The 60,948-nt window shown below is 47.1% G+C and overlaps 1 protein-coding gene across 1 annotated transcript; it reads left to right on the forward strand.

Moving 5' to 3' along the window:
- Positions 1-29,757: 29,757 nt before the first annotated feature.
- On the forward strand, positions 29,758-48,150 carry Dipk1c (divergent protein kinase domain 1C). The gene is made up of 4 exons (XM_038329373.1): positions 29,758-29,946; positions 39,288-39,947; positions 44,716-44,880; positions 47,932-48,150. The coding sequence occupies exons 1-4, from the start codon at positions 29,758-29,760 to the stop codon at positions 48,148-48,150; spliced, it is 1,233 nt and encodes a 410-aa protein (XP_038185301.1).
- Positions 48,151-60,948: the final 12,798 nt, after the last annotated feature.

Consider the following 60,948-nt stretch of genomic DNA (forward strand, 5'->3'; position numbering starts at 1 on the left):
CACACCCTCCGCTTCGATCCGTTTGGTTACAAAGCATAGACAAGTGGTGGAATAACCAGTTTGTGGCATCGTGCCAGCCCCTTCCACGTTTTTAAATAAATACTTAATTTTAATAATTAATTTCAATTAAGTATTTAATTGAAAAATTATGTATGCGTGTGTGTTGCCCGAATGTTGTGTGCCTGGTGCCCGAGGAGGCCAGAAGAGGGCATCAGGCTCCTCAGAACTGGAGTTAGGCTGTGAGTTGCCACGTGGGTCCTGGAAATCCAGGCTGGGTCTTCTATAAGAGCAACAAGTGCTCTCAGCCTCTGAGCCTTCCCTCCAGACCGTCCTCCATTCAGAGTTGCAAGGGACATAGTCTCACAAACTGCAAATATCTTGAAATAAAATGGCGTTTCCACCTTAAAATTTGCATGAATTTTCTTTTGAACATTCCTTCAGAATTTTGTCAAATGTAATGTTTTATACTGATAGTCTTTTAACTGATGGCTCTGTCATACTTTATGTGTGTGCGTGCTCTTACATTTTTTATTTGATTAAAATATAATTACATCTTTCTCCCCTTCATGTCTTCCCACTATCCCCTCCATGCTCACTGAACTCTCCAGTTCATGGCCATTTTTTCTTTAATTATTGTTGTATATATTAATAATAATTTTATTAAAGATTGAACTCAGTGCTTTAAGCACTCTACCAAACACAGTCCCACTGATATAATTTGCTGTTGGTGTGTGGGTTTTGTCTTTTTGTTTTTGTTTCTTTGAGATAAGTGTCCTGTAGCCCATGTTGACCTTAAAAGTGCTATGCAGGCGGATTTGTGCTTCTGATCCTCCTGCTTCAGTTTCCCTAAGTGCTGGGTTTATTGGTGTCTGCTACTGCACCTGACCTAAAATATAACTTTTTGAAATTTGTGTTTACAGTGTTTTTAATTATGTGTCTGGGTATGTGCAAACCCGAGGTGTTGGATACCCTGGAGTTTGGGTTACAAAAGATGTGAGTCACCTGATGTCGGTGCTGAGAACTTGGGTCCTCTGGAAGAGCAGCCATGGTTCTAACTGCTGAGCCATCTCTCCAGTCTGTATTTATAAACGTAAGTTAGTATTTATTTTAGCTGCTTACTTTTTTCCTTTTGAACTGGGCATGGTGCTCATGCCTGGAACACCAGGATTTGAGAAGCAGAGGCAGAAGAAACCGCTGCACACGGAGTTCGAAACCAGCCTGGGTTTCATGAGATCCTGTGTAAAAACAAAAACACAACTGTTCTGAGTTAAATTATGATCATGATTATTAGTACATGAATGACCTAAAAATCCCAAATTCTTTCACATTTTTGCAAAAAACCTTTTAGATATTAAAAGTAAAATCTTAGGCCAGACAGTGGTGGCCCAGCACTTGGGAAGCAGAGGCAGGTGGATCTCTGTGAGTTTGGGGTCAGCCTGGTCTACAGAATGAGTTCCAGGACAGCCGGGGCTACTCAGAAAAACCCTGTCTAAAAAACAAACAATAAAAAAAGGAAAATCTTGGAATGCTTTAATCGTATCTGCTAATCTATTGAGGTTTTAAGAACTTTTGTATTGCTTTCTGCAAATGTAATTATTGTTGATATGAGAAAGAATATGGTGAAGCGTGCAGCCAAAAACACGTGATCTAAGGGCGGGGATTGGGAACTACTTGTGGGCGACTAAGGAAAACACATAATCTGTGATCATCATGTGATTTCTTCTTGTGCAAAGATTTTAATTTGTTTTTGGAAATTATGTAGCTTGTGGTTTTGAGGTAATCTTTTCTTGCATAGAAAGTTTTGTATTAGGAGGCATAAAAGGAATAAGAGAAAAGTAAGAAATTGGGAAGAATAGATGTAGAAGGGAAAACATTGGAAAAGAAGTAAAGGGAAACAATGGGGAAGAGGAAGGGAGGAGGAGGAAGGGGAGGACGGAGAGAAGGAGGAGGGGGGGATGACGGGGAGGAGGAAGAGGAGGAGAAGAAAGAGGAGGAGGAAGAGGAGGAGGAGGAGAAAGGAGGAGAAAGAGGAGGGGGAGAAAGAGGAGGAGGAAGAGGAGGAGGAGGAGAAAGGAGGAGGAAGAGGAGGAAGAAGAGGAGGAGGAAGAGGAGGAAGAGGAAGAGGAGAGAAAGAGGAGGAGAAAGAGGAGGGGGAGAAGGAGGAGGTGGAAGAGAAGGAGGAGGAGGAAGAGGAGAGAAAGAGGAGAAAGAGGAGAAAGAGAAGGGGAGAAAGAGGAGAAAGGAGGGGAGAAAGAGGAGGAGGAAGAGGAAGAGGAGAAAGAGGAGGAGGAAGAGGAGGGGGAGAAAGAGGAGGAGGAGGAGGAGGAGGAGGAGGAGGAGGAGGAGGAGGAGGAGGAGGAGGAGGAGGAGGAGGAGGAGGAGGAGGAGAAAGAGGAAATTATACCAGGGTAGAATAGGAAGAACAAGCAGCAGAGAAAAAAATAAAATGAAGAATTAAGCTTTGGAGCCGGGCGTTGGTGGCGCACGCCTTTAATCCCAGCACTCGGGAGGCAGAGGCAGGAGGATCTCTGTGAGTTCGAGACCAGCCTGGTCTACAAGAGCTAGCTCCAGGACAGGCTCCAAAGCTACAGAGAAACCCTGTCTCGAAAAACAAAAAACAAAAACAAAAACAAAAAAAAAACAACAACAAAAAAAGAATTAAGCTTTGGCTCTCCGATAAAGTGCCCACGTGTGTCTGTGTGTTTGTCCAGTAGTTCGCCTACTCCACATCTCCTCCCCAGTTTCTCTGGTCTGCTGAGAGCTTGACCCCTGAGCAGCACCAACACGATCCTGCTTTTCAGCGCAGGTTACAGGCACCAACATGCCCAGCTGCGGCAAGGTGGACAGGGCTGAACCCACAGCTCATTCCTGTTAGGCACGTTGATGCACACGTGGTGGGGTTACAAAAGCAAGCACGGAAGCCGCTGTAAACTGACGCTAGCAGGAGGCTTGGGGCCGGGTTGAAAATGAATATGCATTTATGAGACTTTATCGTTGGTGAAAACATTTTTCCTATGAACCCAAATAAATGTTAAGAAAACCCAAAATTTATCCCTTAGCGTTGGGTATTTTATGCGGAAGGTAAACTTTCTAGATCCAATCCTTTGAAAGAAGTAAAACACGCTTTTGACCTTGGCTAAGGCACTAAGGCGTCGCCTTCCAAAAAGATAGTGCTGGATTTGCAATTCTGCCTTTGCAATGTGCGAAGATTTGGGTTGGTAAAAGCCCTATCCTAACAAGCACACCTAGCCTAGCCCTAAGGGCTTTATCTGGGTAACTCTTCATTCCGACATGGAGCGTGCGCCCTCTGCTGTCCGCATGTTCTCAGCACCACCACTCCCAGGGACCGTCCCCGCGGAAAGTGAGCAACTGGACATTGAAACCCTCAAACTCAAACCTGTTTGAGAGCCCTATACAGAAAGCTCAGAGTCCCTGACGTCCAAACAGAGCTCTGCCCCAAACAGCAAGGAGATGTCTTTGCGTATACAGCAGGGGGCGCTACAGGCCAGTTTCTTAAAGGGCGCACAGCAGGTTGAACAGCAACAGGAGTGTCAGGAGCTACAAGTGTTGTCTTTGCTGAACTTAGAGAGCAAAAGAGCAGTAAGAGAAAAAGCAAGGAGACGGGTGCATATACAGGAGACAAGAGACTGGGTGCTTCGGAAAGAGGAATCATGCGACCTCCTTCTAAGAACGCAGGGAATGCAAGCATCATAGAATTATTGATCCATTTGTGCAACATTAGTGCACACTTCCAATTGCTGCTATTTCAGTTCGCAGAACAATACCATGCCATCTCCAGATCCCCGCTGAATTCTGATAAAGCAGTATAACGGGACATGAAGACGATAAGGTCACCTGCCTCTCTGGCAAACAGTTTTCTGAGAACGGAAACCGATTTGGAGAGAGCACTCTTCAGAATCATGGACAGAGAACGCGCTGGTGACCAAGGAGAACTGCCAAGTAGGATGGCTTTCAAGAGAAATCAAAATGTAAGCAGATTAAGGGGATGGATGCCAATGAGCTCCGCCTCCTTACTCTTGGCCCCGGGGAAGCTCTATTTTACCCCAGAGCTGATCTTGCGGAGTCTTTTGGGCTCTCTGTTCGTTCTATGGTGTCAGCCCAAGTAATGCCCCAGCCGGAAACGTTCGTCATTTCCTGAGACCTGCAGAAAACCATTGAACCTCTTATAGTCTCATCGGAACCAGTCTGGGTACCTATGGGATACCACAGGTTCCCTAGGCACTCAGGGAGACTTGGTGTTTTGTGCCAGGTCACTGCAAAACGCAAAGGTCCCAAAGCGGATTGTCTTTTGGCTTCCTATCGCCTAAGAAAATACGCATTCGTTATTGCCATCTATTAATTGTGCAATAGTATCAAGATTTTTAAAAAGTATCTCTCTTAGTATGAAAAACATTGCATTGCTTATATTTTTATGATTTTAATATTGAGTTTGTTGAAATACATTAATAGTGTTTTTAAATGTTTAAAATGCTTGTGTATTTATTGAACATATCCTTATTTGCTTGTAGTCTTATGGTATTTTCTTTTGTTTCTTTTTTTGCTGTTGTTGCTTTTTAAAGCCAGGGTCTCACTTTGTAGTCTGTCTACCAAGTGCTGACTGGGGTTAAAGGCATGCACTACAGTGTCTGAATCAGAACAGTCATTTAAAAAAATGTAATGCCATGCTGGGTGGGATGGGGCATGCACTCTGGAGGTAGAGGCAGTAGGATCCAGGGCTCAAGGTCTTTCCTAGCTACACCGTGAGAGTTTAAGGCTGGGTGGTGAATGAATAAATGAAAGAAATAAAACAAAAAGACAAAATGTAAACAAATAAAGAAGCCCAGATCCCTGATGGTCCTGAAACCACTTATCAAATCCTGCATGGCTTACCCCTGAATTTCACCTAGATGGAAAGAATAAATCCTTATATATGTGAATTATTTTATTGCTCAAAAGTGCTAACAATCGTCCAAGTTACTTAAAAAAAATGACACAAGTAAATGTGTGTCATACAGGCCTGGAGCAAACTTTCAATTTGTTGAAAGAAACAATAAAAGAACAATGTTGCAAGATGGAGAACTGGCTCAGCGGTTAGGAGCATTTCCTGTTCTCGCAGAGGACCTGGGTGGGTGCAATCCCCGGCACCTACAGGGCATCACACCATTGCTTTTGACTCCAGTTCCAGGGGATCTATTGCCCTCTTCTGGCCTCGACGGGCACCAGGCATACCTGAGGTACGCACACATACAAGTGGGCACTGGCACATACATGTAAAAAATTTAAGAATAGTAATGCAGTATGTACAGGGGGCAATAAAGGAAGATCCATCTGCCTATCTAAAGCCTAGTACCACTTCCTCCCATGTTGTCTCCTTTGGCGTAGGTAGGACTCCGAGGCCCATCTTCCTGAGCAGGCAAGCCTGCCCTCAGTGAGTGAGCTCTTTGGAAGGACATCTAGATCAGAGACGAGAAAGGATCTAGAGGCCAGAGCTGCAGGAAACTGTCTCTTCTGACCTTGAGGAGGGAAGCTGTACTCCTTATAGACGTCCTCCCACGACCGAGGGCTTTAGTCATCAAGCGAATGAGCTGGGAAAGGATTCTTCCTCAGTAAGGACATAGACTGACCATAGTTTGTAGCCTGGGGAGGGATGGACCAGAGATGCTCAACCTATAGAAGCTAAGAGACAGGAAGTAGGTATTGAGCAGCTGTCTCAGCTAGGGTTATTCTTGCTGTGAGGAAACACCATGACCAAAGCAAGCTGGAGAGAAACGTTCTGTATAACAGTTCATCATCAAAAGCAGAGAGGGCAGGAACTCCAGCAGGGCAGGGACCTGGAGGCAGGAGCTGATGCAGAGGCCATGGAGGAGTGCTGCTTACTGGCTTGCTCCGAGTGGCCTGTTTTCTTATAGAAGCCATGACCCCCAGCCCAGGGATGGCACTGCCCACAATGGGCTGGGCCCTGCCCATCAATCACTAAGGAAATGCCCTACAGGCTTGCTTACTGCCTCATCTTAGGGAGGCATTTTTTAAACTGAGGTTCCCTCCTCTCTGAGGACTCTAGCTTGTGTCAAGTTGACATCAAACTAGCCCCAGAGCAGGAGAGGTGCTATCCACCTGTAATCTCAGGACTCAGGAAGCACAGGCAAGGAGATTGTAAGTTGGGGCCAACCTGAGATGTGAGATCTTCTCTCTAAATAAGGAAACAAGCAAAAGTGTTGTTTTAAATTGCCAGGTGTGATATTTACTCCTAGAGAAGGAATACCCCTATACTGGCTTTCTGCCTAAACAGCAACCTTCTGACAGGACCCCAGCGCTGCCTTCTGAGGTGCTTCCACCTGGTGCCTCCCTCTGTTCTCACAGCTGGCATGTGTGCTTGGCATCTAGCCATGTGTACGGGGACCATTGCTTCCCAAAGGCTGCGTGTGACCCACAGGATGAGATATGTTCTCCCTGTTTGTCCTCTCAGGCCTCTGATCAGCCCATCTCTCTTCCCTTCTCACTCTCTGAAAGCCAGTCCTCTCTCTGCTGGGGGGACCTGGGAACCCGTGAAGAAGATGGCAAGCAAGTGGATTTTTGTTTCAGTGGGTTTTGCTCAACTGACACCTTGAGAGGTGCTCATAGCATGTGGGGGTTTAAACTCAGCATCAGGGTTACTGAGCACCTAAGGGAATCACCAATTAGGTTAATGAACTTAATATATCAAATATCTTTTTTTTTTTGCTAAAATATCACCCAAGCGGCCAAACCTGCTAGAGTACCCATGATAAGAATGCCTCGCCTTAAATATATTGAATATGTCAGAATTTTTGAAATTTAACAACTCAGCTATTTGAAGTATCTACCCAATAACCTCTGTCCATGAAAACTTCAAATTTAAGGTGTCGAATTATTTTAACGGTAAGGGAAGTCCAGCGGCCCTGCTGGACATTGTCAAGTGCATACGTAGTTTCAGCCTCAGGTAGTTTTGTGTTTGTTGGTTTGCTGTCGCTTGTCGCGACTCGCCTGACATCTGAGCTGATCTGTGAGCTGACTGACCTAGCGCACAGGGCCTCCCATCCTGCATAACAATGCCCTGCGCAGACAGCCTAGACCGTAAAGGTAGAATTAACTGTCGAGGTTGCATAGCTTATACCATAAAGAAGTTATTCCCATAGCAACACCAGGGACAGAGTGAAGAGAGAAGCAGAGGGGGAAGAGGAAACTGACTCCCTTAATCACATGGGAGAACATTTCGTCTTACTGGATTTTTGTTAGGTTTTCAGAGGAAAATGTTGTATTATTTATTACTCTAAGGTCTCTTTTAATTTAAAAAAATCGAACTCAGACTCTGCTTCTTTTTGGCTATTTCTAAAATTCTTTTTTTGTGTTGAAGTCAGGAATCTTGATTTTGCTTAAATGGAAATCTTAATGGGAAAGGTAGTTCTTCAGGGCGTCTTGACAGAGTAGAGTTGACTGACCCTCCATCCCTACCACTTATAAGTACCTCAAGTGCCGGATGTATTGAGGATGATTTTATGCTTTCTTTATGTTAAAATATTTTGAACTTTTTTATTTACTATTTTTATATGTGTGTCTGTTGTCTGTGCACCGTGAGTATGCAGTGCCCACAGAGGCCAGAAGGGGGCATCAGATCCCCTGGGACTGTGTTGTGAGTACAGGTGCCTGGAGGCCAGGAGACAGTGTTGGATGCCCTGGAACTGGAGCTATGGGCATCTGTGAATGGCTCAGCATGAACCTGGGAACTCTGCGAGAGCAGGACGTGCTCTTAACTGTTGAGTAATTTCTCCAGGCTGACTTCGGCGTTTTAAACTTTTTTGTTTGTATGTTTCTTTTTTTCTTTTTTCTGTGGTGCTAAGGATAGAATCCAGGGCCTTTCACATGCTATGTATATGTATGCACGTGCACGCAGACGTGTGCCTGTGTATGTATTTATTCCCAAACCCCTTAACTCTCAGATCTTTATCAATACATTATGACACATGGATCTTTACAATATGACTTTTTGGGAAATACCATTCAGGAAATCAGGGGGTTGTCACACCAACACAGAATTCTAACAAGTGTGTCCAAACTTTTGACATTATGTAGTTATTTACAGTTAATGATCAAACACATTAGTTCAATCGAATTCCCTAAGAAAAAAAGTGCAAAAAATAAAACCCTTATGTTTTAAATAAGTGTACTATTTTGTGTTTGGTTTCACACCTATCTATCTGTTGTGGAATATTAACTTAAGATTCATTACATTCATTTATGCTGTGGAATATTTGTTCAATGATGGAAAGATGTGTTGTATTCTTCCATGTTGCATTTTGTTTAACTTCTGTGAAGCTGTGTTACATTGCCATCTAAAACACCCGATTGGTCTAATAAAGAACTGAACAGCCAATAGCTAGGTTTGGGATAGGGATAGGTGGGATTGGCAGGCTGAGAGAATAAGTAGTAACAGAAGAGAGAGGGATGAGCAAGAGAAAAGGAGGACAGGATGATGCCAGGGCCCAGTCGCTTAGCCAGCAACAGAGTATGAAGTAAAGAAAGGTATATAGAATAGAGAAGGGTAAAATTCCAGAGGCAAAAGGTAGACAGAGAATTTAAGAGAAGCTGAATAGAAATAAGCCAAGCTAAGGCCAGGCATTCATAAGTAAGAATAAGTCTCCATATTTACTTGGAACTGGGTTGCAGGACCCCAAGGAGGAGAGAGAGAGAGAGAGAGAGAGAGAGAGAGAGAGAGAGAGAGAGAGAGAGAGAGAGAGAGACCAACCACAGCTTTTCTTTAGCAACCCTTAAGCTGTGAGATGGCCTTTGGTCTCAAGTTCTAAAATGTTGTATTTGCCTAGGGCCATGCTCAGTGAAGCTTTTGAAGAATAAATGAACAAACGATTTGATCAAGCTATTCTTTCTTTGATCCTCTTTTTCTGTTAAAGATATCCCTCTCACCTCAAAGGGGATAAGAGAGTTTATTCTGGAGGTAGATAGGATTGACAATGGCTGAAAACAAAGACCCATGTTAAATCAGACTCTGTGTTCCAATGTGGTAACACTTCGCTTTTGATGGACTGCAACCCAACCGTAAGATGGAACACGCCCTGTCCTCCACAACTTGGTAAATACTGTCTTCCTCAGTGCTTTATGGCTGAAAAGAGACACCATGACCACGGAGACTCTTATAAAGGAAAACATTTAATTGGGGCTGAACTTACAGTTCAGAAGTTTAGATCTTCCCACCTCAAAGATCTGGATTACAGGTGGGTCTTCCCGCTTCCAGTGATTTAGTTAAGAAAAAAATCCCTCACAGGTGTGCCCAGCTACTTGGGTTTCAGTTAAATTAAGCTCTAGTCAAGTTGACAACCAAGGATACTCACCACACTGATCCTCCTCTTGTCTGAAGCAGGTCCTTCCTTCCGATAGCTCTTAATAACTAGATTCATCACGGACAGCCTCTTGCAACAGCGCTGGATTTGGAGTTCTGAGCCCGAGGACCTTTTCTCTACATCCTGCGAGTCTTTCCATTGACTTCATGGTGGGCCAAATTTGGGAAGTCGTGGGAGTGGCTGAGAAGAGGTACATGGGTCCATAGTTGTGCAAATGAAACCTCGAAGTTACATCAAGTCCCCGAAAGTCAAATGTACTCGTGAATTTTTGTCTCTTTTTGGAAGAAAAAAAAAAGCAAGGAGTGTTCAAAAATTTTTCACAGCCTTTCCAAAAAGCAGCTTTGTTCCCGTTTGGCGTTTTAAAGCAGAGCTTCATAGAGCTTTTCATCTTTTCTGTGATGCGAGTAAAAGAGAAAATGATAGCGTCGTTTGTAGCTATAGAAGTTTCTGGGTGTGGGCTAGTCAAGCTGTGACGGAGGACATAAAAGGACCCCTAGGAACACTAGGGCTGACAGAGGCACCTTAGCAGGGGCTGGCGGCCCTGGGGGGTGCAAGACAGCGGAGAAGCGCAGTGCTGTGTATTGGGCTCGCTCACTGGGTTCTGATTCCACGCATGCCTCACGTGGGAACTGGGTCCTGCTTCCACCCGCGTGGGAACGTCAGCTGGAGTCGCAGAGGCCCAGTACTCCTCTTGGTCGCTTACATCTGTCTATTCTGCTGTGCGCCTGAGTTTGGGTTTGGAACTGTAACAATTTCAGACTAATTTTGGAAGCTCACAAGGAACAATGCTAATTGGGATTTACCACCTGTTAGCGTTTGCATGCAGAACCATCCCTCAAGGCTCCTGTGTTGAAAGGCTGGTCTCCAGGTGGGGGGACTATTTCGGGAATTGTGGAAACTTTGGGAGGAGGAGCCTCCGAGGAGGAAGTTGGTCCCTGTGGAAATGTCCTTGGCTTACTACAGGCGCGCCTCTCCTCTCCCTCTCCCTCTCCCTCTCCCTCTCCCTCTCCCTCTCCCTCTCCCTCTCCCTCTCCCTCTCCCTCTCCCTCTCCCTCTCCCTCTCCCTCTCCCTCTCCCTCTCCCTCTCTCTCTCTCTCTCTCTCTCTCTCTCTCTCTCTCTCTCTCTCTCTCTCTCTTTCCCTCCCTCCCTCCCTCCCACCCTCCCTCCCTCCCTCTCTCTGGCTGATGCGGACCTTGAACTCTCTTTGTCGCCCAGTCTGAGCTTGACAGCCTAGTACCCAGACTCTTGAGTACTTAAATTACAGGCATGTGCCTCCAAGCCTGGTTTGTGTTAACTATTGATGTTGTGAAATGCTATTTTTCATTTCTCACTTACATTTTAGAGTCTGCAAATATTTGAACATTATGTTCCTAATTCATTCAGAACACACATATGTATATTATACAGATACACAAGCGTGCACACACACACACACACACACACACACACACACTTGCTTCTTTAAACTCATCTTGCATCAGCTATATTCAGATGAGCCAGATGCTGAGCTGAATTACTTTTGTTGCAGCCTAGTTCAAATCGAAAGACACAGGTGAATTAAACATGATAGAAATATGTGCTCTCACCAAAAGCTATACTCCTTAGCCAAAGTCTGGTGGATCTCCGCCAACACAGCCTTCAGAGACTGCATGTGGCCTTCTGTAGCTTTTTTTTTTTTTTTTTTTTTTTTTTTTTTTTTTTTTTTTTTTTTTGTGAAACATCTTTATTTAGTTCTAAGTTGGAGTGGTTTATTGTTAAGGACAGCTATGAGGTGAGAGTCTCTCTTTTCTTTTCTGCTGGGCTCTTTCCTTCCTTCTTCGAGACAGGGTCTCACAGTGTACCCCAGGCTGGTCTGGAACTCACTATACAGATCAGACTGGCCTCAACCTCAGTTTGAAGACTTTCTGTTTCTGGGAGCTGAGTGCTGGGAGGCACATGGTGACCTACATGCCTAGTTAGGCACCTCAAGTTTTTTCTTTTCTCTCTCTCTCTCTCTCTCTCTCTCTCTCTCTCTCTGTGTGTGTGTGTGTGTGTGTGTGTGTGTGTGTGTATGTGTCTGTCTGTCTCTATGAGTGTGGTAAATGTACACATGGGAGTTCAAGTGCCCACACCTTTGAGGAGACCAGAGGAGATGTCAGGTATTCTGCCTGTATTCCTCTGATACCCTGACTCTGAGCTAGGCTGGAGACATCATTGATCCTCCTGTCTCCAGCACAGCATTGGGTCGCATGTGCATGGAGCCAGTCCTGGCCTTTTCTGTGGGTGCTGGGTACTAAATTCCGGCCCCCACATTTGTGACACACGCACTTTGCATCCCCAGCCCTACATTTCATTTTCTTATTGGAGGAGCGAAGAGTGTATTTGGGTTTAAAACATTCATCATTTGTATACTTTTTATTGGCCTGTTGAAACTATTTTTTCAGATTTTTTTAATGAGAAAGGGGGGAAAATAAATACATTCTCCTGTTTCAGAATATAAATAGCAATAAAACTCTTGGTAAACAAAAGAAAATTGAAACCACCCAATGTCTCTGCACTTATCAAGGGCCCTGTGTGTTTGCAGTGATAGCAATCTGACCAAGTTAACACAAAAGAAGAAACCAGGGACAAAGGACAAGCCCTGCACATAGGAATCATACACTGAGATTTTCCTTACTTTGGGGCTGGCATTGGATCCCTTAGAACTGGACTCTCGAGGTAAAACTCAGATACAGTTTTCCTTACTTTACAATCTCCATTAACAGAGTATTTCAATTAAACTAGTGTTTGTACTTAATCTATTGTCCTTCTTGGTACTTCCAGGTGGTGTTTTCTGAAGCCCTGTGGTCTCCCCTTTGATGCTGCCAGTTTCACATAGCAGGGAAATGCGTAACCCAGACATCATTTATCTATTTCCTAAAAGTTGACTGAGCTCATATCCCTAGGCTAGCTCTCAGTCTGCAGAGAGATGCTTTGGCCTTGTAAATAGAGCTATGGGTTGTAAAGCAGAATAACCCACTGTTGATAGTTAACCCTTAAGCTATTGAGAAAGCTGCTGACCATCTGTTCTCATCCTCCTAGGTTTACAACTTCATATTTCTTTATTTCTACATTCCTATTTCTGGAATCTACATTTTTATATTCTTGTTCTTGGACCCTTCAATTTCACAAAGACAAACATAAGCTTTTACTTCTGTAACAACAAAGCCCTGACTACATGGAGCACAGATTGACAGCGTTGAAGGCAAATGAGGCAATTCAATTAGTAATGTTGTCCTCTCAACAGTGGAGAGAACAGCTGGCCAGAAGACCAGAGTAACAAAACAGAAGTCTTGAGTGTCACTGTAACCCAAACGGCACACAGAACACTTTGGCAACAGTATACTATGTACTTTTTCTCAAGTCCATTCTCTGGAATATACCATACCCCGAGCCACAGAACAAGCCATAACAAGCTAAAAGAATTCATACACAGTCTCTTCTGACCACAATGAAATGGAATTAAGATAAATAAATGAACAAAGTTTGGGAAATTCACAAACATGTAGAAATGGAAGAATATACTCTTTCAGAAACAATGGGCAAAAAATTCAAAGATCACAAGGGAATTTAGAAAGAACTTCAAGATGAACCTCAGCAAATACATAACACGGTAGCATGTAGGGGATTCAGCTAACACAAGGTTAAAGGCTGGGGGGAGGATGGTAAGAATGGCAGAGGGAGGGGGCAGGGAAGCTGGCTGGTAGTAAAGTGCTTGCCAATCAAGTGTGAGGACCTGAGCAAGACCCCCAGAACGCACATAGAAGCCAGATTTGGTGGCACATACTTTTAAGCCTATTGCTGGCAGAGACCAGCATATCTCTAGGGCTTACTGGCTGGTTCGTTGAGACAACTTAGTTAGAACCTGGCCCCAGAGAGAGAGAGACTGACTCAAATAAGACTCTCTCTATTTCTCTCTCTCCAAGACAAAGCAAGTTCCAGGACAGCCAGGGCTACACAGAGAAAACAAACAAAAAACAAACAAATGAAGTTATAAAGGTTCCTACCTGCATTTTTCTGTGGGGAAAAGAAGGGCCTTCCTTGAGAGTGGAGGCATTTCCGCTGATACACACTCACAGGACACTCCTACAGAACTCCTTAAAGCTTTCTATGACAGTTATATGTTTGTTATGCTGCACAAATCAAGTATTTGGTTTAGATACAGGAAAAAATAATAAAGAAACAAAATATGAATGCCTAGTTCTACTGCTAAATAATTTGAAAGAGAGCTACCCAAATAATTAAAGACATAAGGGTTGGAAAGAAAAACATGGGAACATCATTATTTCTAAGTAGAGGAGGCCGGAGCCTCCCACTCCCTCCCTACAGATGTTCTGTCTGAGGTTGGCCAGGGTCTGGGAAGGAGTGCAATCTTAAAGAACTCTGGAGTTCTAATGTTAAATAAGATTAGCTGTCTTCCCATCTATAAAAGGGGCTGTTGTTTAGCGCTGAAAGGGCCTGGGCTGTGAGCAAGGCCAAACTATCAGGGGTCAGGCTACAGGAAGTAGGAGATGCTATGGGGCTAAAACCTGCTTTCTGGTCACACCGCGAGAAGACAAGCATTGGTCTCCCTGCCTCCCATCCCAGGAGTCTGGGTCCTGCTCCGGACATTGCTCTATATCCGTTCACACATCTCTCAGGCTAGAGAAGATGCAATGGGAGGCCCACCTCAGAACAAGAAAAGCACCATTTCCCCGGCCCTCTGGAGGGGGCACCACCACAGTGGGGCTTTCCCACGAACACTGGAATCTCTCAGATGTTAAGGGCATGTGGCTTAAGGGGTCCCTGAAGGAAAAAATGACAGAGTGAAAAACTTGGCAGTGTGGGTGGAAAGGAAGATGCGGTGCAGTTGATTGGTCTGCACAGATGACATGCCACTCCGGCTCTTTGTTTTGGTGTTTGGCTAGCATTGTTTTTGTGGGTTGACTGGTCTCATGCTGTTCACTTCTGTAATCCTGGACCTTGGCAAGCTTGAAACGTTTTGTAACTATTTTTTTTTTTTAAGCTGTGACTTTACATGTCAGTTTTAATCAAGTATCCCTAGGCGTGTCTTAAAGAGAAATTGTTTTCTGATTTCATAGTACGGACAACATACACCTGTGAATGGAAGCTGAAAACCAGCTGGTTGCAGGGACCGTGGAGAGCTCGGAGTGTTGCAGGTCCAGAGACTAATTACCTCATGCTAGACTGCAGGCATTATGCTGGCCCTTGTCAATACCCTGGCCAACCCAGGGTCTCAAGTGCAAAAGTCCCTTTAAGAGACAAGCTCCACCCACTCCCGATTAACACCTCCTCCCTTCTGAAGGGGCAGGTAGGTCTGGTCCTAGCCTCTTCCTCTTTTTCTCTGTATTTCTCTTTCTCTCTTCCTTCTCCCACTCTCTTTATCTTAATAAAACTTCCACATAAGACCTGCCTGCGTGGCAGGTCTGTGTCTATCCCTCACCCACTGTGGGCTATCACCCCAGAGTGTTCCCCCTGCCAAGGTCTCTCTCCTACTGCTTTACAACAACTTATCTTGGGCTAGTTCTAGCCCTTGCCCACCTGTGTCAGAACTAACATACTGAGACTAATAAATAAAAACCTTTGGAGTCAGTTGACTGAGCAGATGAACTGGCTTCCACCACCCCCAAAGCTAAGAATCTCATCAGATAGTATCTTAGTTAGGGTTACTTTTGCTGCAACAAAACACCATGACCAAAGTAAGTTGGAGAGGAAAGGGTTTATTTTGCTCACATATAACAGTTCATTATCAAAAGCAGTGATGCCAGGAACTCAAGCAGGGCAGGAACCTGGAGGCAGGAGCTGATGCAGAGGCCATGGAGGCGGAGACAGGCAGATCTCTGAGTTTAAACCTAGCCTGGTTTATAGATAGCTAGTTCCCGGAGAGCCAGAGCTACACAAAGAAGCCCTGTCTTTGTTTGTTTGTGTTTGTTTGTTTTTCCTTTTTAGAGACAGGGTTTCTTTGCAGCTATGAAACCTGTCCTAGAACTGGCTCTGTAGACCATGTTGGCCTGGAACTCACAGAGATCCACCTGCCTCTGCCTTCAGAGTGCTGGGATTAAAGGTGTTTGCCAGCAGCGTCCAGCTGAAACCCTGTCTTTAAAAACTTGGGGGAAAAAGCCACAGAGGAGTGGTGCTTACTAACTTGTTCCCGTGGCTGCTCAACCTGTTTCCTTATAGAACCCAGAACCATCAGCTCAGGGATGGCCCCACCCACAATGACCTGGACCCTCCCCCATCCATCACCAGTTAAAAAAAAGCTCTACAGCTTTGCAGTAGCCTGATCTATGGAGGCATGTTTTCAATTGAGGCTCCCTCTTCTTTAATGACTATAGCTTGTGTCAAGTCGACATAAAAAAGAATCAGGTTGACAGAGTCAGTGCAGATAGCATCTTGGGCCTGTAGAAAAGCCCCTCCAATCTTACTGAACCACCTCTCTTATGTACTCATCAATAAACCTTAAAGTTGCCTTGATTTATGACTTTCTTTGTTCTGTGAAACCATGGAACTGCTTCCATGTTGGAATATGGAATTTGGGGTAACCTATACCTGTATTCCCGAGCCTCGGTTAGTCAAAATGGCTCCAGAATAAACTGTTTCTACTTCTCTTTAAGATGAGAACTGTGGTTTGGCATTGACACACAGACTGTCTCTCTGAAATCTTTCCTGACCGCGTGTTTACTAGCAGAGTCAGATAGATGTTTAGATATTTGTTTACATTATTACCAGTCATGCTCTGCCAAGGTGAAGCCCCCCAAATCTGCCTTGGAAGCAATGGCTGCAAACCATGATGCATACATACAATCACTCATCCTCACAGGGAAAGACCAAGCACCAAGCATAGCAAGGCACTCCTGTCATCTTAGAAGTCAGAGAGTGGTGGCAGGAGGATCAGACATTCAACATCTTCCTTGGCAACATGAGATTCTGTCCAACAAAAGAAAGAGAACGTTCTGATACCTGAATCGTGAATGAAGTTTGAGAATACTACACTGAGTGGACAGGACAAAGGCAGTACAGTGATGGAGGAGTGTCTATGTGTTACTTTCATTATTAATAAAGAAAACTGCCTTGGCCCTTTAAGAGAACAGAAAATTAGGTAGGCGGAATAGACAGAACAGAATTCTGGGAGAGTTGGGGAGAAGCTTCAGGCAGTCGCCATAGTGAGTCGCCATGATTCTCCTCTCTGAGATGGACGCAGGTTAAGATCTCTCCTGGTAAGCCATACCTCGTGGTGCTACACAGATTACTAAATATGGGTTAAAGGAAGATGTGAGAATTAACCAATAAGAGGCTGAAACTATGGGCCAGGCAGTGTTTAAAAGAATACAGTTTCCGTGTAATTATTTCGGGTAAAGCTAGCCGGGTGGCCAGACACAGCCCTGTCGTTTCTTTCTACAGTACAGTTTTACTTACATGAGGTGCTTTTTATCTGTCAGCATCTCATTACCATAACAGATACCCAAGATAGTCAACTTATAAAGAGATGGGGTTGATTTTGGCTCATAGTTTTGGAGGTTCAGTCCATGATCAGTCCGTTGTTTGGGCCTGTTCTGGCAATGTGGGTTCCTTGCATGGCATAGCCTTACTAGGCTCTTGTTGGCTTAACTCAGGTGACTAAGATGACAGTCAGCTGCCACTGGAGTGTCTTGAACCGATGGCTCTTGAGTTTGTTGTATTATGTTAATGGGGCTAATGAAGTATATACAGAGATGAGTGGGCAAGTCGAAGTACGTTTCATTAGAGAAAAATTGAGAATTACTGCGTTTTGTGTGTGTGTGTGTGTGTGTGTGTGGTGTAATCCCTGAAAGGTGATACCATCACACTGCCTTTAATGGAACTGGATGGATGGAGAATTGGGTAATCTTTATTGAGATTGGTCATTTGTTGAGCACAGCAAGGGCTGAACCAATGATTATATCTTAGTTACTGGTCTGTTGCTACGACCAAGGCAACTTAAAAATAAAAGTATTTAATCAGGGTCTTGCTTACAGTTTTCAAGGGTTAGTCCCTGACCATCATGGTGTGACTCATGGAAGTAGGCAGGCAGGCATGGCTCTGGAGCAGCTGAGACTACACCTTATCTACAAATTAAAGGTTGGTGGAGGAAGAGGGAGGAGGAGATAGACAGACAGACAGACAGACAGGCAGGCAGGCAGGCAGGCAGATAGGCAGACGGATGGATAGATACATAGATGGAGAGATAGATGGATGGATGGATGGATAGACCAAAGTCACCAGTAAATTAATGAGAAGGCAGGCACACTGGTGGGGACATCAGGTGGGTTGGTCACAGGACAGCAGGGATATCTCTGCTCTAAGACTCGGAGTCTGTCTGGCGACATTTTTGGCTTGAGGGTTATAAAAGCTAGTGACCCACTAATTACTAACTAATACATTCCAAGGGTGTCGCATGATAGTCAACAGGATATTAGGTCAAATGCAGCAACCAGTGATAAATGTCTACTAAAAGAGCTAAAGGTTCTAAGCAGCCAATCGATCTGCAGAATCTTTAACCTAGATATGGCTTTATTTCAGGAGATCTTGTTTCACATTTCCATAGTCAAACTCGCAGAGGATAAAGCAGAATAGAGGTTTCCAGGGGATATGGATGTGAGAGACATGGGACTTCGTTCCTAATGAGGTCCGAGTTCGAATCTGGAAGGATGAGAAAGACAATGACAGTGGCTGCCGGAGTCTGAGCGTACTGACTGCCACTGCTATTTAAAGTGATAGCACGGTAAATCTAATACTATTTATGCATACAATGCAAATGTGTGTTTTATAATGGGAAGCTGTATCTCTTCCAGGCATCTGCTTTATCATTAAATATTAATGTCAACAAGGGAAAATAGATAATATCATTAATCTGTTATGAACTGCTTTCACAGTTCATCTTTTTGTGATGACTTTTTTAAATTCTTTATCCATTGTCTCAGTGCCAGGATCTTTTAGAAGATCTAACACAGTGCACATGGACCTAGGGAGTGTCTGGGAGGGGCTTTGCTAGTTCTTCATAAAAAAAAAGCTTGGTGGTCAAGAAAAAACTGTAGTGTGCTGCAGGTGGGAGCAAAAGGCTACCGAGCAACAGGAGAGGGCTGGTGTGAACTGCAGGGTGGGAGCGGAAACACCACAGAGTGACAGGTGAATCTTGGTGCTACCATGCCCAGTACAACTTTAAAAAAATAATTTTTATTTATGTGTGTGTGTGTGTGTGTGTGTGTGTGTGTGTGTGTGTGTGTGCATGTGTGTGTGCTTGTGTATGCATATGGAGGACGGAGATCATCTTCCATGGATGCTATATACCCGAGGATCTGTCCATTTTGTTTCTTCATGCCCTCTCCTTCCATCCCCTCCCCTTTCTCCTGTCTCCTTCCTGGTCCTCTCCTGTTTCTGCTCTCCCTTCCCTCCCCACCCCCCGCTTTGGGCTCCTATTCCCCCATCCCCCCATGCTTGGGATCAAACCCAGGAACTGTCACTTGCTGGAAGATGAGAACTCTGTCACTAAGTTAAAATCCCGATCAGCTCAGCTCCTGGGTTTGCTTGTCTTGTCTTGAGATAGGGTCTCTCTGTGTAGCCCAGGTTAGCTTCTGACTTCCAATCCTGCCTCAGCATCCTAAGGCTGACATTACCAGTGAGTACCACTGAAGCAGATTTTACCTCCCTTTTTGAGGATGCTGTCTTCCACAAGTTTACTATTTTCATGGTACCATGTTCTTCTGGGCTCTTCTGTAGATCTGAGTATCCAGGCTGGAGGTGGTGGAGGGTGATGGCAGGAAGGACGCTCCTCTCATTGACATCTTGAGATATAGTAGGTATGGTAGAAATGCTGTGGGGGTAAGACATTGTATGTGTCTTTAAGATGCTCTCTGTTCAGTAGATAGCCAACTTCTTTTTCACACATACACACACACATGCATGTACATGCACACACAGAGAGACAGACACACACCACACTCACAGACACACACACACACGCACACATACACACATACGCATGCACACGCACATACACACAGAGATAGACACACACATACACAGAAGACACGCATACACATACACACACACTACAAACACACAGACACACACACACCACACTCAGACAGACAGACAGACAGGCACACACCACATACAGACAGACATACACATACACAGACAGACAGACGCACACACACACATGCATGCACACGCACACACACACAGACACACAGACACTACACACACAGACAGACGACACACACACCAACACGCATAGACAGACACACACACATTCACACACATATAGACATACAGACACACACACACACACACACACACACACACACACACACACCACACCATCAAGCAAGTATTCACACATGGGGTATTAAGTGACATGATGGGGTGGGGACAGGAGGAATTGGAGAGAGCTCCAGCAGTCAGTCTTGGAGTTTGTCGGGAAGGGCAGGGTCACATGAGCCAGGAAGGACAAGGGGTTCCACAGTGATGGAGTCTGAGGGGCACACGGGTAGTGTGGGGACTGCAGGCCCGACTCCAGGGAGGTGAGAGTGGTCCTGGATTTGATCTGCTCACAGGACAGTCAGAGAGTCCTAGCTTCCTTTTCCACGGTGCAGTTCAGAGCTTGGCAGAGGTAGGAGAGAACAGACTGAACGCAGAGACTATGCAGGGGCTGGGCAAGTGATGCCCTAAGAAGAGGGAGAGGTGTTGCCATGATGCCCTGGATAGAACTTGCTACCTGGAGGTGAGGCCGGAGAGGGCCAGCCCAGAGCGCTCAATCCCAGTGGTGCTCTTCATAACAAAGTCAACTTGAAATAGTTCTCAAAATAGATCAAGGAAAAGGGAGCCTAACAGATAGATTTAGGTTTCTGGTGGTGACAATTTCATTGCTTTTCATGAAATATTCCAAACAAATTATCTAAAATACTTTCAACAAGTCTTTTATTTTTGTTCTGTCTTTATTCCCTAAGCTCATGCTGACGATGCTCATTACAAATCCACCAACATGTGCTGTCAGAGAGCTGCAGGTGGAAACAGGAAGAGACACTGCCCATGGGCGCACCAGATGCCAGACAGCTCCCCTCCAAATGCAGCAACTGCTGGGAAGGCAACATGGTACCAAACCATCCGTGTTCTACTGTGTGATCCCCCATCTCATTTGTGCGTTTTCACCCAATGAGCTACGAGTGTATACCTACATGCAAATCCATACGTGGATGCTTTGCAGCAGCTTTATTCATAATTTCCAAAACTTAGAAGAAAACAAGAAGGTTCACAGCAGGTAAGTGTATAAGCTAATCCATCTCCATCATGAGATACTGCTTGATACTAAAGGAAGTGAGGGTTTAAGCCACAAAAAGACATAGAAGGTGTGACCCACATTGCCAGCTTGAAAAGCTGTATATTGCTTCATTCCAATAAGAAGGTCAGTGGTTGCCAAGAGTTACAGGGGAGGGTAGAATGGTTAGACAATCTGTCAGTCTCTGAGAACTCTGATCTGCATTTTGGGTTCCAGGGAAATATGTCTTTGTAACACATCCAGAATGAACCTTCAGTGAACCATGGGCCTTGGTAAGTATTGTTATAAGTTCCAAGCCAGAGAGACAGAGAGAGAGAGAGAGAGAGAGAGAGAGAGAGAGAGAGAGAGAGAGAGAGAGAGAGAGAGAGAGAGAGAGAGAGAGAGAGAGAGAGAGAGAGAGAGAGAGAGAAAACACCTCTCCTTCTGAAGCATCTTGACAAGGCAAAATTTACTCCTGATGGCAAGACCACACTGCAAGTAGCAAACACACCAGTGCAGGGAGCACACCGGCACAGGAAACACACCAGTGCAGGGAGCACACTGGCGCAGGAAACACACCAGTGCAGGAAGTACATGCAGTTTTTATTCTGTCTCTTCCCCATTGTCTACTCATGGTCTTTGGCCACTTTTGGCTGAGTTTAAAGAGACTCAGCACTAAGGTGTTGAAGGAGAGAAGGGATCAGCCACTTTAATCCAAAAATGTACCAGAGTCTTTGAGCAAGCAAAGGTTTTATGGGGTGGGAGGGATCAAAAGTTTTGAATTCTTTGTCATAAAACAGTTCTATAGTGTTTGATAGAAGAGAGTCTTGTTTAACGTGTCTTAGAGTTCAAAGCATCTGTGTATATCCTGGTGTGAGGTGTTGGTGGAGGATGAAGACCACCAGGGGTCAGGCCTGTAAGGGTGGGGTATGGGTAGGAAATCATTGCGCCCTCCTGTCTTATTGGTACCATGAACTAGCCCTTCTCAAACAAACAAACAATAAAAACACCCCCTCCAAGTTTGAAATCATTATACATAAGTGTAAACCCAACCATTCGGAAGTGGAGGCGGAGAAATGAAAGGTAAGATCATCTTCCCCTAAAAGTCCAAGGACAGCCTGGGCTACAGGATATTTGTCTCAAAACAAACAAAACAAAACGAAAGAATACCCCCCCCCACACACACACACCAAGTTCATTTTAGAAACAAACAAAGAGAAGCACTGTTGTGCTCTCAGAGAAGGTAGAAAGGATGCTCTGGGGACCAGGACTCCACTGAGGATATCGTGGTCACCGGGAACTTCAGGGACCTCAGGACTGTGCTGCAGTAGCGCAGATCAAAGCCAGGCAAACTTATGGCGACCCTGAGACCTGATCCTGGGGACCAGGACTGGGCAGCACGAAGTTTTCTGTGTAACAAAGCACTCTCTCCTCCCTCATTTATGTGTGCATGTTCATGACGGTGCGTGCCTCTGGAGGTCAGAGGTCAGCTTCCAGTGTCGGTCCTTGGGAGCCAGATGCCTTGTTCTTTGGCTTGGGGTTTCTCACCGACCTGGGGTGGCCAGTGAGCCCCAGGGATCTGCTCGTCTATGCTTCCCCAGGACAGGGTTTGTAAGCACACATCCCTGCTGAGCTTTTTTTGAACCTGGGTTTTGGGGCTCGCACTCAGGGTCACGCTAAGCCTGTGGAGAGCGGCTCTTCTGTCGTTGGTCTCAGTTCTGAAACAGTGTTTCTCTCCCGAGGCCGACAGCATCTCCCAGCAGTGCTGGTGGTGTGACATTGGCTTCTCATGTTGCCGTTTAGCAGCCCCTCATCCCTTGGTAAGGAGAACCCAATTCTTTAACTTCGAAGTCTACTTATTTGATGAAGCGGCTTCAGGGCAGATATTTAGGCTTCTCTGATTTCCACATCCTTGGCCCAGAGGGTGCTGGAGGGCCAACTCTCATTAGGAGAGTCAGGGCTGCAGACTCCTTCAGGCATGTTTTATGGTTGAGCTCAGACCTTGGCAATGAGTTTCCTGCCATTGCCAAATGAGAAATGACAATTGTGGGGTGTCACTTTTTCCAGAGGATGCTTGCATAAGCTTCTCAACGCCAAGTAGCAAAACACATTTTTTCCCCTGTATATCACTCTTGTGTGAACCTGGTGGGCTTGATGTGCATCTCCGACAAGTGCTCGCAGGAAGACACGCATGCACAGAGGTTAGCATGAGGGTGACATGTGTCTCTGCTTTGCTGGAGGGGAATCCAAAGGAGCAGCTGTGGCCGGGGTGAGCTGGAGAATGCAGCTGGAAGCTGCAACTGAACCTGCCAGGGAGGCCAAGGAAAGGTTACATATTTCCTAAAGTTTAGTTTCAGAAATCTCAGTGCAACTGTGGGTGGTTGGAAAACCCCAGAGGCTCATCAAACCAAGCTAAGTCCAAAACGGAGCACAGTGATTCACTTAGTGAAAGGTGTTCCCGTCAAGCTCAGCAAACAAGGAAGGCTTCAGCTAAGCAGAATAGCAGAGGCTTCATGGAGCGATCCCTCTGAGGTCCTCAACAAGGAGGAAATGGGTAGGAAGAGCCGCACCCTCACAGCTTCTGGGCCTTCAGCAGTATTGTTGGTGTTCTGAGATGACAGGACAACCCCTCGTATTCCCAGGAGATTGCCCAGTGTTCCTGACAGTCCCAAGTCTGTGACCAGCCAATTCTTTTTTTCCTTCACAGACCTCGCCTCTGACAAACTGGGTCCTTCAAGGCTTGAGGATTTGAACTGGAATTCCTAAATTGTAATTGTGGCATACATGGACCTAACTGTGGGACAATAGAACCAGTTGCTCAAGTTGTAGGGTCACTTCCGCCCCTTGAAAATAGAAGTAATGAGTATTCGTAGGGAAATAAAGTTCACGATCCCAGGATATGCCACTGGATTGCCTTTGGCATGTCTACAGCCACTTCCACTAAGGCTTGTCAGCAGGGATACAAAGAAACTGGTATCCTTGATAAAGCCAATGGGAATGTGAAATGGTGTAATCATTCGGGAAAAATAAGTTGTGTGTTTCTTAGAAAGTTAAGTCTAGCAGATGGAGCGATTGCTTCACTTGTGCAGCCATGAGGATCTAAACTCAAACCCCGACACCTGCTAATGTGCTGAGCACCATCTTGAGTGTGTCTGTCACGCCAGTGTCATGGAGGAAAGAGACAGGAGAATGGCTGGGACTTGAGAACTGCCATCTTGGATGAAAACCAGGAGTTCCAGGGCTAAGGAGAGACCCCGATTCAAAGGAGTAAGTCAGAGAGTGATAGAAGAGGGGGCTATACATCATCCTCTGACCCAGATTTAAGCATGCGCACATATTCAGTCCCCACATGTGTATATATACAGTCCCCATGTGTGCACATCTACAGTCCCCACATGTGTACATATACAGTCCCCCATGTGTGCACATCTACATTCTCCCACATGTGAATACATGCAGCCACCCACATGTCCAACAATCCCACAAAGCTTGAGACTAGTGTCTCTCTGACTCCGACTGGCATCTTGTGCTGAGACGGCCTTGGCCAGTCACGTGGTTGGGAGATGTGATGCCCTTAAGGGCTTGTTGCACATCCACCTCACATTTATAGAGTGCACAACACTGGGGTGGCCAGTGAACGACTGATTTTTCCAGGAAACTTTGGGCACAGAAAAAAATAGAAATGACAGGTTTCTCCTGTAATATTTTCCTAGAAACACACTCTGCTGTAATTTTTATGCTGTATCTTTAGGCAAATGGATGACTAAGGTTTATTTAATTCCTATTGTACACATTTTGGTTACTTCTGGTGTTGTTGGTATTGTCGGCTATATGTCAAAGAACAGCCCGATGCCAAGCCTGGCTATGCTCTAAGTCACTGCAGAGCAGGTATCGGGGTTTATACCGTGTTTATACCCCGGTTCTCTCACCTTCTGGAAATCTGTCCCCTCGTGTACCAATCTCTCAGCCTCCAGAGCTTGGAACCTCACCAAGCCATGGACTATCAAAAGTCTCATTTTTGAAAACTGGGTCCATTTCGCTTAAAGGAAAGGAAAGCAAGAATTTGGAAAAGTAATCCCCAAATGACGATGCCACTAATGTTTCTAGTGCCTGGGCTGTACCTGGGGTGTAACGGTATTATCAGCTGATGATGAGAAAGCCGGGCCTTCTCACTCCCTTCAAGGTGGCCAGAAACTGGCACCACGTGTGTGTGGTAGCCACCGCTGCTATAACAAAGAGGTCAGAGCAAACTTACTGGAACTTAACATCTTGTTCTTTACAAATTCTTTTAAATGTCTGATAAAAAATGGGAACTGTTGGAACTGTTCTTAGCCTGGGGCGTGATACCTGTGTAGACCAGCAATGATACAGATGGAGTGTGATTGTTCAGATAACGGGCCTAGAACTCGGGTGCGTGCTTCACCGGTGCAATGCTCAGAGGTGGGACAGTTTGCAAATGACTGGACCCCAAGGGCTCTGAGCTAATCGGTGGATTGACAGGTCCATAATGGAGCCATAATTTGAAAGCATGATTTGGAAATGGTAGAAACTGAGATGTAGGGTCTAGACTGCAGAAGAAATCACTAGGGGTGTGGTCCTGAAAGGTACGCTTGGTCCCTAGTTCTTCCTTTCTCTCTCTGCCTCCTGGCCATATGGAACGAGCAGCTTTGCTCCACATCATGTGGTCACCACGATGTCTCATCTCACCGAGGGACCAAAAGCAACAGCCAGTGACCACAGGCTGAAGCCTCGGACACTAGTGGTCAAAATTAATCTTTCTGTAATGTGTTAACTTGGAGTCCATCAGGGAAATGTCCAGGAGTGGCTAAGTTGGGTAATACGGTAGATCCAGGTTTAGTTTTTTGAGAAACCTCTGTGCAGAGTTCCACGGTGGGTAGACTAGCTGGCACTCCAAGCTCAGTGTATGAGGGTTCCTCCTTTGCATTGATTTGCTTTGATGTCTTTACCATGCAGGTGAAAAGTGGACCGTCCAGAGCGTTTTCCATGCTCACTTTAACAGCAATGTAACACACACACACACACACACACACACACACACACACACACACACACACACATCATATATTGAGAATACTGAACCGAGCAGTGAGTAAGTGGCTTCTGGCGGTGCTCTTTCTGTTGACAACGGTGCTCTTTCTGTTGACAACCATACAGAGACCAGAGGAGGTCTTCACCCAGCGTGGGGTAGTATTACTTCCTCAGTCTGTGCATCTGGGTCTCCAGTGGCAATGAAAGAGCTAATGAATACAATTAAATAGAACACTTTGTAGTTGCAAGCCAGAGTTCTTGTTGTCAAGAACCTTTTAGGAGTGTTTGTGAGTTCATAAAATTTAGCAGAATGAGAATTAATAGCTTCATGTGTCCAGGAAATTGTAGAATTACAGTTTATTCCAGTAATAGCTTACAAGCAATATATTCATATCCTGCCCTGAGTGACAAGCTCGGCTGTCTAGGGACAAGTTCAGAGCCCAGAAGATATGTTCAAACGTATTCCCCATCCTGCAATGTGTCTACACTGTTCAACTTAGCCTCCAGAAATCAGACAGAAATATTTATGTGTTAGGAGCACTTTGTCAAGAAAAATTCTTCAGGGGGTTTACAGCTTTCTGATCTTTTGGAGGAAATGCTAGCTCCCTATTCTACTCCCTGATGTATCAGGCATGTCAGAGAGAATTTTGCACTGGGTACCGCATTGAGGACTACAGAACACAGTAAGATACAGCCCCACCGCTGAGAATCTCCAGCGACCATGCAATGCCAAGGCAGCACCACAGATGCTCCACTGAAACAGAACATCTCAGCAGCAGGAGGTCTTCTTTGTGCTGAGCGTCAGGGAGCACGGCTTGTGTATGAGGTATACCCCAAAGGCTCATGTATGGAAGGTTTGGTCTGGAGCTGATAGCTCTAATCACTGAGAAGTGATTAGGTCATGGGCAAATCCATGGGCTAATCCATTGACTGATTGATGCTCTGATGGAGGTATCCGAAGGTGATAGGAAGTAGGATGTAGGGGCTGATTGGAAGAAGTAGGTCACCAGGGTTAATCTTGATCTCTCCACTTCCCCTCTGGCTTTTGTTTCTTGGCAGCCACTGCTGAACAGCTTAGGTACTGTAATAGTCTGCCTCGTGGAGCCATAGAGCCAGACTGCCGTGGACCGAAGTCTCCGAAACCACGGACCGGAAGTCCTTCCTTCTCTGAATTGTGGACCGGAAGTTCTTCCTTCTCTGAATTGTGGACCGGAAGTTCTTCCTTCTCTTAATTGTTCTAGCCAGTATTTGTCACAGTGATGAAAATAGCAAAGTGGTAGAGACTCGGGTGCGGGCCATGAGCACTGAACTCTAGAATCTGGGTGTGTCTTGCGGGGCTTCTTGTCTGCTCAGAGGACTTTAGACTCTGTGATACCAAGCTAAACCTACATTGCCTTCAAGGCAAAGGAAAACAACTTCATGAAGATCTACGTAAGGAAATTTGCTATGTGATGGGAAGAATCACTGTTCCATTTCTCAATATTATGACTCCAGTGTTTACTCTATGGTAAGGGAGTGGGGGAAAGGAGCTTGGATTCCAACCTGCTTAAATCAAGTTGATACGCCCCTTGCCCCTTATCGTACTGCCTAGATTGTACACTGTTTTTCAGCCCATCCCCTGTCCTCATCAGGTGTACCAGTTATTTTGGGTTATAGAGAATCTACGCTCCCAGGAAAAGGGCACAGTGAAATGAATGCTGCTGGACCTCACCGTTCCTGGCTTTGTGCAGCGTACAAAGTGCACAACAGTATGGCAGTTCTGTGTAGAGCCGTCAGTAGAAGGCTCTAAAGAGCGTTCTAATCTCTGTCTTCAAACAATGTTAAATGTTAAATGGATCCCTTTATTGTGGAGTTACATTTTTTGTTTTATACACCTCAAAAATGCTAAAAGATAGTAATATATTTTAAAAGTCACAACATAAAACTTAATCCTAATATTAATTTTAATATCAAGGTTTGCTTCCCATTCTCCGTAGGTTTGTTTTTGTTTCTTGAGATGGTTTTCACTATGTAGCCTTGGCTGTTTTGGCTTGCTGTGTAGACCAGGCAGGCCTTGAACTCACAGAGATTTGCCTGGTTTTGCCTCGTGAGTGCTGGGATTAAAGGTGTGCACCACCGTGCCCTGTCTACCTTCCTCATAGTTTCTATTCCTTAGTTTAAAAAGAGAAAAAAGATTGGGAGAATTGTCTTCCCCAGGAAAGAGCACACCAGTTGGTTACCCGATATGAAATGGTCAGCTCTGAAAACATACATACAAAATAACTATACAGAATGAGCAGGGTATTTAGGAATATATGTGAACACACACACATACACACACACACACACACACACACACACACACACACGTAACAGCAATTAATGAAAAAGGAGGCCATGAATCTGAAAGAGAGTAAGGGAGGCTATATGAAAGGGTTTGGAGGGAGGAAAGGGAAGTGGGAAAAGACATAATCTCAAAAAAATAAAATAAAAGTTTATTTTAAAAAAATGTGTCTTTTTCTCCTCTGTCCCAACAATTGCTTACTGGTGATGTGGTCACAGGGAGGTGCCTCCTGAGTCTTGTAAGTTTTGGAAACTTTCTGAGTCTTACAATTCATCCTCCTCCTAAGAAAGGGGTGATACTTTTTGCTGCTTTTTCTTTGTGACAGGAGTTGGGGGGGTCCTCACTACATGGCCTACTCCAAAGTTCCCCATCCCCCTCCTCATCTTCCTGATGGTGGCATTCCACACATCCCACCATTTAACCTGCCTCCTTCCTATTCTTGTTCCTTCCCTAGTGGGAAAGGGAAGGCACTTTATACCACTCTGGAGGGACTGAAGCCTGTCACTCTTTTGTTCCTGTGCTCCGGAACCACTGGCTAGAGGAGACCTTTCCACACCACTGCCTCTGAGACCATTCACATAGCCACATGCGTCCTGGGGAAGCAGAAAGTGGTAGAATTCCCTTGGAGGGAGCTTGTGAAAGATTGTTATGATTGACTGGGTGGTCCCCCAAACCTCCAGAGTCTGCTGTATTCAGGGAATACTTATTTGTGGTATATCCGAAGTGCATCTTAAAGCCGAATTCACTTTGTTTTAAAATTCTGGGAGGCAGCTACCCCAGAACTAGTCACAAAGCAAAGTTTAACTAGCTACTTTTCAGAATAGAGTAAGCTGGGACGCTAGTTCTCTAGAGGTCCTTAGAGAATGCTTAATCAGGGTGAGAAACCGAGCCTGAGAAGTTAGGGCACAGGGCAGCAGGAGGGCATCTGGATGGGGCTTCCAGAATCCCGCAGAAGGCGCTTTTGTCTGGTGAAAGCCTGGGCGAGGGGCCCCAGCTTTTTCAGAGCCCTTCAAGGCTGACAATATCCCGCAGGACTCCGGGCACGCCACCCACCGTGCACTCTCTTTTTGCTGGAGACAGGCCTGGAGAGCAGGGTTTCACGCATATACCAAGGGCGCATGCAACATAGACTCTAGCTGGTGAAAACGCTTTGGCGAACCTTTCTCCCGGCTGTGTTAACGCTGACAGCACGTCCCTCTTTACTTGACAAAGAAAGCCCTCAAGTCCGGTGCAGTCCGAGTGGCTGCAGTTTGATCCCTTGCTCCCTGGAAGGGGTAGTCCGGGTATTGCCGACCGTGGTCCCTCACTGTCCCCATTTCTTCTCCCACACCTTGAAATCTCTCTCCCGGAAGCCGGGAGGGATCCTAAGCTGAGGTCAGACTTGGTGGAGAGGATGGGGATGAGCAGAGTGCAGCAGCCAAGAGGCTGAATGGGTTCAGTGGGGTCCTGGGAAGGGGCAAGTGCTACGGCTAGACAGGGGGCGGCAGTCTAGGAAAGAGGGAAGAAGTGAGGCCATCCAGAGAAGCGAGAGACTTAGTCTTGGGGAAGAAAAGTAGAGAAGAAAGTGGAAAGGTGGCCAGGGTGGGTAGGTTGCTGAAGCCGGGAGCGGATCGCCGGGACTCCGAGGACGCTGTGCCCGGAGGCCAGTTTCCCCTCCCGCCGCCCCTCCTCCTCTCCGCCCCTTGAGCTGCGGAGCGGCGACCGGAGCGCGGGGCTGGCGATGGCGCGGGCCGCGGGCGCGCGGGGCCGGGCTGCACGATGCGGGCGCTGGCGGCGGGGCGCGCTCCTCGCCTTCGCCGCGTGGACCGCCGGATGGGTGCTGGCGGCCGCGCTGCTGCTCCGCGCGCACCCGAGCGTCCTCTCGGAGCGCTGCACCGACGAGAAGAGCCGGCGCATCCTGGCCGCGCTGGTAGGTCCCGCCGCCGCATTGCCCACTGTCGCGCGTCCGGGTTGGGTTCCCAGCCACCTTCCCCGGGTCATTGGTCACCGCGTCACCTGTGATGCTGCAGTATCGTAGTGACCAAACCAACAGGGGGATGGGGTAATCAGGGGACACCCGCCAAGGCGAGTGGAGGTCCCTGTGCCTGCATGAAATACCTAGGCAGAGGGCTAGGGGTCCGCTGGGGGACCCGGAACATCCCTCCCCTTTTCTCCAAAATTACTTTTGAATCCCGGGACAGTATTCCTGCAGGATATCCCGAGCCTCAGCTCCAGAAGAAAGTTTGCGGGCGATTCCTGGTCTCTGGTGCCTACATCCAGTTCAGGTGGTCAGATTTGGAGGATATGCCTACTTCCTGGGCTACCTTGCGCGCTAGGCCACCGCCCTTCAGTGTTCTCACCTGGGCTGCCGGATCATCCCCACCTGGTCAAACCCCGTGATCACTGTTTGGACTCCTTCTCCCGGTGACCTAAAGACAAGGCTTTTGGCTCTCCGGGTCCTGAGGAATGAAGGCAGAATCTTAGCAGTCAGGGAACCAGCGTCCCCTGCTTTATCATGATCCTCTAAAGCGATAGGGTCAGAGAATTTTCTCGCCAAGCTGCTTCTTAACCTGGCCAGGCAGTTGTGGACAGAAAGAAACATCGCATCAGCGGACTGCTGAAAGCTCTGGGCCTTCCTCCCTGAAGTAAAATGATCACACACCCCCACCAGCACCCCGCCCCGATTCTGCTCGGGAATTCATGCTTAAGGGAGACTTGAGCACAGGCAGCCCTGACAGACATTTAGGAAGGAGGAGAAAGGAGCATGTACTGCTTCTTATCAGTGATTATTCACGTCCTAAAATCGTGACCACCTGCTCATTTGGTTTGAAATCTCGAAGAAATGCTTAGGGGCTTTTCAGCACACTTGCTTATAAAGATGTTTTTGGTTTTGTTTTGTTTTCAGATTGTGAGAATTTCGAAGGGTATTAAGTACTTTTTCTAAGGCTCTTTCAAAGGAGATTGGAAAAATTAAGCAACCAAAGCATGTATCTGAACTAAGGATGCTCCTGTCACCGTGTTAGCCTGCTTCCTTGACAGGAACATGGACTTTCTGTCCATGGATCACAGCTTAATTGAAGTTTTTATCAGGTTTTAAGTTGCAAGATCTCATTGATTTTCGTGGTAACCATCTAAAAATTCCTTTGCCTTGCTATTTTGGTGACGCCGGCTGACTAAGACAACAAAATTTAATAGTTTGGCTAAGACCCAGGTCCCGTTTACAAGCTTAATATAACCTTTTAGATTAAAATAGGAATCAAAGCCCGTTATTTATTTATTTACCTTTGGTCATGCTGAGAAAGGCCTAATGGGAGTTAAAGTGACTGATGTGATATAAGTAATTGGTAGTCATAATTTCCCAGCATTCCAGGCTGTAAATTAAAACCAATTTGGTTTAGGAGCTTTACCAATTTGTCTTTGATGCAGCCACATGGGATCATTTTTAGTATGACAGACAGCCGAAAAGATTGAGTCTGTCTTTGACAACTCTCAATCTTAAATCTTGCCAAAGCTATTTCCCCAGTTTGCGGGAGTTCACACAGGTGAACTACTGGGGGGGATTATGGATGACTTGTGTGAGTTCTTCACACAGCAAACGTCGTACTTTACCCTTGCGTCTCCTTTCTTGATGCTTTCGTTCTGAATTTGCTGGGGTGCAACTAAGAAAGTCCTCGGACTCAACTTTTACCTAAGACCCTAAATTAGGACAGACTAAAGTGCCAGGTGGCTGCCAAGCAGAGGCTGGCACTGTGGCTTCTGAGGACTGCATCTGAATTGGGCCTCTGTGTCCTGGCTCCCCAACACTTTGCATTTTCCTGGCTTTCATCCTACATAATAAAGTCAGTTGTTATTTTTCTGACTGGCCTCCAGACCCTCATTAGCTTTCACTCTGAGTACCAGGAACACACAAGACATTAGAGCCAAAGGGAGGTTCTCTCTGGCAAAGCCCGGAGTCCTGATGAGCCTCCCATGCCAGCAGTCTGTGTTCCCAGGCCCCAGAGTGGCAGGTGGCATTGCTAACTGGTAGGGGAAGCATACCTGCAGAATACAACAACCAGGTGTTAAAAGGCTGACTAGTGGAAGGGTGAGGGTCTGCAAGTCCCCATAGGCTCTCCCACACTCACAAAGACAAGAGCTCCTTAGAAAGTCAGCTTGGCTTGTTTTGGAAGCTTCAAGCCCTGGGTCCCAGCTCTTCCCTGCTCCCTTTGGGTGGCCTTTCAGCTCTGCTGCAATTGAGGAAGGGCACTCCTTTTGGGTTGGTTGTGAGGATGTTAAAGCCTTATTTCTCCAGGGAGCTTTGTGTTGAGGCTCTGCGGGATTGAGGAGTGGCTGGGGGGCATAATCACCGACACCCCTAGCTTCTGCAGGCGAGCACCTTACAGAGCACAAATGAGAGTGGAGATCTACTCTGGCCAGCAGCATGATCAACAGTACAAGCCATATTGCTGCATCCCCTCTACAAACTCTAGGAAGTATTTGCTTTTAGAACCTCCCATTTTGTAGATGGAAGAAAAAAAAAAGCCCAGGAAGGCAACATAACATTGTCCTGCTTAATAAAGTTAATATGTTGAGGATCTAAGACTCTATTCTGTACTTTGGACAGTAGAGCCCCCAAGATGGTAAGAAGTCTTTATGCTGTAAACTGTGAGAAGCAGCTTAGGGGATTCCTCACCTTCCATAGCTGCTGCTTCCAAAGCCTCAACAATCTCCCCATAGATTGTTGGTATTGGGGGATGAGGTAGGTGCTATGGGATTTAGTACTGTTGCCTACATTTAGGATTTTTTTAAAATTTCTTCCTTCTTTCTTTCCTTCCTTCCTTCCTTCCTTCCTTCCTTCCTTCCTTCCTTCCTTCCTTCCTTCCTTATTGCTGGTTATCAGTCTCATAGGTGATCCAATCTCAAGTGGTCATCCCTGGTCATGTACATACAAGCAATGCCAAATGTACTCCACAAGTTGTATCTCCATGTGTGTTACAAAAATACTACATATGTTATAGTGTATAGGCTACATAAAGAAGAGGTTATACATTTGGGAAGGGGATGTGGTTGGAGGGGGAAGGATGTGATGGTGTGTGTTTGTGTATGCCCACAAGAAGCACAGATTTGCTGTGAATTTTGTTACTATAGAACTCTGCCAGCCAAGGAGACAGGGTGCCAGGGAGATGGCTCAGCGGTAAAGCACTTTCCTTGCAAGTATGAGGTTCTGAGTTCTGGCAACAGAACTCATGTAAAAAGCCAGACAGGCATGGTGATACAGTGCTTGTAATCCTAGAAGTGGGGAGGGAGAGAAATAGTCCATTTTTTTTTTAGTACAGACTTAAACAACTTTTACTGAAACAATGGGATATGCTGCTAAAAAAACTAACCCAGCCATTAGCACTCACACAATGAAAGTTTCCAATTCCCCTTTAAACTTACATTATGTACATTGAGTTTATTGGTTTCTGATTTGCTGGACTGTCTTTCTCTGTATCCAGCAGGACATGCCAAGCTCCAGAGAGTGTAGTTTATCTCTGGTAATTAGCCAACCACAGGCAAAAGAGTTCTCCGTGTATAGAAGACAGGTGGGAGCTAAGAAACAAAGCATGCATCAGACACAAAGTAACAGAAGCTGCTCTGCAATAAATGAGCTGTGTACATCAGACACAAAGTTACAATGGCTGCTCTGCAGTAAATGCACTCATGTATGCTTCCCAGTGCTCATTCTAATGTGAATTCCTCTTTCCTGGACATTGAGACATACTTGCTGGCAGGTCTGGGGGGCCTTTGGTCAGCCCACTTCACATCCTGCCCTTTCTGATGCTGGACTTCTCAGCAAGCCAGAAAGCAGCAGGCCCTTAGGTTGTTACAAACTCAGAAATGACACCATCTTTCAAAGTATTTTCTGACTCCTGTTTGGAAATTGCCTTCCAAATTTGTTGGGGTGAATTTCTTGGACATTTCAATAGTTTTTGTGTTATTTCATTGCAGAAGCAGATGTGTATATAAAGGAATAGGCTGGTGGGCACGACACAGACAGCACTTACATGGTGGTTTAGCGAGAGCTAGAGAGAGAGAGAGAGAGAGAGAGAGAGAGAGAGAGAGAGAGAGAGAGAGAGAGAGAGAGAGCAGGATTGAGGAAGTTTTCTAAGAGTTTGACAGAAGAAGGTTGGGAAACAGATGAGAAGAAGAAGGTGAGATGCAGACAGGAAAATGACTTTTCTGGCAGTGTGGTTGGTTTGAGACTGTGTCTCACTATAGACCAGGATAGCCTCAAGCTTGTGGCAATCCTTCTGTTCCAGTTTCCCCAGTGCTACGATCACTATGCCAAGTTTGAAATAGTATTTTTAAGACTTTCTTGTGTGTGTGATAAGTGTGTATGTATGTGTGTGTTTAAGTGTATGAGTGTGTACATGTATATGTGTGTGCATGTGTATGTATGCATATGTGCATTTATGAGTGTATGCATGTGTATGTGTGTGCACGTGTGTATATGTGTATGTATGTGTATGTGTGCTTGTGTATGTATGTGCATGTGTGTTTATGAATGTATGCATGGTATGTATGTGTATATGTGTGCACATGCATGTATGTGTATGCATATGTGCATGTGTGAGCATGTGCATGAGTATGTGTACATCCTACAGAGCACGCGTGGAAATGAGAGTGCAATCTTGGGTGTTGGCCCTCACTTTCCACCTTGTTTGAAACAGGGTCTCTGTTGTTTACCCCCATGTATATCAGAGATTTTCCTGGTTCTGCCTCCTTCTTGCCATAGAAGCCCCGGGGTTACAGATGAGTGCTAACACACCCAATGGGGATGTAAACTTGGGTCTTCACTGCTGGGCAACAACACTTTACCCACAAGTCATTTTCCAAGCCCTGGGACAGCACTTTAGATAGACTATTCCAGCCTGGCCTCAGGCCCGTGCTTTAACAGCTCTTCATTCTGAAGCACCTTTTCGCTTGGTGCTTCGTCAAAACTTGGACTGTGATAGAACCGCCACCTGTTTCGTGGCCTGCTGAGCAGGGTCCCTTCACTGCTAGTGCTGAGGTCAGTCCTTGTCCTGCAAGAGAAAGCCCTGACCCTGCTCTTCATAACGAGCTCTGGGAGGCTGGAGAGCGGAGTGTGTAAGGCCCAGGGCCATAACGCTAGGGATGGTGCTTCTGACTGTTGGACCTTGTGACATCTCCTGCGACCCTGGGCAATGTCCTCATTGCATATGGTTAGAAACAAGCTGCCCAGCATGTGAGGGGAAGAGCCAAAACTGCTGTGTTCCCTTCCTGTCCACGCTGTGCACACTCTGACATTGCTCAGGAGTCCTGAAGCTTGTCATTTCTGCTGTGAGCTGAGTCTGGGAGCTGTGGTGGGAAAGTGGCCCCATGAGACCTCACTCACAAACAGGCTAATTCCAAAAGGTGTCTTTGCTAATTTGACTGTGTCAAGGTGGGAGACAAGCCTCAAGGCCTTGTTTCAGGTGAATCTTTATGGGACTCGCTGGCTCCAGAATCTGCAGGTGTAACTCTGGTCTGTTGCAATGATAGGCACAGTTTAGAGGGGAAGAGGGAGGGTCCTGGTAGCCAGGTCCCTTGCCACACACACCTTTTTACTCATAAGCAAAGGAGACAAGCTCTGTGGCCTGGTTGAGAGCCTATCCAGGACCCTTGCCGGTGACCTTGTCTCCAGGGCCTTAGATGGCACCAGGGACTGTCTCCTCTGCCCCTTTGCAGTACTGTGAGATTGTGCAGTGCCTATCTCAGGTCTTCTTCACCACACACCCCACTCTGTCAATTCTGCCACATCCTTCACGCAAGAGCATTTTTCAATTAAATTACTAATGCAGCAACATCAGAGAAATGCTTGTGGAATTGATCCAAGGCACGTTTGGGTATCACACAGCTTCTCTTGTTTAATTTGAAAGGACTCAGTAAACTATTGCGTTTTCTTATCTGGTTCATTATAGTGATTTGATATTATAAATGCCAGATAAAGTGGGGGAAACACACACACACACACGTGCGCACACACACATGTGCGCTCACACACACACACACACACACACACACACACACTGTTGCATGACCACATTTTCTCACTCTGCTTGCCCCAGTACCTTCCTAAGACCATCAGGGAAGGCCTCTAGAAGCCTTACCAGAGCACTATGGGGACACATAAGCAAAGAGACTGACCCAAAGGTTTCTGACATTCCCGGACCAACTCCCTGCCCCCATGCCGAGGAAATAGGCCCCAGAGTTAAGGCCAATGGACAGCATTTCTTCTGCATGAAGTTAAGACTCAAGAACACACAGCACATGAGCACAGCTCCGAGAAAGATCGTTTTAAACAACTCTACCCAAGTACCTGAATACAGTTGCATTATGGCTGTTGGTTTTCCAGACCTAAAAATCCAGTCACGGGGCTGGGGAATGTGCCAGTGGGCCAAGTGCTTGTGCAAGCACAAGGACCTGAGTGTGTATGCTCACTGAAAGCCAGGCGTGGGGGCTTGCCCTGTGACCCCAGCACTGGGGTGGGCAGAGACAGGCAGATCGCAGATCCCGGGTGTCACTGACCAGTGGGTATAGCCAAAATAGTGAGTTCCAGTTCACTGAGAGATCCTGCCTCAAAAAAAAAAAAAAATCCAGAAGAAACCCACAGTTGACCTCTGGCCTCCATATGCACAGGCATTCACACTCCACTGTTACCACCATCACTACCACCTCCACCTTCACGATCACCTCCACCTCCACCACCTCCCCTTCCACCACTTCCACCACCACTACCACCTCCTCCACCACCACCACCTCCACCTCCACCAAAATTCTGGACATATGGTGCCATTTTCTAGCTGATCTAGTGGGAGATCAGGCCCAGCACATATTTTTCTGTTTTAAATTTTTAATTATTTTATTTCATGTATTTGAGCGTTAACTACATTTATGTGTGCACAGCCCATGTGTGCCTGACGAGTCAGAAGTGGGTGTCAGACCGCCCAGAACTGAAGGTGGCTGTGAGGCACTATGTGGGTTCTAGAGACTGAACCCTGGTTCTCAGCATGAGCAACATGATGGACCGCTGAGCCACCTCGCCAAGTCCTGGACCCCAGACTTTCTATCTGCGGAGCCTCAGTCTCTGTGGTCTACAGTTCTAAAGGCCCCCATGCAGGAGGACCTCTCAGCAGGGAGCCAGTGGCAAGGGCGGTTCAGACCTTCCTCCAGGCTTCGGGATTCTGGGTGATTGTGAAGTTACTGTCTAAAGCGGCCTCACAAATCGGGTACCAAAGCACAGGTGTGTTTTTTGTTAACAGGCATTTGGACACTTGGTCTTCAGTGTTCATAAATGTCCACAATTTCCTACCGACTGCTGGGGGTTCTAGTTTGGAACTCACATTGTTCGCCTGCTACAGAGATGGGGCAGCAGCAGCCGCCAGGAATTCTTAGGTGGGTGCACACAGTCGCAGAGTTAAACAGGAACTGTGCATGCTTCTTCATCACAGCCTTGCTTGACACCACACGTGGCCAGATGAGTCACGAATGCTTGTGGTTTCCAGACAGTTTTTGGTTTTGACGTTATTTGTGTCTGAGCACCCGAAGTTTATTTTCTCGACTTTCAGGCACATCTTATAATTGACTCAGGAGCAACAGAGCTGACTAACGTGAAACAGCCCATCCATCTATGAGATGGATCCAAGAGGGCACGCTGACATATCTGACTGTGCATCTATCTGACTGTGCATCCGTCTATGGGAGGGCACGCTGATGTCTCTGACTGTGGGTTAAAGGCCGTTTTGTAGACCTGGCCCAGGGATATCTTTTGTGCTTTCTGTTTACCCCTGGGTCATGCAGGCACTGTGCATGGGAGGTAGAGCAGGTAAGATATAGAGGAGAGGTACAAGGCCCTGTGGTATGCTGGGAACACGGCAGCCTAGCAGGGTGAGGTCATACTTCAGGCTCATGGCCATTGGGTGATTTGTTCATAGTGCCGCATGGCACGGTCTCCACAGCGGATCATTCAGGCATGTTACAGTAAGCAAAGCAGGGTGAAAAGTCACTGTGGGGTTGTATTCCTGCCTTAGGACCATATATGGAGTAAGGAAGATGTGGGTTCATGCTCTGTAGACGTTTTGGGAGAAAAGAGTAGCTTGTATTTGCTAAGGTGGGGGATTCAACCTGCAACACAGAGATTTAGGTTTCATTTAAAAAATGGTAAAAATGGAAGAACAGAACTGCAGCTTTCCTTCTTCCTTCACTCCATGTTCCCCTATGCCTCTTCCTTTTTATTGAGGGGCTGCCAGGCAGGATTGTCTTTCTAGGCAGATGTGGTGTGGTAGGGAAGGTCAGGTTTCCCCATCCCTAGTGGCTCTGTCCTGGAGCCCATGAAGTTCAGAAGAAACTCTCCATCTAAGGCTCCCGGGTATCGCTCTTCACTGCTGCCATGATTACAGAGTGTCTCCACACTTCCAAAGTGTCACAAGACACGCCTCCCGGTGCCTGCTGTCCACTCTATCAGCCAGGAGGCATGTTGTCTGACATCCCGAGGGATGCAGGAATGTAAACACATAGACCTCACTCCCTTGTGTTTGAAAGTAACAAACACAGGTTGGAAGGGGCAGGTGGAGGTCTCAGGTCTCATCCAACCTAACTGTTCTGGTACGGGAGTGTTAAAAGACTGTGGGTGAGCCTTCAATGTGGAGCTAAAGTTGAGGGTCATGGCCTGGGTCTCTTCTTCAGGGTTTAGGTATCCTCTTGCCCACCCCCACTTCACTACAGAGGTTGAGCCCTTGGTTTCTAGATGCGTGATTTTGAAGGCCAGGTCCTCAATTCTGTCTAGTGGCATAATCATTCTGAGAGCCTCCCTGTCACCAAATCAGGGTTGTGGGGAAGTCATTCTGGAACCTCACTTGGTACCAGCACTCAACCCAAGGGTTGTGGTCCCATCTATGACAGCCGAGTGTCTGTATAGTAGCTATGCCCATCTCTCCCCAGGCTTTGGACCACCTCTGTTTCTTATGATGCCCACTGCAAAGTACTCAAACTATTGTAGAGGAGTGATGGCAGATGAAATAGTCTCTACATGTTCTGTGGGGGTACAATACCTAATCAGAATTTCTAGTAGAGGCTTGGCTGGGGAGCTCACAGGTCCAGGGACCCACCGCCCAGGGACCTCTAGCATTCTCATCTGGGCAGTTTCTCCCCTCACCTAATGGCAAAGCCTTTGAGTACAGGATGCCAATACGTGTTGTCCCTTGCCTCTTATCCCTGCCCTGTTGTGACCCACTGTTCCCTTCGTTCCAGTGCCGGGACTATCGCAGCGGCTGGCTCACAGGTGCTCTGTGCGAGGACCTGTGCGTGGCCGGGGAACTGCTGTACCAACGCTGCCTGTACTACGAGCGTGGCAAGAAGGTGCTGCAGGCCCAGTGGAGAGGCCGAACTGTGGTCCTCAAATCCAAGAGGGAGGCTTTCTCCAGCTTCCCACCGCTCAACCTGCTGGGGGAGGAAGCCGGGCCAGGTGCTCCTGGCATCCCCGACGCTGAGCTGCTCCTGATGGTGGCTGGCGAAGTGAAGAACACGCTAGGTTTGGAGCTGCCCAACAACAGCATAGTTCCTCTGTGGCCCGCCAGGCAGGGCCCTCGCTGGCGGCAACAGCTGGCCAGTGCGTGGTCGCTGCTCCAGCAAGAGGAATACGTGTACTTCAGTCTGCTGCCAGATCTGAGCCGCCACATCCTACCGGTCCTGGGTTCCTGTGGCCACTTTTACGCAGTAGAGTACTTGGCTGCAGGTAGCCCTCACCACAGGGCTCTCTTCCCGCTGGGTGATGCTGGCCAGGCACAGGCTATTAGCCACATCGCTCTCAGCTTCCTGGATATGGTGAGCCATTTCGACAGTGACTTCTCCCACCGTCTCCACCTCTGTGATGTCAAGCCTGAAAACTTTGCCATCAAGAGGGACTTCACGGTAAGTGGAAGCAGGCTGCCCTGTTTGTTGTGGAGAGAGGCAACTGGTCTGCGTGGGAGGAAATGAAATGTAGGCTTTCAGAAGGAAGGCGGTGTAACTTTGGGCAGCCTCGTGGCTCCTGGTCATTCCCGTTCCAGACCACTTCCTTGCTGCATTGACAAGTGGATTTAAATAGATGCATTTTCTGCTTCTGGAGTAGAAGTTCAGGGAAGGAGCCCAGAGCAGGCAGAGGCCAGGCAGGGCAAGGAGGAAGTGCCTCGTTTTCTTGAGGGCAGCCCTGATGACCAGTTAGTGCTAGCACAGGATCTATGTGGTCTGGGGGAGAGGCTTCCTGGACTTCAGATGGCTGTGGGAACAGCCTCTAGGGCTGTTCTTCCAGGCCAGGCCTTCTGTGCCCACAGCACCAGGATGCTGAGATAGCCAGTGCTTCCAAATCTCTCTTCTGGAGAGATTCTAGTCAGTTTTAAGCCTGCAACAAGACACCTAGAGAGGCATGAGTTCCGTGTCTGCTAGCAGGGAAGACCCCCAGGAGAGCGGGAATGTCTGACCACACAGCTCCTGCAGATGGAAGGTGCACTTTTATCCTCTTCTCTGGGGCTCTGCAGCAGCACTGGAGATCTGCGTGGTGTATAAAAGGTGACAAGAGAGACTGTATGTTTTATAAGATGGCATCAGACTCCTCCCCCTCTTGGCTAGAAATAGCTCTGAGCCCCCCTCCCCCACACCTGTCAGGTGCAAGAGCTGCTCAAACCTGATTGCTCATTGCAGGGACCCGCTCATAGTGGAGCAAGGCTCTTCATCCTGGTTAGGACACGGAGGGACAAAATAAGTTCTTGCTGGGTCCTGGGATTTCATGGCAGGCAGCGCGGGATTGGCGTAGACCTTTAAAAGCAGTTTGAAATCTGCGGAACTAAGTTTGCCATTGGTGTTATATGCAGCCAAGCTTTGGTCCTTGCCCTCACTGTGTTTTCCTGATGCCCTTTCCCGGGCTGCCCCCGGAGGGGATGAAAATCCAGGGGTAGCTTTAAGTGGGAAAAGATGGAGCGCGGGGTAGTTCTGGTGGGCTCCAGCAGAGCCTATACTGGGCAGGGCGCTCCGGGGTTGCTCAGTCATTTGTGCGTGGAAGTCATGACTATCATAGCATATGCACCCATGTCAACTGATAGGAGTCAGTTCTGTCCTCAATTCCATGAAGGTTGAATTCAGGTCCGAGGTTTGGTGACAAGTGTCTTTACCTGCTCAGCCATTTAACCAATTTATAATATAAATTCTCACACTGTGCCTCAGACCGAGTCTGAGACTCTAGAGACGGCTGAGGCAATGCATGAGTATCCAATCCAATACTCAGGAAGACCAACAGGAAGATGGTGAGTTCAAGGCCAGCCCGTGCTACCTGATGAGATGCTGTCTCAAAAATATGCAAGCAAGCTAATAGACCAGGCACCTTCTTGGTGGCTCTGGTCTGCGTTTGAGTTAGAGAACCCCTGCACTCCAACTTCCAGAAGGTGGGTTCTGTTCTTGAGCTCTGGCTGACGCATGCCCTGAGGAGAGGGAGGGGATCTAAGGGATGAGGCAGGAGAAAGGGAGATCCCAAGTCTCCCAGTGCAGGCCCTCAGGCTTGATGAAACACTTGTGAATGAACAGCTGGGAAGTGAAGGTGACCCCAAACCACACGGGGGGGGGAGGGGCACAGCTTCCAAGTGATTGAGATGGTTCCTGCTCATGAGAGCGTTGTCCCCACGTTTCCAGAGTAGAGGGTACTACTTGGGTCGTTTTGTGCAGGGTAAAGTCTCTGGTTCTCCTGATGATGAGAAATATTATGAAGGTTTCCTGTTTGTTTTGTTGCTGTTCTTACTTTAGGGACACAGGAGCTGCAATTCATTCTAGGCTCCGGACTATAAATTAAAATATAAATCTGACTGTCACCCGGAGATGAGAGGAACAGTGTTACAAATGGGGCTGAGGCGCGCAGAGGCTGGGGAGAGTGCCAGAAATTAAGAGAGAAAATGGTCCTTGCCCTAATAATAAATTATAAAGATAATAGGTTCATTAGCATCGCTCTCATAAATTAAAAAAGTTATTTTATTATTTTATGTATATGGGTGTTTTGCCTGCATGTATGTGTGTGAACATGTGTGCCTGGTGCCCATAGAGGCCAGAAGAAGGCACCGGGCTCCCTGAAACTGGGCTTATGGATGTTTGTGAGCCACTATGTGGATGCTGGGAATCAAACCTGGGTCCTCTGAAAGAAAATGTGCTCTCAACTGACAAGCCATCTCTCCGGCCCCCAGTTCTTGTTAATTTTTAGTGTTTCTAACCAAGCTGAGTGATGAGATTAGTTATTAATTTTGACCAAATAATGAGACAGGAAAGACTGATAAATTGTATAGGCTTGGGATGTAGCTCAGTGGTAGAGTCCAACCTGGCATGCACAAAGTCCTGGGTTCGATTCTTAGCATTGCCAAAGGAAAAAGAAAAAGCAAAACACCATCTTTTAATTAGGGTTGGGGTGTGGCTCAGTGGTAGAATGCTTACTGGCTTCCGTGCTGCCCCTGGGTTCCTCAGTATCTCCCCGCAAATAGAAACAAAGGACGGGATGTGTGTGTGTGTGTGTGTGTGTGTGTGTGTGTAGTCATGTAGGAAGGGAGAAGTGGGGGTAGATATGATCAAGACACAGAGTAGAGATGTATGAAATCATCAAAGACTAGATGAAAAGATATTATTAAAAACCAAGAAAAACATCAACTCCCTCAAAACAAACAACAGCCACGAATTGTTTACCATGCCTGAGTTCATTACTAGGCGAAGATCACCGAAGAGGGAGAAGTGCTCTGCGCTCTGTTCTCATTATACTGCACACATTTTAAAATAATTTATGTCCTCCCTGATGTTTTCCTGATAATCCCCGGGAAGCCAGTCCACTCCCAGCATCGATCCTGAGCTGAAAAGAAAAGTAGAATCAATGAACAAGCCTTCTGAAGCCAAATGACAACCAGCAAAGGAGCCCTCTCTGAGATGCTACGGGGGAGGGCGGAGGGGGGGCTCACATTTTCACAATGGCCTGTGAGGGCTTGTGGGATGCCAATTCCATCAAAGATGTCACATTTCGTACTGACTTCTTATCTCGACTTATCTCGAGCTAGTATCTGTTGAACTTGGGCAAACCCTGATTCTAGCAGATTTGAGTTTTCACTTTTTTTGGGGGGGATCCATGTGGTGAAGGGAATTCTGCATAACTTATAAGTTTTTTTTTATTCTTCTTTTTTTTCTGAAGCCTGTTTGGTTGGAAGCCAGAAGGATAAATCTGAATTCCAGCAGTCCCCAAGTCCTTACTCTGACAGTGGAATTGGTGGTTGATGTTCTCTCTGGGCGTTTACAGATTCTAATGTGGATTATAATGTCAGTTGAGGTTTTCCCCTGGCTCAGCTGACCTCTCAGTTGACTTGGGTACTAGATGTGCCGTCAACAGAGCAGCCTGTGATTGTTCATAGTCTTGGGGCTCAATTAGCTATCTCTCAAGACATTTAAAATCCCCACTCCGAGAGGTGTGAAGAAATGTGAACCTTAGCGTGGTCAAATGGAGCTCTTACAACAAAGCTAACTACGCGGAGAGAGGGAAGGGGCTGTGCCTGATGCCTGATGATCACTCTCACATGGACTCTGTCAAATCTGCAGTCTTCCACAGAAGCCAGCACAGCCTTAAACAGGGCACGTCAGCAAGGACTGGAGGATGTCTGTCTCACTACTGTGTATTTTCCCTTGGACGGATACAATGCTTGTTGTTAATCATTGTGACCAAGGACTGTTGTTTCAAGATCTCTGATGTTACTCTCCTTACTTTTGTCTTATGTGTCAGGCTGTTTGCACACGTGTGTGTGTGTGTGTGTGTGTGTGTGTGTGTGTGAATTACAGTGCTTCTTAACTTATTTATTTTTAAACATGAATTGTGTGGATTGAACTCGGGTCCTGCACACTTTATTGACTGAGCTGTCTCCTCGGCTCCCTCATTTTTGACTTTCAAAGTTTCCCCTTCCCCTGACCTCTTTAAATGAACCTATCTATATTTTACCTGTGTCTTACCGTGGCAACACGTTGCTGTTTTATACCAATACTCTCTGGACGAGCTTCTCTGAGTGTTCTTGTTATTTATGTGACAAGTTTCATAGACAGTCGAAAAGGAAGCAGAAGAGGCGGCTGGAGGGACAGCCCAGCGGTTGGTAGTGCTAGCTGCTCTTCTGGAGACCTGATTTTGGTTCCCAGAACCCAGGCCCGGTGACTTACAACCACCTGTAACCCAGCCGCAGGAGAGTCTTGTCCTCTTTCAGCCTCACAGGTACTTGCACACACGTGGCACAGGCATGTCCACAAGTGCGCACTACCCTAAGTGCAAATCAAAACAATTTTTAAAAAAGCAGCAGAAAGAAAATTCATTTTAAGTTATTATGCATATTCTGCATTTAAAGTCCGGAGAATGACAAAGGTGACTTACAGTCCTAGGCTCAAGTTAGTGACATCAAAGGATCTTTTACAGTAAAACTTTGGGACATGATCCAGGATACTAACTTGTGCCAAAGGAAACATTTGTGGATGCTCTGGGGGCGTGGCCTGGGCGCGGTCTCCTGACAGGTGGACGTTGTGGCCACAGTCATGCTGCTCCATTCGACCTCAGGACGGGAAAAGGAGCCAGGAACGGGTTCTCCTACAGGGCCCTAGCTCTTATCTGCTTGCCGTCCATTCTATCATTATTACCTCGTGCCTCTGATTTCAGGTGGTAGCTATCGACGTAGACATGGCGTTCTTTGAGCCTAAGATGAGGGAAATCCTCGAGCAAAACTGCACAGGAGACGAAGACTGCAACTTCTTTGACTGTTTCTCCAAGTGTGATCTGAGAGCGCACAGGTGTGGAGCCCAGCGCGTGAACAGCAACCTGCAGGTAGGCGACTCCAATCCCAGGGCTGAATTTCTCTCCCATCAGCTGGGAACAAGCCCTTCTCTTGGGCAGGATTGTCCCCTTCTACCCTCATCTGATGCTTTCAGAAGGGTGTGGGTGGACTTGGGCCCCTGGATGCCCAGGTGCTGAGTGTAACCGGAGAGATCTCCAAGCTGCTTCCCCGGGTGGGTTACCTCACGGCCGTCCACCTGCCACATCCAGAGTCTTTTCTGTGCCCTTGCCTAATTAATTCCTAATAAATTCTCCCTACTAATTCTATCCATTCTCCTCACCCTAGTCCATCCTCCCTGGTGCTCGGGGGAGGGGGCTTGATGGGACCCTGAGCTGAAGCAAGACAGTTTAGGCCACATGCTCAGGAAAGCACGGTGTGGGCTTCCATGCCCACGAAAGAGGGTCCCAGGCAGCGGCACTATCAATCTGGTGGATCTGCTGAGGCCAGGTAAAAGCCCCAGTTCTACCACCAGAGTCTACACAGACTGCTGATTCAAGGGCCAGAATTACTGGGTGCTTCCACTTTCAGAAGGTTCATCGATGATGTGGGCTTTTTTGGGGTGCCATCCCAGCCCTTTCCACGTGGAGTTACCCCATGGTGGGTCTGGGATACCTCTGTCTTTGAGCCATGCAGACAATATAGTTTTCACCTGAGTCCACATCATCTTTGATCTCATCCACATGTCTTGTGCTAAGAGAAACTAGAGACTGGCAAAATGGCACTGTGGGTAAAGTCACTCGCCAAGCCCTGCTCTGGTTTAGACTCTGGGAATTAATGCAGTCAAGAGAATTGGCTCCTCGGACCTACACACACACACAAGCGCACGTGCACACACACACACACACACACACACACACACACACCATCCAGACACACACACACCATCCAGACACACACACCATCCAGACACACACACACACAAGCACATGTGCACACACACACACCATCTAGACACACATACTCACACACACCATCCAGACACACACATGCACACACACACACCATCCAGACACACACACACCATCCACACACACATATACCATCCAGACACACACACACACTCACACACACACACACTGCACACATTAAATAAATAAATTTGATCAAAGAGAGAGGCACCAAGGTTCCTCAGGACATAGAAGACTCTTATGGATTTGTTGAGAAGCAAGTGGAACTTTGAACCAAAGAAAACTGGCCCGAGAGGACAGATACAGATGATAAAATAATCCAAACAACTGTAGGGTTTAGAAATCATTTCATCTCATCATTTAAAGACATAATTAAAATTATGCTAATTAAAACTCAACAATGACATGCTTTTGCCAGTTGGGAATAGTCACTAAAATGCTATTAATTAACAGTTGAAGCTTCAGGGAGTTAGATGTGTGTCCCCACCCATGGCTACACTGTGACTCTGGATTGAATGTGGACACACGCATCCCTGTACGTCACTATTGTCTTTGAATATAGATCCAGAGGTGAAATGTGCTTTCTTTGTGATGTAGTATAGAGCACCACACAGAAAAATTCAGGTTATAAATCAGCATTTATAATAGGATCTCATGTTTACTAAATAGTGTTTTATTGGAAAGACAGGTGTGCTTTCTCGTGTTAGTCAGTTTTCAGCCACTGTGACACAACACTTGATCCAATCAGCTTATCATGAAGAAAATTTCACTTTGGGTCATGATTCCAGAGGTTTTGGTCTATGTTCTGCTGACTCCTTTGCTTTTTGGGTCAGTGGTGGGTACAGCATCCTGGCTGGGGCGTGTGGCAAAGGACAGCTGTTCAGCTCATGGAGGCAGAGAAGCAAAGAGGGAGAGAGAGAGAGACCTCCATCCCAGGATCCCTTGCAGGACACACACCAGTGACCTCACCCATTCACACCTCTTCACGACCTCGACACGTTCAGATAGCACCACCGGCTGGAGGCATAGGGCCTTTGAGGCACATTTAACATGTAATCCATTTACGTGTCTGACCAGGTCAGATTCAGTTTCTGAGAACATTCAGAGGTGCCAGGCCCTCTCAGCGGAGCCCAGCATTGGGGTTAACTTGTTCCTCGGCAGCTCCTGCCTGTGACGCTACTGTAGAGGATTGATGTTATGTATGGCATGTCTTTCTAGAAATTTAAATTTTTTGCACAGGTAAAGGGTGATTTCTAGTCAAAAAAGAAATAAAACTACTGTTTCAAATGTCACCTTTGGTTTTTGAGACAAGGTTTGTCCGTGTAACAGTCCTGGCTGCCCCGGAACTTGCTTTGTATAAAGGTGTTTGGTAAATGAGGTGGACAGAAAGCCTGGTCAAGGAAAGTTAGGCACATTCTCTGTGCAGCTCCCAGGCAGTGCTCCCCACTGTGGGGTTGGGGACCTCGAAACCTGTTGGCAGATAATGCGTGGCGAGAGCTCTTGTCTTCACGGAATTTCATGGCCTATTAGCAGTTAAGCCTATGAAACAGTGGCTTTTTTTTTCTTCTTTCCCTAAAGTAAAGCAGTTTGAAGCTTCTTGCACGGCCTTGTGCCTGCACAGCTTCCCCTGGGAGGTACGTTTCCCCTGGGTGTCCAAGGACTACAAAGGTAAAAGCTCACACTTGCATGCTCCTCTTTACTATTGACTCTCAGGACACTGCTACGGGAAGTTATTGTTTTATCTCCTGTGAGCGGGGCAGTCCATCTCGCTGAGGGACGGAACAGGCACGGCTGCCCTCTGCCCTATCAGGGGCCAACTCCTTGCTCGACTTGGCTCTGCTGTTTTCTTTGGAAATATGTTTATTCTTGTTTAAGCATCACCCAGGATTTTCTCCCTCTGCTTTGGGGCTGGAAATGGAATTTTCTGCTTCAGAGGGAGGAAGTCTTCTGTGCTTTCAGACATACCCTGTTCCCAGTGCTGAGTGGCTGAAGGCTTAGGAAGGAAACTCCTGCTCAATATGAAGGCTCTCTCTGTGAGGCTTTCCCAAAGGGGCAAGGAAAGGCTGTCCCTGAAACCTAGGGGATACCAAGAACGGCTTGTTTCCCTGAATTAACGTCTCACGTCCCCCTCAGGTCGTCTGTGATAAAATATTTCGACGCTGGTTCTCCTCAACTCACAGGAGCCCCGCCGTCTCCCCCCAGCTTCGGCTGCAGCTACAGCAGGCTGTTCAGGAGTGTGCTCACCAAGAGGGTCCCTCTGGGAACTCCAGGACTGCATCCTCTGGCGTGTTCTGGAAGCTTCGGTGGCTCCTGCAGGCCACTCTGAGAGAACTGCAGGAGGTGGAGAAGTAACTGCTTTCTTGCCTTAGTCATCAAGAGTGGACGGAGGAAGTGACCTCCAAGTGATGGCCTCTGTTGTTGCCATGCAAACGCGCTGTCCGCGCCATTGACAGGTTCTTCTGGAGAGTGCAACAGACTTTCCCTTCTGCCCCTGTGGTGTGGACCGCCCTTGCTCCTGCCCACTTTCCCTTCTGCCCCTGTGGTGTGGACCGCCCTTGCTCCTGCCCACTTTCCCTTCTGCCCCTGTGGTGTGGACCGCCCTTGCTCCTGCCCACTTTCCCTTCTGCCCCTGTGGTGTGGACCGCCCTTGCTCCTGACCACTTTCCCTTCTGCCCCTGTGGTGTGGACCGCCCTTGCTCCTGCCCACTTTCCCTTCTGCCCCTGTGGTGTGGACCGCCCTTGCTCCTGCCCACTTTCCCTTCTGCCCCTGTGGTGTGGACCACCCTTGCTCCTGCCCACTTTCCCTTCTGCCCCTGTGGTGTGGACCGCCCTTGCTCCTGACCACTTTCCCTTCTGCCCCTGTGGTGTGGACCACCCTTGCTCCTGCCCAGCCTGGTTCGACTTTATTTGGTGCTGACTTCTGTCCTGTCACTCCCTCAGAAGAGAGCCAAAGGAGGGGATTTGGAGTATTTGACCTGTGCAGCTGCCAGTGTGCAATTTTCTGATGAGCACAACTGTGCCTTGCCATTGGAGACAAAAAGCAGCTGCTCCCTGCTCACCATTAGCAAGCTAAAGTGTGAATGTGGGCATACAGATGAGTGTGTTTGCAAATAAGTGTGTGCCTACATGTGCACCCATGAGTGTGTGAGCGTGTTTGTATAAATGAATGGACACTGTGGATATATAAGTATGTTAATATGTGTAAACACACGTGAGTTTGTGTGTACATGAGTGGATGGCACACATAGTCTCACAAATATGAATGTTCCTGCATGTGTGTGTATGCGTATGAATGAGTCGGTCGGCCTGTGAATCCGTATTCATGGTTGAATCGTTGTGAGTACACCCAGGGCATAAGCATATGGAGGGGTGTGTGCATATGATGGTGACCAAGTGGGTGGGTATGTGTAGCCTGTGTGTGTGTGGGGTGGCTTTCTGAATGTGTCCTCTAGGAATCTTGCTGGCAGAGAAGCGTTACTTTTCTCCTATAATTAAATGCAATAAAATGCTGTGTTTTTGGAAGCATGATTTGCACTGGAGAGTATATGGAGTGGCAGCTTTTAGCTTGTACTGTTCAAGGGTTGTGTCTTTTACTCTAACAAATTGCTGAAGCTGAGCTTAACTGGAAACGCCACAGAAGAGCTGGCCAGATGGCTCAGCTGGTCAAGGTGCATGCTACCATGTCTGCTCACCTGCTTTGCTCCCCGAACCAGGGAGAACTCACTCCTCAGGTGGAAACCCATCCAGAAGGCAAACCACTTTGGAACAAGGTGAAGGTGGGATTGAAGCATTTCCCCTGAAAGCCTCTCAATGCGAGTTTTGTTTTCTTTTTGTTTTGTTTGTTTGTTGGTTGGTTTTATATCCATCTTGACCTTTCATGAAAAGTGTAGCTTCTGACGGGGCGTGGAGAGACGCCTCAGCATGGAGAGCACTTGCTGCTCTTGCAGAGGAGTGCAGAGGAGTCCGGCTAAGTCCCCAGCACCCACATGGCCACTCAAAACCCAAACCCACCTATAACTGCAGTTCTAGGGGACACGATACTCTCTACTGGACTCCATGGTCACGGGACAACACCCAGTGCACATACATATATGTAGAAAACACTGCACATAAAATAAAAATGAATAAAAATCTTTTAAAAAATAGCCTATACATGCACTTTTGATTTTAATTGTGTGTGTGTGTGTGTGTGATAGCCCACATGTGGTGTAACTTACCATAACAGAGGATAACTTGTGGAAGTGAGTTTTCTCCTTCCACTATGGTTTCCAGGGATCATAGGCAGATGGGCAGGCTTGGTTGTGTCAGGTCTAAGGAAACTCCATTTCCCCAAATTCCATCAGTTAAACAACAGCCAGGATCCTCTACAATCTGTGAAGCTGGGTCCCCTCTGCCTGAGGAGCCCTTTCCCTCATGACAGAAGAGATAATGACAACATTAAGGTGCATGCCGGCCTGCAGCCTCCCTGAGCATCACAGGTACCTGTTCCACATTTCGGAGTCAGTGCAGGTGTCCTAGCTCTTCTTGCTTTTTCTTGCTTCCCCCTTACCCCAAGCTCCCTGCTGACCAGGAGCTTTCCTTCCCGCAGCTTCGCCTCCTTAGAACCCTGCTATTTCCTCTGTGTGCTTCCTCCTGTCTTCCTCTGCTGTGGGACAATGGTCTTGTACCCTGTAAAGATTTGTCACTTGCATTGGTTTAATAAAATGCTGATTGGCCGGTAGCCAGGCAGGAAGTATTGGTGGGGCGACCAGAACAGGAGAATTCTGGGAAGAGGAAAGGCTCAGTCTGCAGTTGTCACCCAGACACAGAGGAAGCAAGATGAGAATGCCTCGCTGATAAAAGGTACCAAGCCACGATGCTAACACAGACAAGAATTATGGGTTAATGTAAGTTATAAGGGTTAATAAGAAGCCTGAGATAATAGACCAACCAGTTTATAATTAATGTGGGCCTCTATGTGTTTTTTTGGGGGGGGGGACTGAAAGGCTGTGGAACAAGGCAGGACAGAAACCTCTGTCTCTCTTGGTCCTCTCTTAATCTTCATCTATTACCCCTACCCCATCCACTTCTACTGTCTCTCTCCTGGCCAGGTCCAGTCTGCTGGTGATGCTCAGTCTACCACTTCCTCTCTCTGCTCTGGACTCCTTCAGATGCCTCTGCCTGCTCTCTCCCTCATATCTACACTAAAACCCTTCTCCTTAGCTCTACCTTGGAACAGTCCTGCAGACAGTTTATATAGGTAGCAAGTTACCAGCTGAGCCACTTTTCTAGCTTTTCAGTAGCATTTCTAATGAAGCTCAGCTTCAATAATTTATTAGAGTAAAAGACACTCCCCCAAAAGTACAGAAAGTGGAACCCAGGTCAGTGTTAATGCAAATATTAAACTTATATAAGAAACTATGAGATTATTTCTGCATTTTTTTTGTAACTGGATTGCTTGGCTCTTGAATGTGAAGTTCTAGATGACGGTGTTGTGTCATTGTTAAGTGCTGGGCGCTGCTGTAGGGTTCTGTGGTCTAGGCCACATAGAATTCCAGCACATCCAGGAGTCATCATCTTGTCACACATCCTCATGACACTGCAGGGTCCTTTTAGTGGCTCCAGCGTTCCTTCAGGAAGCTCTGCCCTTCCTCCCATTGCTGAGGATGCTGGTGTTTCCTCTGACCTCAGCAGTGCTGGCAGAATCACTGCACTTTCTCCTGTCTCTGTCTCTGAGGCAGACATCTATTGGAACTCTGTTCGGGCCGTTAGAGAAGACCTGGATGTTTTGCTAGAGCAGAACCACAGTTTCCCCTCTTTAAAAGCACATATTCCAGGTGTTGAGCTCAACTATGAGAGAACATACAGGAATACAGAGTCAGTGTACTCACAGGCTTGCCTCAGACTCCCCTGGGCCTTCCTTCAGGCTCTTGCAAGGTTCTGAGCCCTCCTGTGGTGCCCTTCTCTTCCCTTTAATCACTCCCCCTTTCATCCTGACCAGGTCCTGGCATTTCTTTGAAGACTGAGAGATGAAACCAGAGTGAACAGTGTAATAAGAGGTTTCTGAGGAAACTACACCATCCTTTAAATTGGTGCTTTTGATCAGGGTTCTTGCTTATTGCAAACATTCCTTCTGCTGAATTGTAAGCTTGGCTATTATATTTTCTAAAAAATATTGCTGGAATCATCTGTAGGCCAATTCTTCACTAGATCTTAGTTATTCAAGGTACAAAGAAACACTCCTTGCCCTCACCTAGCAACCAGGTGACTGCGTAGGTCTCAAGTTGTGAACCTCTCGGGTGGGTGTCCGTGGGAAAGAAGTGACCAGTGCTCTGGGAACTGCACTCCTTCCCCAGCCACCCTGTGGTAGTTTAAATGGCAAGGCCTTCATAGCCCTCACATATTTGCATGCTTAGTCCCCGCCTGAGGAGCTGTTGGGAAGGATTGGGAGGGGTGGCCATGTTGTAGCAGGTGTATCCCTAGGGGTGATGCTGGGAGTTTCAAAATCCATATCCAGGCCCAGTCTCTCTCTCTCTCTCTCTCTCTCTCTCTCTCTCTCTCTCTCTCTCTCTCTCTCTCTGCCTGCTGCCACTGGGTCAGGATACAAAGCCCCCAGCTACTGCTCCAGTGACTGTCTGCTTCCTGCCGTGGTGATCAGAGGGACTGACCCTCTGAAACTGTAAGCAAGCCCCAGTTAAATACAGTCATGGTAGGGCTTCACAGCAGTAAAACAGAGACTGAGAGAGCTTCTGACCCCACCCCCTTTGGGCTCCTCAGGCCTCCAGAGTCCTTTCTCTATGGAGTGTCTTATGTTGTGAACTTCATCCTCACCTTCAAGATCCAGGAAGGGCAGCGAGGGAGCACTTAGAAGCAGCCAATGACAGACTGCGCTTAATGAGCACTCATTTGAGGAACACAAAGATCTTGCTGCCTCTGAGGGCTTTGTACATGAGGCCAATTTTTATAGCAAGAGTTGAGATGAAAGAGACAGAGCAAAAGTGTCTTAGCTTGCACTTGAAGAATGAAGTCAATAAGCTGGTGTTTTCTTGTCCTGGTGGCAAAGTATACACGATGCAAAGCTTGCCACATCACCAGAGGATTAATGCTGTGGGAACTCCTTCAGTCAACATCCTTTAAGATAGCAGCCCACTTGAGCATGGCCTCTTGTGCTATAAATGCAGATGTAAAGCTTGCATGGCTCTCTGTTGGCTGCTGGATTCAGTTCCTATTCCCCGCTTGTGCAGAGAACTGTTGATCTGTGAGTCTACCCCTAAATAAAGAACCCTTCAGTATACTCCACTCTGAGCTAGTGTGGGGCTACTTTATTGTACTCATCTACAGATTATGATAGCAGGGGGCTTCCTGGAGACTAGTAAGGCTGCCGTTTCCCAGAGGGAAACTTTACTTAGTGAGAACTTGATGCCATCATAACAAATCATGTCTATAATCTCAGGTAGTGCCAGTGTTGACGTGCTGGGTGTGGAAGCTCATGGAGGATCTGAGGACAGATTGTACTACACGGTGAATTATAGGCCAGTCTGGGCTATAGAGTGAGGCTGTCTGAACAAAGCAAAGCAAACCAAAATGTAACAGGAGACTTTAAGCTTCCAAACCACCAGTTTCTGTTCTAAACAATAGACAGAGATCAAACCAAAGACCTGCATTATCTGTGTTCTCATACTCACATGCATGCTCACATGTGTGTGCACTCATGCTAACACACAGACACAAGTCTCCTCTCTCTCTCTCTCTCTCTCTCTCTCTCTCTCTCTCTCTCTCTCTCTACTTATTGGCTATTTAAAGCAACATTAACTGTGTCTACAATGAGCAGACCTGGGCCCGAGCCTGCCTCTGACCTTTCCCCCTGGCTCACAATGCTCCTCTTAGGGCAGAGCATCATGGGAGGAACCACCAGAAACACCCCCAAGGCTCAGGCTGCTTAAAGTTACTCTCTAGAAGCACTGTTGGTGCACATCTTAGCTCCTGGTCGTCAGGAATGCAGGTGTAGGTGTGTGCAAGTATGTGCATGGAGGGGACAGTGACCTGCTGGAGCAGCCTGACAACCAGGTGACATACACTCAGAGGCCTGAGGGCGTAGAGGGCAGGCATTCCCCAGCCGTGTCTCTGCATGGGTGCCTGCATGTCACTACTCATTGGATGGGCATGCTTAGCAGGCTACGGTGGGGCTTTGCATTTTCGGCTTATACTCCACCCCTAGTTTTTTAAAACTCAGTTTCTACTAAGTCCTTGGCATCCCCTCCTGGCATCGTAGGTTCTGGTATGTTAGCGCATTGTCTCACATTGCTAAAGCAGCAAGCCAGGCATGTGAGCACGTCATAGGCATGCTGTCACTGTGAACCATAGTTTTATCCAGGAGAGATTATTGATTTACACAGGCCTCCAAGGGCATTAGCAACTGTTCCTCTTTACCCGATGTTGTGAACTCTAAATGAGAGCTGTCCCTACCCACTCACTCCTCTGAGTTTGAGGAACTACTGTTCCTGAGATGGGAGTGGCCCCCATCCACTCGTGTGCTTGAGTGCTTGTCCCATAGAGAGTGGCACTATTAGGGGGTGTGGCCTTGGAGGAAGTGTGTTAACATGGAGGCAGGCTTTGAGGACTCAGAAGCTCAAGTTAGGTTTAGTGAGGCATTCACTTCTGCTGCCTGCAGATCAAGATGTAGACCCCTCAGTTCCTTCTCCAGCTCTATGTCCGCCTGCATGCTGCCCTGCTTCCTGCCATGATAATAACAGGCTAAACCTCTGAAACTCTAAACCAGACCCAATTATATGTTTTCCTTTATAAGAGTTGCCATGGGGTCAGCAAGGTATCTAATCCAACCCAGCCTTGCAGAACATGAATTCTATGCAGGCAGGCGTCCAGAGAGCTGGCCTGCCCCAGGAGCAACTCCAGGAACTGCTCCAGCCACACAACAACCCACCTCCCCACCTCCGTGCCTGAGTTACTGGGCCACTGTTGCTGGTGACATGCCTCCCTCTGAGTACACGGCCCACAGGTCTGAAGAAGTGTTTGTCCCTTTTTCATTCCCTTGTCACCCCAGTCAGGTGACTTTCCTAAGCCACCCAAGACACAGGCAAGATTCTGCCCAGTGCGTTCCTCCAATCTTGTAGTTTTCCAGGAGGGAAACCCAGAGTTTGGAAAACTGCCCTGATTGGAAACAAGTATTTTGGTTCTGAGTCCTGAACTAGAGAAGCTTAGCTCTGGGTAGCTCCTTCACGCTCTTTGGAGGCTCTAACCACTTGGCTCCCCCATCACCTTCCTCTTCAGCAGTCTCTGGCTCTGCTCCTGCAGAGGACAGAAGAGGACACCACACAAACAGGAAGCTGCCCCGGCTTCCAGGCACCATGGTTGGGGTACCAGACTAGCGTAGCTTGGGAGCACGGGGCATAGAACAAATCCATAGACAACAGGATTTTGAATAGAGTCTCTCTGGATACCAGAGAGTGTGGAACAGAGTAGTGTTGGAGGAGACCAGATTTTCCGGGAGGCAAGTAAAGCTTCATCACTCAAGCAGGGTGTGGAAGATGTCCTGGGATAGGGGAGGGGCAAGCGCATCGACACTTTTGAATTGAAGACCAGCCAGGGAGCAACAATGGGAGGGGACTCAGGATGCTCCTACCCACTGCTCTCCGTGTGCGACCTGAGCAGCCGGGAGCTGATGCTACACAGAGGTGAAGCCCTCGCTAACCAGGAGAGAAACAACCTTCCTCCCTAATTCTACAGTGAGGGATACTAGGAATGTTTAGAACAAGAGAACGTGTGGGGGAAGGGCAAAGGGGCAAAGCTATTAATCAACAGTTCAACTCTTGCGTGGGTTGTAAGAACTTTGTATTTCAGTTCAGGTTTGGTGACTCAGACCCCCAGGAGGTGGACCACATTACAGAAGCCACATCTTCCCAAAGCAGTTTGCAGCCTGGAAACAATCACAATGTTCCTTTTTACAATAATGTAATTTATGCAGGCTCTTGCCGGCAAATGGCCGGATTTAATTCTTGAATAGCTTAATGATGAACCACTTCAGGAGCACAGAGCTCTGCGCTGTTTGGGAACATTCACAACCAAGATGGCTAAGAGGGAGCGCATCCCAGGCTGGTCTAGGTCACTGGCTTTTCCTGCTCTCACTCGCAGGGCTGGGTACCTGGGAGCAGATAATAAATAACATGTATAATGTGTAGTGAATTATGTATTAGCAGTAGGGGATGCATGAGAAGACATGCTGAGTACTCTGGGAAGAGGCAGAGTAGGACAAATGGGTGGACGCTGGCCAGGAAGCAATTGAGTGTGCTGGAGAGGCTGGAGAGGAGGGTGTCCAGACAGTTAGGCAAAGGTCATGAAGCTGGCCCAGCGTGGCATGAGAGGAATGGGGGAGGAGACCGCATGTACCCGGCCAGAGGACTGCACAAGAACTCAAAGGGCTCCTCTGGGGACGGGACTTTTATGAAATGCCAGGAGACAGGGTTTGGAGCACTGTGGAGAACAGAGTTAAAGGCACCAGGGAGACAACATGGGGGTTTAGTAGGACTCTCGGACATGCCCAGTGAACGGACAGCTTCTGAACAGATGTAGTGGCTGGCTAACGGGCAGACAGAAATCCTGGGAACTCTCCAAGCCTTCCAGCCACCAGAACTGAAAGATGGGGCTGCCATGCCTGAAGACGTAGACTGTGGGTAGAGCAGCAGAGAGTGAAGACTTGAACAAGCTAAGTCCAGCTGGCTGTCCACGTCCACGCATCCAGGAAGTGGACGTTCCTGGAGACGGATGCTGGGGTTGAATTCTGAGGTGGTCGGCAGAGAGACTACGCTAAAACCAAATCAGGGACTTTTCTGGTCTCAGTTCTGTTTCCCAGGGAAACTTATTTTGAACTGTTCCATTTAATAAGATTATGGGCCAAAGCCTTGGGGGAAAAGTCCTGGTCTATAAAAATCGAGCTTATTTTTGCTCTGGTCATCAGTGGAGAGCTGTTCTGTGTGGGAAGCCATGAACCCTGACCTACATGTGATTGAGCACCTCACCTAGCGTGATGCTTACCTGTGTTTCTGTGAAAAGCCTTGCATGAATGACCCTGGGGAAACAAAGCTTCTATGGCAGGCCATGCCCAGCACAGGAAGAAACCCCATATTTGAGCCAAGCGTTCATTCTCTGCATGAAGTAACATTTGAAGTGCGGCTTGCCCAATCCACCCAATCAAGGCTCGATTTTATATACCAAATCCAGCTCAATTTTAACTTGTCTTCTGCTATTGCTTTTAAATCAGTTTAAGTAGCTTTCTTTTCCTTTTAAAGAGGACTTTTATGTTTATGTATTCTATGTGTGTACCTGGGTGTATGTATGTGTATCACACGTATGCAGTGCTCCGAGGCCAGGGGAGAGCATGAGGTTCCACAGAACTGGAATTTCGGGCAGCTGTGAAGCCCATGCGTGTACCAGGGACTGAACCTGGTCCCCTGCAGGAGCAGGAACTACTCTTGATGGCTGAGCCAGCTCTCAAGTCCCTGTTATGCAGTTTTATCATCTCCTGCTCCTTTTTTCTTTGAGATAAGGAAAACTGGGTAGCAAAGATGAGCGAGGTTTGGAGCCGGTGAGGTAGCTCAGTGGATAAAAGCGTGAGCCACCATGCCTAATGACCTGAGTTCAGTCCCCAGGACCCACAACACAGGAGAAAACTGACTGGTGAGAGTGTCCTCTGGCCTACACACACACACACATACACACACACACACACACATACACACATACACACACACACATACACACACACACACACATACACACACACACATACACACACACACATATACACACACACACACATACACACATACACACACACACATACACACACACACACACTGTGTCATACATATACCAACACATACAACATATCACGTATGAATCTATCCGTTCCCACATACCATATCCTTCAGAACAAATAAATAAACAAACCAATAAATAAATACTGTAAGTTTAAAACAGATTAGTAGGGCTGTATCTTAAATATAAGCTAAGCGTTAAGTAGAAATACATGGCATGGCTTTAAAAATCCCCTCCTCCCTCTTCAAAGATGGAGCAAGCTTGTGGTTGGTGGTTGCTATTACAGAGAGACTGATCATGAACATGGAATTTCTGAAGCCTTTTTCTCAGGCTTTTAAGAAACAATCAGAAGGTGTAGGTGTGTCAGGCAAAGAAAGTGAGAGGTATTCTTTCTGATGGCCGTCTACTGAGACTGTTGCTGGGGTCTTTGCTGCTTGCTTTTGGTTTGTTGACCTCCTGAGACAATGTGTCAGTTTCTAAACTCTGAGGACAGCTGTGACCTACATCCTTTCTGTACTAAGGAGAGGTGTGAGCACACATGTACGCACGTCCTTTTGCGTCCAGCCTGAGCTGGTGTGAGGTCTGTTGGACATGAGCTTCAGCACATCTGTGTGCTGCCTCTACCTTTTGTTCTTGGACCCATCCTCTACTGTGTTCTCAAACCTTCCCAGGGCTCGGAGCTCCCTGCCAGGGGCCAAATGGGAGGGACTAGGAAGGACAGGAAGCGCCAGATGGTGACTTGGAAACTTCGTGTGGAGGTAGGGAGATGGTCAGGAGTGTGCTGGCTTTCAGGTCCTTGGCAAGGACCTCAGAAGGCAGCAGCTGCTCCCTCTGCTGCTCCTCAGGGTTCAAGTGGGACCATAATAAATCCTAGTGTGGAGTTTCCTTGGAACACTCAGGTCTGAGATCCCTAATGAAGTTGTCAGGGAAGCTGTCTCCTCCCTGCTGGAAGAACAGCTGTGTGGGAAGAAAGATGGAAGCAGGAATTCTTGGGCGCCTGCTCTGAAGAATGGCTGGAGTTAGGTCAGCTTTGGAGAGAGCAACTATTATTTCTTTACCCATCAGCGGGTCACATACCTACCCATCTATTCTTCACCCTTCACTCTCTATCCATTTGTTCATGTCTCTCTAGATATCATCTACCCGCTATATACTCTTTTCTCCACCTCTTCTTCCCATGGTAGTATAGTAGCTCCTTAGAGAGTATATGCTGTAGTCACTTCAGTTTGAAATATGAGGTGATCTGTAACTGCCCTTTTAAAATTGATTACTCGTTTCATGGTGTGTGAGTGTGTGTGTGTGTGTGTGTGTGTGTGTGTGTGTGAGTGTGTATGTGCAAGCATGTATTTGAATGTGGGTGGTATTTGAAACTATTTGGAACTGTGTATGTGTGCGTGTATGAATGTGTATTAAAGTATGAGAGTTGATGTGTGTCTGAGTGTGTGATCATGTGTGAATGAGAGAATGTGAGTGTGTGTTTGCATTTTCTACCAGTCAGTTCCAGCTTCATTTTTTTAGATTTATTTATTATGTATACAGCATTCCTTCCATGTGCACCTGCACACCAGAAGAGGGTGCCAGATCTCATTATAGATGCTGTGAGCCACCATGTGGTTGCTGGGAATTGAACTCAGGACCTCTGGAAGAGTAGTCAGTGCTCTTAACCACTGAGCCATCCCCAGCTTGATGTTTTGATGGGAAGAAACATCTGGAATAGAGGAAGAGGCCACAGGCATGTAGGGGGAGCTCACACAGCCGAGGTCACTCTGGTACCCCAGGCGTGTCCGCCAAAGGGGAGTAGAAAACACCTGGCTGTTTCCCAGTGGGAGTCCTTGCCACTGTTAAGGTCTTGGCCTCTTTTTAGGGCCTCCCGATCCTGCAAAGCTCTGCCTAGCTCCCGGAAGACACCCTACACCACTCGCACTAAATTTCTGTTTTCTTTTCTAACTTTTGAGGAAAATCTGTTCATCTCCATGTGCTAGGAGTGGGAGGGTGACCGGCTATCGTCATGAGCCCTGCCATCCTCTGGGGGTTCTAATGTGAGGGGAGAGAAGCACTCAGACAGGGGCCTGGGCAATCCTGGAAGAGTCACCTGGTTTCACATTCAGAGCAGAAGCCACCTAAAACTTCCTTGGTCAACTATGGTGGGATCCCAACAAGTCAAGTAGCAGGTGTGAGTCGCTTCTAAACTGCAGAGGCAGACAGTGAAGCTGTCAGTTTGCCATCAGTGAGGGGGAAGTAAAGTGTTGGTACAGGGCTGGCAGGGAGAGGCATTGAGATGCTTCTTGCCCAGTGGACTTCATTAGTTACTGGCAAAGCCATAATGACGTCCGCAGCTAATGGGACAGAGTGGAAAGGGCAGCTTTCTGCTCCTTAAGCATTTGTGGCCTCTACATAAAAACCGGGTAGAGGGAAAAATGATTAGTTTTATACCCGTGTCCTATTGGCTCCTGCTTCTTTGTAGACAAATCCTATACCAGGTCATTACTAATTGCTCACTATCAAGCTGAGAGGGACTATTGATCTGAAGAAAGCTCTTTTCTCAGCCGCTACCAGCGTTGGAAATCGAAATTGACGTTAAGCCTTTGAATTCCTTGCAAGACATAAATGGGGATCAATAAAAGAAGGTTTATTGGGGATTAAACAAAGGAATTAGTTGGGAAAGAAAAACTAAAAATAAATAATAGACAATGACAGAGACAGAACGGGCAAGAACACACCCTTGGCAGCGTCGGACCCCTTCACGAGAGAAGCCTTGTCTTTCCCAGTTGCCAAGGCGCTGTTGTTGTGGATGGCAACTCTGATCTGAGACCTCATGGTCAGCTGCAGTTTCTCAAGAGGGGCTGGTCTATGTGCAGAATCGTGCCCCGCCCCCAATCTTCAGGTCCAAAGGGCCCCTGATGTCTGTTAGGGATAAATGTAGCATCTTAGTTAGGCTTCTATTGCTGTGATAAAAAACACTGACCAAAACAAACTTGGGGAAGAATGGGTTTATTTGTAGTTCATGGTCCACAGCTGAAGGAAGCCCAGGCCGGAACCTGAGGCAGGAACTGACGCAGAGGCTGCGGAGGAGGTGCTGCTTACTGGCTTGCTTCCCATGTCTTGCTCAGCTTGCTTTCTTTTGTAGCTCAGGACCACCTAGCCAGGGGTGGCGCCACCACGGTGAGCTGGCCTTTCCACATCAGTAACTAATTAAGAAAATTCCTCCCTGTACTTGCCTACAAGGCAATTTAATGGAGGCGCTTTCTCAATTGACTGTAAAAGTACCACAGTCTTGAAAATTTTCAACATTTTTAAAAGTCCAAGTTCTCTTTCAAAGCGCAATGTCTCACTCTTGAC

This window comes from Arvicola amphibius, chromosome 5 (genome assembly GCF_903992535.2).
Source record: "Arvicola amphibius chromosome 5, mArvAmp1.2, whole genome shotgun sequence".
Classification (NCBI taxonomy): Eukaryota; Metazoa; Chordata; class Mammalia; order Rodentia; family Cricetidae; genus Arvicola; species Arvicola amphibius.

Coding starts and splice junctions, on each gene's coding strand:
- Dipk1c (XM_038329373.1), top strand. CDS start 29,758: ATGGCGCGGGCCGCGGGCGCGCGGGGCCGGGCTGCACGATGCGGGCGC. Junction 39,948..44,715: donor CCATCAAGAGGGACTTCACG/GTAAGTGGAAGC, acceptor CTCTGATTTCAG/GTGGTAGCTATCGACGTAGA. Junction 44,881..47,931: donor GCGTGAACAGCAACCTGCAG/GTAGGCGACTCC, acceptor CGTCCCCCTCAG/GTCGTCTGTGATAAAATATT.